This window comes from Psittacula echo (genome assembly GCF_963264785.1).
Source record: "Psittacula echo genome assembly, chromosome: Z".
In the NCBI taxonomy this organism is placed as follows: Eukaryota; Metazoa; Chordata; class Aves; order Psittaciformes; family Psittacidae; genus Psittacula; species Psittacula echo.
The window spans coordinates 62,363,768-62,435,481 of record NC_137742.1 but is presented as its reverse complement, the minus strand read 5'-3'; the positions used below and the strand labels follow the sequence as shown (position 1 = coordinate 62,435,481).

Below are 71,714 nucleotides of genomic sequence, written 5' to 3'. Positions count from 1 at the left end.
TTTTGATTGTTCTTTGAACCAGGATTGTTGTATTTGCTTTTCTTTCGTAACAGAGCAGGATCCTGCCAAGGTAGAAGAGCTCTGTAAGGTGGAATTTGCCCTCCCATTGAATTCAGAGGCACATTATACTCACAAGGAAGTTGATAAGCAATAATATTTTCTTTGCTGCCCTGGTAACTGGCAGAGTGAAAGAGGGTATTGTCTCTGGAGAATGTAGGCAGGGCTTTACCTTTCTGCTGGAGTACACGGGCTATCTGGGAAAGCTGCAGGTGAGCCAGGGGAAGGAGGAGCTTGCTCTCTAATGAGGCTGAGGTGCTTCATTAATGAGGCTTCAGTCACGCTGCTCCCTGCCCTTCCTGGGAGCTCTGATAAGCCTAATGAAACTGAGTTGAGTTTCGGCATCATTTTGGGTCTCACCAGCCTCTCGCGCTCCCCTGACCCACTACTGCGTTTCTAAAAGGCCGTGTTGACTGAAGCCATTTGTGTCCTCAGTGCATCATCTTTCTGCCAGAGCTTGCGGAGTAGCGGCACCGCATGAAGCTGATATGGGACATGTGGTGAAGGGGGAGGCTGGACTGTCAGAAAATGGTGCTGTCACTGAGTGAAAGCATCCCCGGAGGATTCCCCTGTCCCCAGGGGAATACAAATGCTTGGTCAATACAAAAATCAGAACAAGATGACTTTGTATTGACCGAGCACAATGTTCTCCACTCTCATTGCAGGGTGGGCCCTGCTCTTCAGCTGGATTTCTACTGATGTTGGCTTAAAAATATTCATGGAGCAACTTCCGCAGCCTGGGGCATGTGTGTGCAGTGAGGTGGTGTTTCACTCCCTGAGCCTCAGTGAGGTGTGAACCTGCAGGAAGTGCAGCTCCAGGCGCCATTGGCAGCAGTAACAGTGATGGTGCCGCAGGAGCCTCAGGCTCCCTTGCTCCAGGGTAAATCACTTGGGCTGCTCATGGGAAGAGCGATGCTTGTCTGGCCACTGCAGGGAAGTCCGAGGTCTGGCTATAGACCCCTACATGGGCACCTCCCAGCCCCTGGGCTTCCTAAGCAACCTGAAGGCTCCTGACCAGCTTTATGCCTCTCAAGAGGGGAAGACCAGCCCCCCATGAGTTTCAGTAAAGGTAAACGTCAACTTCTGCTCCTGATTTGCAGCAGCTCCCTGCAATGGCTCAGGTTAGAGAGCAAGAGATGGGCAAGAGAGCTACTCGTCAGTGAAGGCTGTGGGGTTCTTGGTGGGCAACAAGTTTGACCAGAGTCGTCTGGGTCACTTTGCAAGCCCTGCAGCCTGGGCTTCTCCATAAGAATGTGGGAGGTTTCCCACAGAGGCCATGGGATCTCTGTCCCTGTTGGACTTCCAAACTGAGCTGGAAAGTCTGAGCAACATGACCTGCCTTTGCAGTGGGCCTTGCTGGGGGGCGAGGATAGGACTTGGGACCTCCAGAAGTGCCTTCTGGCCTAATTTTTTCTTTTGTTTCTGTGTGCTTTGTTTTAATTTCTTCTTGCTCCTCCCGCTTGTCCCAGGGGAGGCTCAAGTACACATTGTCAGGCTTGGGAGGGACCCCAGCAGTAAAGAATGGGTGACAATTCAGCCAGTACTTCATGATGTGGCTTCACTGTACAATGCTCTGGGGGTGCCTACCCAAAATACAGTCTTGGGCTCCTCATTAGCCCAGGCTATAGGAGAGACAACTTCTGAAGAGCTGCCTGAGGCTGTGGTCTCTGACAGCTTTTCTCTTTGCTTTCTTCTCTGCTCCTGGCTGTTGCCGCTGGCTATGCTGGGATGACCCAGTTAAAAATAGCCTGGCTGGGCTATTTTATAGCTTCCTTGTCCATCTCCCTGCTGTGCCAGCGTGACAGAAGAGCACAGCCATGCAGTACTACCGGGTGGTGGGGATGCAGCAATACCGCGAGCAGGTGTCACCATCAGGGAGTTTCTGTGCTGGACCCCGCTGGGCATTGCTGCCTGCCTGCCTTGGGGTGTGTGCTGTGGTTTCAGCTTTGACTGAGTACAAACGCAGTTGGGAAGCTCAGCCCGGATGGCCACTGCTTTTTTGCTGTCTCAACCAATCTTGCCTCATGGAGAGGGCTCTTGTTTCACTCCTAGCAGCCTTAGTCTGTCCAGACATACGTGTCTAAAGTTATTTTAAGGTTCACAGTAGTTGGTGTATCTTCAAACAGGAACAAAATTTGCACAATGTGTTTTTTGCCAAGTTTGGGGCTTTGGTATGTCCTTGCTCCTTGGTTGGGCTGCTTTGGGTTCCCTCGCTGGAAGGATGCTCTGAGACGATGTGGTGTCAGCTAGTGACGATGTTTGTGGGGTGCAGGGTGGCAATGGGACGCTGCCATCTTGCTGTTTAGTACAAGCCAAGCCTTCATGCAGCGTTTGCCTCCCTGAGCCCAAGCCGACACTTGGGGGAGGCAAAAGTACAGATGATGCCCATGTCAGCAGAGGAGTTGCTGTCTCACCTCTCCTAAGGCTGTGGCCACCATGTACCCTCTGTAAGCTCTGACCTACTGCTAGCATGGAGGAAGGTCTGCCATACCTTCTCCCAGAGACACGTGTGAGAGCTGGTGTCCTGCCCTGGCTAGTGTGCACCGAAAACAAGGGTCAAGAGGGGCTGCTGTGCCTGCTCAGAGAAAGGTTTGGGCCTCATTGTTTTGTGGATGAGGGAATCCACTTATTTCCATCTTAAGTGACAACTTCACCCCCTGCCTCACATCCTCTGCATTTGCATAATGTTTATACTACAGGCAGAGGTGTTTTTCACAACCGGCTTTCCAGGGCGCTATATTTAAGTATGTTTTCCATGCTGGAGAGCTGCAAATGTTTTTGAGTGTTATTTAGAGCTGGGTTTTCTGATGAAAGCTCTTAGAATATGGTCTCCTTTGAGATCTTTCTTGCTGTTGTCATTTTGTCCCACCCCATCTATGCAGACCCTAATCCGTCCGCACCAGCAGCGTGCTCTCCCTCAGGTCACCAGTAGCCTGCAGGTTCTGCTGCTGGAAGGAAGTGACAGAAGCAGTTTCCTCAGCTCCAAAGAAACTTCTTCTCCAACAGCTGCCAAGGAAAAGGGACCTTCGTGCTTCTGAAGAGGACTAATGTTCAAACGGGTGCTAGTGAGGGACATGGACAAAGCACTGCCGTCCATCAGCTGCTTTGCCTCTGAAAACACAGAGGTTTGAGCGTATGGCTTTGGTGAAGGCTCTTCGCTTGTACCCCCGTGCTGGGGAAGGGTACTTCGATTATGAAGCTGCTTTTACAGCTCGGGAGAGAGGCTTGGTGTGCTATGAGACTGCCTTGTCCCTGTAGGGAAGGAGGGGACGCCTGGGCAGGCTGCAAGCTGTGGGCTGATGCTTCTGGGCGTGGCACGGACTGAAGCCTTGGTCTGAGCTCCTTAGCAGTGAGTGTGGATCCTTTAGGAACAAAAGACAAAGAGAGGCAATTGATAACATCGAGGCCCATCGCAGCATGGGTGATTTAAGAGACTGGCTCCCAGCAGTCTGATTTAGAAGGCTTCCAGCTCTGGTGACAGATAGGGTTGATTTTCCAAGGATATGCCTCTGAGCAGCTGTAAGAAGGTCCTGCAGCCTGATAGAAAGACGTGCTGAAAGGTGTTTTATTTTTGCTACTGTCCTGGATTCAGTAGCAGCAGTAATTTTTCTCCTTCTTAGTAGCTGGTGCAGTGCTGTGTTTTTTGGAAATCCAGAGTGTGTTAAACCACGACAGCTACCGTGGTTGATTGGAGTACAGATGCTCTGGAAGACATGCTGCATTATTCATGAGACCTTCCCTAAAAGCTAATGCACTGCCTGGAGGCTGTGAGCAGTGGTGCAGTCCTTTGTTTGGTTTTGTTGATTCACTTGAGAGTCTGGATTGCTCTTAAGCCTTTTTTCCTGAATACTGAGATGGAAAGAGCAACGCAAGATCACTAATGGCTCTCCACCTCTTCTCTAGTTTACAAACTATTCCCGGATTTATTTATTCATTTTTAATGCATTATTCATACGGAACTTCTGGCTAGACTGGTCCTGCTTGTGAGACCTCACCAGTAGCTGTTTTCTTGTGGCACCGACTTGAACTGCTTCTCTGACACTGCTTAAGTGTCTGAGGTGTGGCATGCATGCCAACGTGATTTGAAAACCAGGCAGCTGCTTTAACTGTGCCCCATGCTGGACGCTCCACTAAGGCATATTCAGCAGTCTGACCCATGGGGATTCCCACTGTAGAAGGCAGATGCTGGAGCACCCACCAGCAGCAGCAGGGCTGTGGGAGACAGCTCCTGTGTTTCTGCGTGCTAGCCACAGTGGGAGGACCTCATGCAGGGTTGAGGGTGCCACACTCTGAGGTACGGGTGCTCTTTTTGTGGGAAGAGGCTCAACTGCAGCATGAGCACTTGTGCCTGGACTGCTTGAACCCACAGAGATCCCTTTCTGAGCTGCTGGCAGCGCGCGCTTCTCTAAGTGATGCTGTGAACCCTGGAGTCACAGATGGGAAATACTTTTCCTGCTTGCACCACATCTGGTGGTGGGCTCAGCAAGGCAGACTTTGTTTCCTAGTTGTGGCCACTGACTGTAGTTGCACTGCTCTGTAGGTTGAATGCATAAAAAGCCAGCTAGTCTCTTACTGAAGCAACCTTTGCTGTCTTTTAGCAACTGGCTGTCAAGTGACATGGTCAAGGTCATGATCAGGTGGGGATCAAGGTCAAGGTGGGGACTCTGAACTGACAACATCCTTGTAGGCAGGATGTTGCTTATCAGTCTACAGTTGTGGAAGAGGCAAGTGCTTCCTTTTGCCCTGTGTTAGGTGGAACCAAGAGGTGAAAACCACGTATCTGCTGTTTATTACTTTCATAACAATAAATCTGTAGCCTCAGAGCTTGTGGTATTGTTTGAGATGACACGTACAAATGGTATTTAAAGCTCTGGGTTGCTGCATAACCACGTTGTCATGTTGACTTTGGATCCAAAGGAATTTATTACTGATAATTTCTCCTTGATAGTGTTACTACACAAGCAGACATGGAATTTGAATGGCGAGGTGTGTCTGAGAGTGCATGACCTGCTCTCTTGCAGGTATGCCTAGGAGAGCATCCATGGCTTGGAGTGAAGCCCAGTTTAAGGTCTCAGGCTCACAGACCTGTTTCTGAAGCCCCATGAGAACAAAACCTTGGAGATCCCAAAGAACTTGCACCCCTGGTGGCCTGTTAAGAACACCAAGCAGTTTCCTGTCCCTGGACCCCAGTGTGTACTATGGTACTGGTCGGTTATTACCACCTAAGCAGGCTTGACGTGCCCTGGGATCAGTCCAGCAGCACAGCCCTGTTTGGCAGGCCTTGCTGCTTCCAGCCATGTTGGCTTCTTTGAAGGACAAATGCAGAGCCCTACCCAAACCTAGCTAAATTCCTCTGCAACAGCAAGAAGGAATGAGTGGTAATTTGGGCTACAGTGGGACAGGGAAGGTTAGGCAGTGCTCACGGCAGATGTGTGGGGACTCCAGTCAGTGCAGGCTGCAGAACACATGAAGAACTGTCTGAAATCAACTCAGAGCTATTAGCAGGTTGTCTCTGAGAGCGCTGCAGAGGGTGGAGGAGATTCCTGAGCTCTGGACAGCAGGAAGCCGCAGCCTTTCTGTAAAGAAAATATCAGAACAACAAGAAAAAGCAGAACATGTGGGAGAAATAGTGAGGCAAAAGAGGTAGGATGAGCATCGCAAAACTAATCACGTCAATACACTCAGACTTCCTCTTGCAGAGTGTGGTAAGCCCAGAGGATATGGAGAAGCAGGCGTCATTTATCTTGACTAGGAAAGTGTGCAGTGCTGTTCGGCACGATTAAGATAAGCAAATATGCACTAGGTACCCCTGTCTATGGTAAGGTACCAGTAAATCTGGTGAGGGAACTATGCAGGAGAGCTCATGTGACAGCTAATTAGCAGTATGTGAGGATTTATTGAGAAGAGTTTTACAGGGTTCTTCCTGCCATCTTGTTAGTAATTAGGACAAAGGAATAAGTACTGAACAGGAAAATGGGAGGAGCAGGAAGCCTGCAGAAGGACAGGGTTCTGGTTTTAAATTGCCTTGATGAGCTGAAGAGATGGCATGGGAAAATCAGTTCTGCAGTGAGAGGTTCAGGTCTTCCGATGATGCAGTACTGTCGGACTAGTGCTGTTCTGCAGAGAAGTGTCCAGGGACTGCAGTTCCTTCCAGGCTGAGCACAGCGCAGTGACATGCTGTAGCAAGAAAATGGTAAGTATGAACAGGAGAGTGTCTGGTGAATTATGAAGAAGGCATCTGCTCACCCATATCAGTAAAATAGATGTATGCTAGTTTTAGATGCAGCTGCTCTGGAAGAATACAGATCAGCCAAAGAAACTGGAAGAGAGGAGGACAAATTCATCGGTTGCTGAGAAAATGTGGCTGACAGAAGGAGAAGGAGGTAAATAATTGAGAATACTGAAAAGCTCTGTGTCAACTGCAGAGGAAAGCTTGCAGCGGGAAGAAGAAAATAGGTTTTTCCTGTGATGTGGCCAAATAGGATAAGCAAGGGACATTGATAGCACAGAAGGAGATTCAATTTTGAAAGCAGGGAGAAGCTTTGTCATTGTAAAGGCAGCTAAGTGCTCGGATAAGCTTCACAGGAAGATGATGGTCTGTCCATTACTGGAGAATATTAGAAAAAGATCTTTAGGGAAGGATCCTAGGGAAGGGTGTAGAGAAATAAATGAGAAGAATAGGAAAAAGACAGACTTCAAAGACCTGTGATGGTCTGCCTATGTTCCGTGAGTTTAGCCTTCCTGGGAGGACATGTAGGCTTATGAACAAGGTGGCCAGAGTTTATTTTGAACTTAAGCCTGTAGCACTCAAAAAGTAGGTACTACTCATTTTTCACAAACCACTTTTTCACTTGAGGACCCTCTTGCTAACCTTATCACTGTGGTGAGGAACCATGGTAGCATTGGAAACTGGGTATGCAGTATCACAGAGATTATGGCTTTTGTTAGTGCAGCTTGGCTTGTGAGGCCTGGCAAGGGCTTACAAATGCCGTGCCGGCTTTCCATCTATCTCACTTTTATCTGTGTATCAGATAATATTTTACTTTCTTGATGCCATGTTTTACTTTGATGTCATTTTCCTTTCCCCAGCGTCTGCTGAAAACCTTCTAACAGGTTCCCCAGATCCTCTGTCTTGCCCTGTTTGAAGATAAGGGTGACATCTGCTTTCTTCCAGTCCTTAGGCCATTGCCATGACCTTTCAGAGAAAACCAAGAATGACCACGTAGCAGTGTGGGCCAGCTGTGTGTGCTGCTAGCAGTAAACTGTATCTTACTACAATACTTGAGTTAGAAAAAGGGACATGTTTGCCCCCTCTGCTGTTTCTAATGAAGCCCTTTTCCTTGCCGTGAAAGCTGGCCGCCAGCAAGGACACATGGCATGGGAAGCTGAAACCCAGCGCTGGTTGCTTGGAGCTACAAAGTGGCACCTGCAGACTAGCACAACAAGCAGACACCTTTCTACCTGCTTGCTTGTTTTGTGATCGCTGTGCTTCTCTCGGGGTTGCAGCCAACAGCCTTTTCTCTGTGTAAGGCAAGAAGAAAGGGTGAGAAATGCATGTGGAGTGCTGTGAGGTTGAAAGCTTTAAAGCCATCTGAGTGTGAGAAGTTCCTCTGCACACTGTTTTTTCAGTGTTTGTCGCTTTGAATGCTCTTGTTTAACCTCAGGGGCAGGGGGTATTATGGCATGTAACCTGCAGTACCAGGTCCTGGGGAGAGTTGTTTGTCCCGTGGGAGAAGCACTAGTAGCATTACTTAGAGTATGATGTGATGTACTTGTCTTTGCACATAATACAATGATGTGATGTACTTGTCTTTGCCAGAGTTGTCCCAGTCTAGCTGGGTGGACCTGAGTCTTAGTTGGGTTGGTTAGTCATCTGCTAGGAGAGGCTGTTTCCTAGTGGAAGTGCCTGTATGTGAGGGTTGCTGCTGTACCACATCCTGATGAGAGTTATCTTGCGCAGGAGGTGTAAGAAACACTAACCTTGCTGACCTGGTGTGTGTGCTGCATGGCCAGGTTGGATGAAGCCTTGGGTGGCATGGTTTAGTTTGAGGTGTCCCTGCCCATGGCAAGGGAGTTGAAACTGGGTGATCTTAAGGTCCTTTCCAACCCTAACTATTCGATGATTCTATGATGCTGGCTAGGTAAGAGCAGAGGTTTGAAGTATCCTGCTCTGCTGCTGTTCCTTTGCTAAGATTCATCAAGAAGCGTGCGTCTGTCTCATCGGAAGAGGGGCCAACAGTCTCTTTAAAAGTGAAGACATTGAAACCAAGACCTTGTGCGTGTGTGAAGATTGCACAAGCCTGGTCTGGGAGCAGGTAGCACATGTCTTCCTGATTCAGCACAAATGTGTTGTGGGGATAGCAGAGTGAGGAGAGGGGAAGTACTTTTTATGGAGTTCTTTTGTACAATCTGTCCCATATGGGGTCATGTCATGAAATTTGCAGTGCATGTTAGCTGGCTCTCAGGCATAAAACCAGCAGTCCTGGGGTACTGGGAATGGGAATATCTCATTTCCCATGTGAAGCTTGATGTTCAGTGCATTGTTAAGCCTGACTTCGCGTACATCTTGCTGTTGTCATCTGGCTCTAAACATTATCTAATTGCCATTGGCAGAGACAAGATAGCTAAAAGGGCTTTTCAAGTCTCCCAGAGTGACTCGTCATGTCTTTTGGCAGCAGGTTACAGTATTTGGTTTTGGATGAGGAGGGGTGAATTCTGGGAGGATCAGCTGTGTGGAAGAAAAGGACAGGGAGGTGGGGAGAGAGAATTTAGCAGGAGAAAAGGGTAAGATGAATGAAACTGAGTTGAAGACAGTAGGAGAGAGGAGGGAAGAGAAAATCATGGACGTAGGCAGATTTTGGGAAGGCCAGTGATTCTTGCTTTTGGTTTTATTACTTGGAGCTGAGTGTATTTAGAGATTTTATTTCATGGACTGCTGACACAGGGCTGAGAATAGGATATGTATCTCCTCAGGAGCCTTCTAGTTGTGTATCCTTTTGCCAGCTTCAGTCTGCTTGCTTGCATGAAGTTGGAAGTTTCAATGTCTTGTGGCACTCTTTGGATGCCTGCAGACTGTGCTCACAAGAGACTAGCAAGGCTGCCCTATGAGGTTTTTGGTTATAGAAAAAGCACCTAAAAATGATGACGTTTAAATGGAAAAGGCATTACCAGTGCCACACAAGTTTAGTGTTCCAAAAGAGAAAATGAAAAGGGAAATGAAAAGTTTTCATGGCATTTCAGATTGAAATGTTCACTGTAACTTTCAGAATTTCCCTTATGAGCATTTTCAGTCCTTCCTTTCTCCCATTTTTATCTCTTTCTGACTGTGCACACAAGAGAAGGAATGAGGGGTAAACTTAAAAGTGTTTGGAAGATTGTCGTATCACTTGTTTTCCCCAGGAGCACACTGAGGCAAGGTCTCCTGAGGTGTGAAGTTCTCTGGTACAATCTGTCCCACACGCGGTCATGTCATGAAATTTGCAGTGCATGTTAGGTGGCTCTCAGGAGCAAAACCAGCAGTCCTGAGGTACAGGGAATGGGAATGTCTGTCCTATCTCACTGGATTTCAGCCTGTGTCTCCTGATGCCAAGGCAGCTTTCATGCAGGAGTAGCAACACAGGCTGTGTGGACTGCATGTCTCAAGGAGAAGGGAGGCTTCTTGTGCAAAGCTGGGAAAGCATGAAGCAAAGATAACGATTATTCATTGGCATGTATCTATACCCTGCTTAGAGGTGAGCAGCACAAGAAAACAGAAAACAGTTGTTTGGTGGGGGGCATATACCATCCACATTGCGCGTATGATGAACTGGAAGGCTTTCAGCCCAGGCATGGCGTGTTCTGAGGAGTGTGAGCATCTTGGTGTGTGTTTGCATGGGGAGAGGATGCAAGTCTGTTCCTTGGGAAGGTCCTGTGCCAGATTCTGGTCTGCAGAGAGCTCTGGCTGTCCTTTGGTCACCGAAATAGCCCTGAGATCAGTGGCACAGACAGGCAGTGTGTTCTCCTCTTGCGTAGCTGAAGGCAGGCAGGGGTGGAGAGCTTTCTGTTAGAGGTTACATACAGTTACTCGAACTAGATGCTCTGCATTGGCTGAGTTGAGTGCTGATTCTGCTATCCATGGAGCCTTTATGTGCTCTGCTTCAATGCCAGCATTGCAATATAGTCTTGTGGGAAATGCCTCATTTTGTGCTTGCACAGGCTTAGTTTGGATGAAACTTGTAAAAAAAGGCTTTGAATAAAGGTGATGTTACAGCCGGTGGAGTTGGGCGCCTGTTTGTATCACTGCAGTCAACAGCGAGCCTCCTCCCCCTACAGCCTTGAGTCAATGAAGTATTAATCTGTTGAAGTAGGGACAGAAATGGCCAAGGACCCCTATCTCTATGAACGCATGGTGGGTGGGTGCACTATAGCCATGGAGAGCCATGCAAAAAAGGGCGGTATTTCTTAGCCTGGCTAGCCTGAGAAACTCTCTGTAACCAGGGACCGCTGACACCTTCCCTGAAGGAGCTCCAGGTGGCCTAGTCAAGAGAAGAAGTTTCTTGTGGCCACTGGGCTTGCTGCAAGTTCGCCAGATGCCATTTTGTGCCACTGAATGCTTTTGTTCCTTGGTTTCCTTCCTTTTCCGTGATATGTTGTGATGTCTGCTTCTGAATGTCCCACCCCTTTTACTCACTATCATCTTCAGGTCTGCAGCTGGATGGGATGGTCTCTTCCCTCTATGTATGTGTCCTTTTTGTAGTCTCACAGAGTTGTTGAGGTTAATCTCAGGGATATAGGGCCTGCTTTTTTTCATGAGGGCAGTAGGGAAGGTTTAAGCTCTAATGCTACATCGAACAAGTGAACTTAAATGAAACTTTTGGCTTTTGTCTACCGTTACACCACTCTTAATGGTGACCCTGAACAGTGACATACATTTGAAAGGAGCTATTCTGACCTGTTAATAGCAGGAATGATGGCCATAGCAGAACAGCTTGGCTTGCAGCACGGCTCTTGGAACCAAAAAGAAATAGATTGTTCTGCAGTAGCTATATCTGATTCAGCTGGTTTGTGCTGGATGTTAAGAGTTGCAATTCTGACATTAAGTATTGCAATTGAAATTGCTTGAAAAAGAAATACCGGGTGCCCCCTGAGGGGGATGGTGCAGCCAGTATGAGCAGATGTAGCCCTGCCACACTCTGGACATGGCAGGCTTAATGCACGTGAAATCACAATATTATATGATTTCTCTGTTCTAGCTCTGAGTCTTGTCTCCTATCTGAACCATGGTCAGCCATAGCTCTGTCGTCATTGCTTGGCTCTTATCAAGTCTGCATGGGAAATGCTTTATAAGAGATTTATGCCCTTCCCTGTGCCACTCCTGTGATGTTAGACAGTTTTTCTTGCTGTCTAATTGGAGACTTCTCTGATGTGGTTAAAACACATGGTTTGTGACTCTCTGTCTCCCCTAGACTTTGAAAACAAATGATTTATATCCTTGTAGTAACTTTTTCCCTGTTTGAAGCCTACTGTTATGGCTTCCCTCCATCATCTCCACCCTGAAGCTTTTAGGACTTCATAGCACGTTACACACCTTTGATCATTGGTCTGTACCACTCTCCACTGAATTTTCTTCTGTCTGGCACCTTTCCTAAGGGCAGTGTGCACAGCTGAAGTCTTTTGTCTGGTGTTTGTGTTGCTTATGACGAGATATCCCAGTGCAGGCATGTGGAGTGCAACAGGAGCCCACAGTCCAGCATCATTCTCTCTGTGCGCTTGTGTATCATTTCTATTCTGGAAATAAAGGCAGCTCCTGCCATGGTTAAGTATTTCAGCTTAGAGCCAGACTACCTCATTCCTTGCTTGTATTTTCAGAGCAGGGAATGTGCCCGGGAGGAAAGAAAATACATAGCGACCATCGAGGTTGTCAAGTGATGGTATTGTTTAGCCTTTGCCCTTGCATAAAGTCAGTGGAAAGTAGTCACTGACGCTAAGCCAGTTGCTGAATCAGGATGGATGGTAGTGGACACCTTTGGCTCCACAAAGAGTCATGCATGCTCAGTGGCTGGTGTCCATTTGGCAGATGGGGGCCTGGTAGCTGATTGTTTTGCTGTTTGCACCTGGAATTAGAAGACGAGTGTCCTTCCTAGCAGCCAGCAGTGGGATGCATGAAGGTCCCTGTTCCCTCATCTTCTGATATCACCTGTCACCTGCCGCAGTGGGGCTCTGCTGTTAATGTTTTGTGAGTGTAAACACGATCGGAGATGCTGGGTGGCAGATGGTGTCTGCTTCGGAGTTTGCTGCTCCCTGGCGACTAAGAGCAGAAGGCTGGCATGCTCTGAAGAGTGTGCAATATAGAAGCTGAGCATGCTAAGTGGGATTTCTTGCCCCCAGACTTCTTGATCAGATTACAGACCCATCTCCCATCTGACCTCGATGTAGACTGAATTCCTCCCTGCTCTAACTAGGTGCAGCACAGCCTTTGATGAGTGTCCAGCCATCGCTAGAGACTTTCAGGCCTATACAAAAGGGAATGAGGCAAGGGCTGGTTTGTAGCCTCTCCTTCCCTGGAGTGAGACCATCACACCACCCAGTTGTAGTTCTCTGGGTGAGGTGAGGGTATCTCTTGACTGTCAAAGACACTTCAGTTCCCTCTGCTCCCAGCCATGATGTGACTCCCACCTATTTGTGCTCTGTTTGACCCACATCAGGTATTTCTTATGATCTGATTCTGCTCAAGTGCCTTATTCTATGGTTTGTTTTTAAACCCCCCATCTACTCCCACCCCAGGTTAATGTTCTGCGCTTTGAGCAAGAGAAAGCAGCTCGTGGGTGGGACTGAAAGTGACAGAACACAAATAAGCCAAGAGCGTGTGCTGGAGAGGTCAGCTTATACCTGTGTGGAGCCAAACCTGAGAGCTGGTATCTCCAGGAGATAAGGTGCCCATCAAAATTCTTTCAGGTCTTCCTCAGGGTATAAGGAAAATAACTTCCAGGTCTGTTCGTCCTCCAGCTCTTGGCACTATCGATGCCAAGGATACCAAAGACAGTAGAAGACAGAATAAAGTGTTGTGAATATCTTGAGTTTTGAGAATATTAGGGCTGACTTGGCTGCTGTGACTCTTTCAGAAAATACTGTGCACCGGAGGAGAAGGTGCCCTCAGCTGGATCTGGATTAGGTTACCGTATGTCTGGGTTTCCTTAAACATATTTCACTTTTCCTATGTAGTTATTTTGTCCAGGTGCAGGAGAAATCCATCCAGAATTCACAAATTTCATATGTGGTTCGGTCAAATCTGTAATCCCAGGGTAACTGGGATTCAGTAGGGCAAGTGGGAACACGCTGGCCTATGATGAAGCAGACAGTCAGTTGGACATGCATATGCCTGTTTTTGTGTGATGTTTCCTGGAGAGCAGTAAATACGCCACAGCATAGCTCTCCCAAGACTGCTTCGGAGTGCTGCAGACATTCCTAGGCTTCACAACCCTCTTAGGAGCTCACACCTTCAGCAAACAGCCAGGACCTTTGCAGTCAGGTTTCACAGATGAGTCATGAAAAGGTAACTTTTCATAAACACCCTTGTGAAAGGGTCAAAGCTAAGGCAGAGCAAAGTCCCTTCAGTGCTGCTGCATCATACTTTGGAAGAAAAATGCTGGACCTGGATTCTCCATCTTTATCTGTCTGTTCTTTAAAGGTCACATACGCGTTTACAGGTTCATGTAAAGTAGAATCATAGAATCACAGAATAGTTAGGGTTGGAAAGGACCTTAAGATCATCAAGTTCCAACCCCCCTGCCATGGGCAGGGACACCCCACACTAAACCATGACACCCAAGGCCTCATCCAGCCTGGCCTTGAACACCGCCAAGGATGGAGCATTCACAACCTCCCTGGGCAACCCATTCCAGTGCCTCACCACCCTTTCAGTAAAGAATTTCTTCCTTAGATCCAATCTAAACTTCCCCTGTTTAAGTTTTAACCCGTTACCCCTTGTCCTGTCACTACAGTCCCTGATGAAGAGTCCCTCCCCAGCATCCTTGTAGGCCCCCTTCAGATACTGGAAGGCTGCTATGAGGTCTCCACGCAGCCTTCTCTTCTCCAGGCTGAACAGCCCCAACTTTCTCAGCCTGTCTCCATAAGGGAGGTGCTCCAGTCCCCTGATCATCCTCATGGCCCTCCTCTGGACTTACTCCAACAGCTCCATGTCCTTTTTATGTTGAGGACACCAGAACTGCACACAATACTCCAAGTGAGGTCTCACGAGAGCAGAGTAGAGGGGCAGTAAGCACAGAAAGGCTGAGTAGGCTGTGCTTGAGGATATCAGAGTACCACAGTGGCTTTCTGGGCACCTTTCCAGGTGCCAAGAAGAGGAATCCCACTTGTTCTCAACACTGGGTGGAGAATTGCTATGGCTTTGCCGTTTTATCTTATGTATCAGACCCAACTGCTGAGCCAAGGACAATATGACTCTGTGTTAGGAAAAAAAAAAAAGAGGAACAGAAGGTCTTGCAGGCAGCAGACTTGGGGAGCATTTTGAGGTTGATTCCCTTCAGGTCTTCCTTCACAGTCAGCATGAGCCATTGCTGGCTGTGCTCGCTGCACGTGTGACTTAACTTCTGCACATATAGAAAGAGCAGGACTACTTGCAGTGGCTTTCAGTGAAGCCTGCACTCTGTGCTGCACATTGGAGACAACCTCTGGTGAGGATCTTTCTGTATTTTGAGACTGGCTTGCATGGTTCTTCTGCTCTGTAGTTGAGACTCTCCACATGGTCAGATCTATCTCTCGGAGTAGTCTGGGTTGTGCCCTGCTTTCAGCTCAGAGCCAAGCACCCAGAAATGGCTGTTGTGAGAGGCTTCAGGGAATCATTTGAAACCATCTGTATGCCCTTCTCTATTTTTTGCAGTTGTATTATCCTGCTTAGAGAGGCAGGGGAGCTGCTTCCTCTGTTTATGCCAGCAGTGAGGAAATATGAAGCAAATGAATGCATTTTACTCTTTCCTATAAAGCGCTGAATATTCTTTCATGAGCTAGTACTCCCAGTGCTAGGGCTGCACATCTTAATGGACAGAAGCTGCCTAGGAAACACCATCCAGCCTGAAAAAGCCTGTGCTGATTGCCCGCTGCAGCCTGGTAAGCAGAGGTCTGAGGAGTGCTGCAGGGATCTCTGTATCCTACTCCAGGATCCCTTGGCAGCTTCAGAAAAAAACCTCTGTGATGTTCTGTGTTGGAAGAAGTGGAGTGACAGCCACAAGGACTTGGTCTTTGGGAACTGGGTGAGGGGAGGGTAGTGTTAAACACTTTCTTCACATCAGCTGTATGGTTAGAAACATAGGAACACTAGTACAGTCTGCAGTGTCTCCTTCCATCCCAGTTTGCCCTACCCCAAAGAGAGGCTGGTGATACAGGGAATTAGGTCAGGATGATGGGTAGGGAGGGCAGGAGGCTTGTACTGCAAAAGCTATGCTGCCTTCCTCCTTTCTCCAGGATGCAAAGGGCTCTGTGCCATGCTGGCAGAGGTCCCTTCATCAGTCCTTTCATCCTTTAGTCTCTTCAGCATCAGTCTCTGTGCTTGGGACAGTGACACTAGAGCCCTGAGCAGCAAGTGAGGGAGGATCTTCTACCTCCTTGGCCAGATGAAAAGACCCAGACCTCAGCTCCAGCTCACTCTCAAGATGGGGTTATACTGCCCCTGGGAACTGACGAGTGTGCAGGGATGGTCTGCATGCTCTTGCTGTGGGGACCCTGGCTCCTTGCTGCCCTGGCTTCTTGCAGCCCCACAAGCAGGTGAGGGGAGCTGGGGATGCTTCAGGCCTTACCCAGTGCTGCATACCTGGGATTTTCAGGAGCTTGGCCTCTGCCCATGCTGGCTCACTCTGCTCAGACGTGGCTGTGCAAGGCGAACACAGCAAACCTGCTCCAGTGAGGGCTCCTCTCTCCATGGGGCCACAGCTCCTGACAGGAGCCTGCTTCAGCACGTGCTGCTCACAGCCTCTTTTGGGCATCCCCCTGCTCTGCTGTGGGGTCCTCCATGGGCTGCAGGGGGAATCTGCTCCACCATGGACCTCCATGGGCTGCAGGGGCACAGCTGCCTCACCATGGCCTGCACCACAGGCTGCAGGGGAATATCTGTCCCAGTGCCTGGAGCACCGCCTGCCCTCCTTCTGCACTGACTTGGGTGTCTGTGGAGCTGTTGCTGTCTCATATGCTCATCTCCTGGATTCAGCTGTAACAGTAATTTTTCTCATTCCTAGTAGCTGGCACAGTGTGTTGGCTTCAGTCTGAGAATAATGCTGATAACATGTGGATGTTTTGGTTTTTGCTAAGTGATGTTTACTCTAACCAAAGACCTTCCAGTCTCTCGAGCTCTGCCAGTAAGGAGGAGCACGAGAAGCCGGGAGGGAGCAGAGACAGGACCCCTGACCTGAACTAGCCAAAGGGGTATTCCATACCACAGCACGTCATGCCCAGTATATAAAATGAGGGGAGTCACCCGGTAGGCCCAGATCACTGCTCAGGTCGGGCTAAGTATCATTTGGCAGGTGGTGAGCAATTGTATCGTTGAGCACTTGAGTTTATTCTTGCTTTTCCTTTCCCTTTTTAGTTTCCTATTGTCTCCACCTTGTTATTTCCCTTATTGTTATTATTAGTAGCAGTAGTGGTTTTTTATACTTTAGTTACTGTCCTGTTCTTATGTCAGCCCATGGGGTTTACATTCTTTTGATTTTCCTCCCCATCCCACCTGGCAGGGAAGGGGAAGGAGGAGGTGATCAAGCGGCTGCGTGGTGCTGAGTTACTGGCTGGGCTTAAACCATCACAGCTCACTCCTATTGTGGGCTGCAGTTGCACAGTTTTTTCTTTCCCCTTCTTAACTACATTACCCCAGAGGCACTCCCACCATCACTGGTGGACTTGTCCTTGGCCAGCGTGGGTCTGTCTTGGCACAGGTTGGCATTGGCATTATGGGGCATGCAGGAAGCATCTCGCAGAAGCCACCCCCCCCCACTCACATGGCAGGGTTTTGGTAGCTCCCTCCTTGCATGGCTGGGTTTGGTAGAACCACCAATACCAAAACCCTGCCATGCAAACCCAATACAGCAGTGAAGGCTGCAGTGCCTTTTCTGTGTCCTTTGTCAGGGGACTCCTGCTCCCCTTCTCAGCAGGCTCAAGTTTTCCCTCGTTGTCCTTTTGTCGTGGTATAAGCCCAGGCCGTAAATCAGAACCACGCAGTCTACTTCCCCCCCCACCTTTCTTCCCTCCGCTTCTGGAGGGACGGGGAGGAGAATCAAAAGAATGCAACTCCCACGGGTTGAGATAAGAACAGTCCAGTAACTAAGGTATAACACAAATCACTACTGCTACCACCAATAATAATAATGATAAAGGAAATAACAAGAGAAGAGAATACAACCGCTCACATCGGTGTTATCAGCCCTGTTCCCAGGCTGAAAGTCAAAAACACAGTGCTGCAACAGCTACTAAGAAGGATGAAAAATGACTGCTACTGCTGAATCCAGGACACCTTTCACTGCTGTGATACCTCCAGGAACCTTTCTTGTTGCCATTCACATCCTTTGTCACAACTCCAGGTGAGGGTTACTTTTCCTAAGCCCAAACCTGCAGACTTTGGCCTCTTCAGGAACCTGCTTAGTAAGATTCCATGGGATACAGCCCTAGAGGGCAGGGGGGCCCAAGACTGTTTGTTGATATTCAAGGATCACCTGCTACAAGCTCAGGAGTGTTTTATCCCAACTAGAAGGAAGTGCAGCAAGAGGGCCAGGAGACCTCCTTGGATGGATAAGGAGGTGCTCAGGAAACTTCGAGGGAAAAAAGAGGCTTATAAAAGGTGGAAGCAAGGACAGGCAGCCTGGGAAGAATACAGGGATGTTGTCCGGGAAGCTAGGGATCAGGTGAGGAAAGCTAAAGCCCAGTTAGAATTGAACTTGAGTGGGGATGTGAAAGATAACAGGAAGGGATTCTATAGTTACATTGCAAAGAAAAAGACAGAGTAGGGACAACGTGGGCCTCCTCCGAAAGCTACCAGGAGAAGTGGCTACCCTGGATTTGCAGAAGGGTGAGGTTCTCAATGACTTCTTTGCCTCAGTCTTCACTGGCAAATGCTCTGACCACACCACCCAAGTATTAGAAAGCAGACGCAGGGACTGTGAGAATGAAGACCTTAGGCCCACTGTAGGAGAGGATCTGGTTCGAGACCATCTTAAGAACCTGAACGTTCACAAGTCCATGAGACCTGATGGAATCCATCCTCAGGTCCTGAAGGAGCTGGTGAATGAAGTTGCTAAGCCACTGTCCATCGTATTTGAAAAATCATGGCAGTCAGGTGAAGTTCCCAATGACTGGAAAAATGGAAATATAATCCCCATTTTCAAGAAGGGGAAAATGGATGACTCAGGAAATTACAGACCAGTCAGTCTCACCTCTGTGCCTGGCAAAATCTTGGAGCAGATTCTCCTGGAAGGCATGCTAAGGCACATGAAAAACAACAGGGTGGTTGGTGACAGCCAGCATGGCTTCACTAAGGGGAAATCCTGCCTGACCAACTTGGTGGCCTTCTACGATGGGACTACAGAGCTGATGGACAGGGGTAGAGCAGTTGATGTCATCTACTCAGACTCGTGCAAAGCGTTTGACGCTGTCCCACACAACATCCTTGTCTCTAAATTGGAGAAAACATCAATTTGATGGGTGGACCACTCGGTGGATAAAGAACTGACTGGATGGCCACATGCAAAGAGTTGTAGTCAATGGCTCGATGTCCAGCTGGAGACCAGTAGCGAGTGGTGTCCCTCAGGGATCAGTGTTGGGACCAGTCTTGTTCAGCATCTTCGTCAGTGACATGGACAGTGGGATTGAGTGCGCCCTCAGCAAGTTTGCCGATGACACCAAGCTGTGTGGTTCGGTTGATACGCTGGAGGGAAGGGATGCCATCCAGAGGGACCTTGACACGCTTGTGAGGTGGGCTGATGCCAACCTTATGAAGTTTAACCATGCCAAGTGCAAGGTCCTACGCCTGGGTCGGAGCAATCCCAGGCACAGCTACAGGTTGGGCAGAGAAGAGATTCAGAGCAGCCCTGCAGAGAAGGACTTGGGGGTGTTGGTCAATGAGAAAATGAACATGAGCCGGCTTCAGTGTGCGCTCGCAGCCCAGAAAGCCAACCGTATCCTGGGCTACATCAAAAGGAGCGTGACCAGCAGGTCGAAGGAGGTGATCCTACCCCTCTACTCTGCTCTCGTGAGACCTCACTTGGAGTATTGTGTGCAGTTCTGGTGTCCTCAACATAAAAAGGACATGGAACTGTTGGAGCAAGTCCAGAGGAGGGCCACGAGGATGATCAGGGGACTGGAGCACCTCCTGTATGAAGAGAGGCTGAGAAAGTTGGGGCTGTTCAGCCTGGAGAAGAGAAGGCTGCATGGAGACCTCATAGCAGCCTTCCAGTATCTGAAGGGGGGCTATAGGAATGCTGGGGAGGGACTCTTCATTAGGGACTGTAGTGATAGGATGAGGGGTAATGGGTTAAAACTTAAACAGGGGAAGTTTAGATTGGATATAAGGAGGAAGTTCTTTACTGAAAGGGTGGTGAGGCACTGGAATGGGTTGCCCAGGGAGGTTGTGAATGCTCCATCCTTGGCGGTGTTCAAGGCCAGGCTGGATGAGGCCTTGGGTGACATGGTTTAGTGTGTGGTGTCCCTGCCCATGGCAGGGGGGTTGGAACTAGATGATCTTAAGGTCCTTTCCAACCCTAACTATTCTATGATTCTATTTTCAGTCAGTGGTCATATCACCTTCTTTTGCCTGGTGTTCCTGTCTGTTCTTCTCCACTAAGTGTGGCAGTAAAGGAGATGAAGGAAACCAAATAATTGTGATTGGCAAAACCTGAAAACAAAGAAGAGAGAAGCGAATGTTTGAAAATGGAAAAGAAGGACCCTGCAGGGAACACTGTGCAGAACCCGCTGGCAGATGCCACCACCCTAGGATGGGCCTGGCACTGTGAGCAGAGGCGGAGCAGATGTAGCCCTGCTACTGTCAGGATCTCCTTTCCAGTTCCCTTTCCTCTGGAAGTGTGAGTCTGTGTGATGAGGGCCAGGAGAAGGTTGGAAAGAAGGTGCTGTAGTGTGGTGGCACCTTGGATGGGGGGAGGTAGGTGGAAAGTGCAGCTGTAGCCTCAATAGGTTTTGAAGAACTGGGAAGAGTTTCTTGTACACCATGGTCTATTACTTGCCATGGAAAGACCGGGGAGAGGGGCACCCCATGGAGGTGCTTCTGCCTCTTGCTCTGGGGAGGATTTTGCAGCTAGCTCCCTGTGTCCCATGGAGTCAGCTCTGATGATGTGCAGCCCCCTGCTGCCCCTGCCTCCAGCAGGGAGAAGACCATCCTCCTAATGTTGAGGTGGTGGGCAAGGGTGGGGAATGGAAAAGGTAAGGTGTACATGGAAACACGTCAGCGTGGGGCTCATCGAGAAGCTCAAAGGCCCTTATGGAGAAGGTGGGGTCTGCTCTGCTGCAGGACTCACCCAGGGTGGGAGAGGATTCAGAGTGGGCTTGCCTCCAAGACAGAATGGTGGGGAATGGAGCTGGTGGCACAAGTGACCAGTCTGCTTACTGCCAGGAAGCTGTTTTGAGTAGCTGACAATCTTGCAGGAGTGGAGAATAAAAGATGAAAGACCTGTTATAGCTGCCTGGAGTGCAGCAAGTAACATTATGTTCTTCCAAAACTCAGGAGCTGCTTAAGTACAGCCCTATAGAGAAGTTATTTTGCCCAGCCCAGCTCTTCCCAGCTTCTCTATCTGGGCTGCTACCTGTGTCTCCATGTGTCTCACCACAGTTGTGTTCAGAAGGCGCATCTGTCCTGTTTGTATTGCAGATATGTCATAGCACTTCAGGCCACACTGTGCTCCTTCTGGGAACAGGAGATAGGACAGGACTTGTGTCCTAGCACTATTCATAGCTCAAATCTTCCAGTGCGATGTGGGATGTGAGCTTTGTGGATCTTTGTGTTGATGGGTGCTTGTAAAGTTCCACTTTAACAGCCCAGGATCAAGCTATACAGTTTCCTAACCTCAAACAGTCATCATAAGAGGATGTAAAACCGTGCCAGCAACAAGGATATATAAGTTTAGAATTGCTTAGACCCCTTCCTTGTCAGGTGATGATGCTGTTGACTTCCTGCCATTGCATGCTTCCCCTTAAACGTTTACCCACATGAGTGAGTGGTCTAAGTCTTGCTGTAACTCAAAAGCTCCTTAGTTGGGTTCCCATCTCAAACTGGAGTGTTTTGATCCAGCATTGCTGATAACAGTGTTCACCAAACGCATGTTAGTCATCATCAGTACGGGGCAAAATCAAGCCCTCTCCCAACGTTTGCCCATACTCATAGCTGACCGGGGATCTCTTTCACCCATAACCTTCTGGCCTGATCTGCATTTCTTTTCCTTTAGGCAGTAGGACCATCCCCACTGCCTAGGTTTTGTTGAGAGAGCAAGAGTTAATAGTCTGAATTGCCTTTTCTGCCCAACACTGGTAGTTTCCTACTTGAGATCACTTGCATGAGTTCTGTTAAGCTTCAGTGCTCTCTGTGGGAAGGATCCTTGTGTTTAGCGTGATTTATGTATCTAATTTAAACACCATTTAAAATGCTGCTTGTCAGAAGGCTGTGGTGCGGTTATAAACTAGTCATGCAAAATGTCATTCATTGTTAGTGGGGAAAAAAACCAACAGGTGACAGCAACTATTCCTGTAATCTGTCAGATCTCTTTTTTCCCTTCATATGCGCAAAATTTAGACATTTTTGGTCCTAAGCCACCTCAGGGCTAAATGAAGCATGCATCCAGACTGGCTTTTTCACTTGCCATCTTTCAGCCTTTCCCCACCTAAGATGTATCTTTTACCCTTCCTGAGCTGTGTGCTACCAGGACTCATCTCCTCTTAAACTTGCTGCCCTGTGGCCCTGCACCAGTGATAGGGACTGCATGCACAGCCCAGCTGGTGATGGAGAGAGATGTCTTCTCTCTGCTGCACTCTCCTCTCTTCATCACCCCATCTGCAACGGGTGCAGACTCAGGTCATGCCACAGGGGTGAAGACCAGCAGAGAAAAATATGACTGCTGCTTGCTGTCTGAGGCTTGATGTGAGGAGCACAGATGAGGAGGGGTGAGCCTGTGCTGGGGAGTGGGGGTCTGCAAGCCTTGCTCGGTCCTTATGTCACGGAGCGTTGTGTTTCTCCAATTGCAGATGTCGTGGAACCTGCAGTACCGCACCTCCAAGTTCCGCCACGTGTATGGCAGACCAGCCAGTAAGGAGAAATGCTATGACTGCGTGCCCATCACCCACAACGTCCATGACAACCAGTTCTGCGCTGTAAACCCCCACTTCATTGCGGTGGTGACTGAGTGTGCGTGCGGAGGGGCCTTTGTGGTCATTCCCATACACCAGGTGAGCTCTCCTGAGGCAAGCTGGCTTTTGAGAGAGCATCGAGAGGCTGGAGGAAAGCCAGGCTTTCTAGGGAGCTAGATCACACAGAGGGTATTTAGTTAATGCTGCTGCCCAAATTGCAGAGTGATAGAAGGGGCCCCACATGCCCTGGCAGGTGATTCCTGGGTTGTATATAGTTTTATGTCTTACACTGCTGCTTGCAGCTTTTTAGCACCTTCATTCATTTCACATCTCATTTGCATTTCCTGTATAAGGAGCAGGAACTGTGCTATTCGGACGTTTGTCTCCTAGGAGAAATTTTAAATATAGAAGCAATTAGGAGACACAGAGGGCAAAATCTGAAAGCTGCGTTACTGCCTGTTTTCAGATATGACAAAAGCAAAATGTGGTATGTTTCGCTCTACCTCCTCCTTTGTGGAAGAGTGGAGAAATGGTTATCAGGCAGTGAAGCTCTTAAGCTTAAAGCATCGATGCTGGAGAGCTTCCCTTTCAGAAACAAATCCCATGTTTATGGGTTTTGATGACTTAGGGATCTGATGAGAGGGAGAAGCAGGCCATCTGATGTTTGTTGCTTCAGAAAAAATTAGGCATGCACTAATGTGGATTAACTCAAATATGAGATTATGAGCTCTCTGGAATCAGGGCAGAACAGATGAAAGGCAAAAGTTCAGCCTTTAATTAAAAGTTAATTGATGGTGTTATTGCATTACCACTTTTTCAATATATATTTGCGAAGGATGAAGGTGAACTGGCTATGCTTGAAGAACTTAGCACAGTTCCTGGCCCTCCTAGACTTTGTTTATTCATCTCCTTCACTGCAGGTGCTGTTCAGAGACAGTCCTTCTAAAATTAATCCTTGCCTTGTTTTTCTTGGCTGAGTCACTTCTGCCCCCGCAACCATGGTCTGTTGAGGCTGAAGAACTTGTCTTTATCATAGAGCTGCATCTGTAAGCGGGCAGCTGGTGACTATGGGACAGAGGGTGGGAGCCAGATCTCGAAGTGTTGGCAAAATGAGCTGAGGGTGCTTGCACTGCGTACTATTCATTTTTCTGTCTTCTCACCTCTTCTCAGCTCTCCAGAGCTCTCTAGGCTAATCTTCAGTAGTAATTCTTCCATTATTAACGCTTGCTTAACACTCCATCCAGATCTGAAATAACTGCCTGCAGAAATAACTGCCTTATTTCAAAGGCGTGGTAGAGCTAGGAGATACAGAAAAAGGTTATTAAAGTACGTCAATGAAAATATGTGAGGAAAGAGTTTGTAGGTTAGGCCTCAGTCAGTCTGGAAAAACAGACAAAGAAGTGAGATATATAAAACTTGTCATGAGGATGGGGAAGAAGCATAAGGAGCAATTCTTCTCGGTTTGTGTTGTATGGAATCCCTGGAACCCTGGTAAAGGGAGCAAACTGTTATCAGCAGATGTGAATGCTTCTGCAGTTCGGATGTGGAGCTCACTGCTCCAGGTGCTGATGAGACCAGAAGAATTAAGGGGTGTAAACCAGGATGGAGTTATAGAGCTTTTTATGAACTGTGTTGGTTCTGATGCAAGTCCCTTGAGGGTTGACCGTTGGTGATGGATCGGGGAAAGTATCTGTATGTGCTGCGCTTTGTACAGCCGTTCTCTAAATACCTGTTCCTGACCCTTGCTGGGTGTGGAGAGCGGCCTCAGCCACTCACAGAAAGGTTCCCTGAGCCTGGGGACTGTGATACACTTCCCAACTGGTCCCACCTGGTGAAAACAGGCAGCTTTTGACTTGTGCTCCTGGTGGTGGTATTTGTGGCTGCCATCCTTTGTGATGCTGACCATGGTAGACAGCATACTGTGGACCCAGCTGCAGGGAACCAAAGGCAGCTGCTCTGGAGACTATGCATGGGATAGTATTGCCTTCTCATGATGAGCCGCTGATCTGTGGTTACTTTTGACTGGATTCACAGGCAGCAGCCGCGTTACAACCTTGCCATCGTGTGGAGGAAAAGCGCAAGAGCCAGGACATCACATTTAGCCAACATGGGAGATGGTAGCTGGAAAAAGGAGGCCTGCGCTTTCTAGGCTGGATGAATAACCTGCCCTTGGAGCTGCTCTTGTCCCTCCAATGCTTTTTGGAGTAGCATGTGCTACTAGAGGGGCTGCCTGCTTCAAGATGTGCTTAAATGCAGACTCAACCTCGCTCTATTGAACTGTGCCTCCTTTCTGGCTTGTTGTGCTCCTTATTGTGGGCACCAAGCTCTCTCATCAGTCTTTGCATAAATACTACTCTCGACTGCTGCACCGTTCTTCCTCTCTGAGAGCCTGGGGGTGAGTTAAGGTTGAGAGCAGCAGAGGTTATATAGGGAGATAGCTCTTTGCCATAGATACTCTCCTTTCAGCAGGCCTTTGCTTTCAGCCTGAAGAGGAATTAGTTTAATATTTGCCACCACTTGGAGAATGGTCTTCTGATGCAGGATGTGTCAGACAGGTCCTCATGAAGATGTACCGTTGAACGGCAGCACATCTCACCAGGGAGGGAGGTGGCTGAACAGCCTTTGTTATTCTTTCAAGTCCAAGGAGACACAGGCTCAGTGACTATAACTGGGAGACGAATGGCCTTCCTACAGCCTGTGCGTAGATTGGTGTCTGACACAAATGTGTTTGGGAAGTGCATGCCGTACATAGCAAGAAAGGATCTTGACTGAGAGAGCAGTTTTGTGGCCTTCCTTTTGAAAGGCAAAGACCTGACTTTTTCCTTCTCCAATGACCAGACTTGGTTGAAACTGCATCTGTCTCTTCCTTTGCAGTGCAAAGCAAAGGGATAGAAAAATGAGAACAAACTCCCAAGAGACAAGGAGGTATTTGTTTAAGTCTTTGCGATCTCCAGTCTTTCAACGTGTCAGCACCGGCTGGTAAAGGGAGGATATCCACCCTGTACAAACTCTGCTCTTGGGAGAGTATTAAGGGCTGTCCCAGTAGAAGTGGTTTTGTCAAGGAACTCTGAGTTTGGCTACTTTTCAGAAATGCTGGGAGTTTAGAAAGTGTGAGGTTGAAAAATTACTAATTTTCAATCCCTTCAAATCTCTGTGGAAGTCAGGTACCTCCGCATGAATAACAACACATCAGTTACTGAAATAGCTTTTGAGATGAAAACTTCCCCCAACATGTGAAGAGCTTCACTTCCACATGCAGATGTGCATCTGAGACCAACAGCTCTACCTGTCCTACATGTTTGTTGGCAGCCTGGGAGTTCATGTGTTGTGGGGTCCTGTGCTGTCCCATGGCTGCAAGGCTGCACTGGGGCTGGTGGCTGGAAGGGTAAGGGCTCCTTTTCCAGGGCCAGTTGAGCCTGCTGAGGACATGGTGGTAGGACAGCCTTGCAGGATGGGACAGGCAGAGCAGGCTCAAGGCAGCCTGGGAGTCTCCCAGGTGGAAGGGGGAGCAGACAGCCAGCCAGCTCTGGGAGGGGACAGAGTTCCCATAGGGATCAAGGGATCCTTGTGGAGCTGGCTGCCCAGCCCATTGAGTTGCCAACTTGAAACCAAGCCCTGAAGACTACAAAAGGACACTGTGGGCGGGGGAACGCTGCTTATTAAAGGCCTTTTATCTCTCTTCTGCCTTCCCAAGTCACTTTGCATTGTCACTTATAAAAGGGAATTGTTTTAGACTGTAGTCTGAAAAAGCACTGTCTTTTACATTTCAAAGCCCTCTGAGTGTTCAGTTTAGAGCAGGTTAGTCCCAGTCTATGTGATAAACTTTCCAGTGAGGCCAGAGTAGTTACATGTTGTGTCCTGTTCTGCATTCAGAGCTGTACACATTTTAAAGGCTGGGAAAATTACATTCGGGCCACATCCAGGTTAGAACCAGCACCGATTCCCCTCTGCTGTGCACTCCTAAGGCCCACCTCTGGAAAGGAGTAGGGAGAACACCAACAGAAGTGTCTCCTTTCCATGAGAGCGTGCATTTTTGTTGATTTTGGTTTGTAATTCTTTGAGGTGGGACAAAAATAAAGCAGTAAGCAGGACCAGCTTGCCACCACACCTCTTTAGGTGTCTGACCTTTGCTTTTGGACAGATGTCTTGGATAGAATGTGGGTTCGTACTTCTCCTGCTCCTGACAGCGAGAAGCAAGTGCTGCTCTAATGTTAATAAAATCCCCAACAGGCTTCCTAGCACATAATACACTGGTTTGGCTTTGTAGTGCTGTGCCTGCATTGTGTTTTTTTCCTGATGCAAGACTGCTCCCATGTGGCATCAGGCTCTCAATACTCCTTTGTGCACTTTGTGCAGGATTTTTAGTAGTGAAGATGGCACCCAAACTTGCAGTCTTTTTGGAGAGTCTGGAATCTGGTTCAATCTGGTGAATGGCTGGATTTGAAAACCATCAGGAAGAAACAGATAGCTGTTGAAAGAAAAACTACATTTTTAATTTGTCTCACAAATGCCCTTTGCTTGAAAAATAAAATAAATTCTTGCTGATGAAGCTAAAGAATAAAAGCTAAACTATATATATATATATATTCTTGCTTATAAGAAATGTCTTCTGAAAGAGACAGGAGGTCTTATGGTGTGTGTGTTTCCCCCCTCAAGATCTTTAAAAAATATGGAAATTCAACTTGCTTATGAGTGTTTCCCCTCAAAGTTTTATCCTGGTGTCTGAACCAAATACTGTCTTCTAACTTCAGCAGTCTCAACTGCTGCATGTGTACAGATTTCATCATAGCAGTGTATAATTAGGAAGGCCTGTACACTTCTTTCTTTTCAGTGGTATCATCAAGACTTGGTTAGCAGGGACAGCAAAACCTCATTCTCAATAGACAGAGACCACCCAGGGCACTTGGAGCATAACAAGGAGAAAGAGGTTTTTTTGCTGGAGCTGGCTTGGATTCTCTTTGAAAATGTCCTGTAATCACATTGCTCACGTTAGGTTTGTTGATATGTGTTTTCCAGACAGGCAAGCTCGACCCACATTATCCCAGAATATGGGGGCACAAAGGGAATGTTCTGGACATCAAGTGGAACCCATTCAATGACTTTGTAATAGCTTCGTGTTCGGAAGATGCCACAGTAAGTTCACCAGCTTGTACACGGTGTTATTGCATGACTAAGATCCTTTTGGGGGAGAGAAATAAAAAAGAAACCAAAAGGCCCATGGCTGAGATGTGAAAGCATACATATATGTATAAAAACTTCAGGTAAAAGTAAGATCCTTTCTTTCTCTTGGAATCAGACCTTCCAGATGATATATCAAAATCAGTGTGTAAAGAAAGATCTGTTTTATGGGGACTTCTGTCTTTTTGGGTGTGTTTGCATGAGAAAACTAGACTATGAATTTAAAATGGAATTACTATTCAATTTTAATCATTATAAAACTCTTCCTTTAATTTCAAACAAAAGCTTCAACACAATGTAATCTGGAACAGCTGTTTCAGATTAATTCCCTGCAGAACAAGTTTGAGTTTGTTTCTCTACTCAGTTACTCTGTAAAGTCATGCTGGATCATTTATGGAGTAGCTGAGAAATCTGCATCACACCATTCTGCAATAAGTGCTTTACCTGGTATTATTATAATTAAGACGCAGTCACACATTTTACCTCAGTGTAGGTGCAGAATAGTAACTGAAATGTTTGTAAGGGCAATTTAGCCCATATCTAAGTGACCATGAAAGGTTGTTTTCCATGTCCTGTCAAAAGTGTGATGTTGAGTTCTGTGACAGAGACATCTGACTAACTACTGTCCTTTTTTCCAGGGAACCCACATGTGTTTTCTTCCACTGGGTATATTCACTCTCTACCACACAGCATCAGAGAGGTTTTCCTTGCCATTTCCTCCAACCCTGGCTTAGTGCACATCCTCTGCCATTTCAGCTCTGCCAAAAATCACTCTTGAATTAGAAATCTAGGCTCTTTTAATTGTCCTTCATGTAGTGTCTTGCCTTTGCTTCTTTGGATATACTTGTCTTTTATTTTTTGAAAGCTTTAAATTTCCAGGCTGCCTGTGAGGGTTTTATTTTATCCTCCAACCTGTCTGCTGAGTTTTCATACTGTTTCAGGAAGGACTTGCGGCAGGAAGGCTCTACCATGACCTCTCTTTTGATCCTCAGATAAGGAATGAGCACAAGCTTCAAAACTCCCTGCTGCAGTTACAGAATCGCAAAACCATTTGTGTTAAAGGAGCTTGGGTGTTCTCCTGTGCAGGTCTGTTGAGCACAGGAGGTAACCCAAGGGTAGAGATTTCACAACCTCTCTGGGCAACCTGTTCCTGTTCTTCACTGCTTCCAAGGAGGAATATATTTCCTTATATGCAGTCTGAACCTCCCCAGAGTAGTTAGTAACTGCTGTATCCTGCCCTGCCACCCTGCTCTTCAAGACAGAGCCTGGCGCTAATTTCTTAGCAGTATGCTAAGTATTGAAGGCTTCTCTAAGTTTGGCTTGAAGCTATGTCTTCTCCAAGCTAAGTAAGCCCATTTCCCTCAGCTTCTCCTCAAAGGGCAAGGGCTGCTGCCTCCTGAGCATCCTGGTGGCCTTCACTAGAATCACTTATCAGCATCTTTATTGAACTGGGATACTGAAAAACTGGATGCAGTGTTCCAGCTGCTGTTTGATGATTGCTGAGTAAATGAAAAAATTGCTTCCCTTGATCTAATGGCCATGTTCCTTTTGTACCAGGCCAGGATGTTGCTAGCTTTCATCCCCACCATGGCATGCTACTGGGTCATATTTATCCTATTGTCTACCAGGACTCTGGAATCTATGCAGAAAGGCTGCTCCCTATCAGCTTTTTTTTCCAGTTTCCTACTGAAACTTGGCACTGGATCATTCCCTGATGATCTAAGGAATGAAAATACTGAGCTTGTCGCTGGTCTCATCTATAAAAGTTGTTCTAAGAAGTCCTGCTGTTGTGAATATACTCTGTTTTGGTACCACCTTCCCATCATCCTGGCACCAGGAAGTTAGGGGTCCCCTACACAATGACATAGTGTAGGGATACCCCTTCCCTCCCTGCTAACTACTGAGGACAGCAGACTGTGTTTCTTAGTGTGACTGGTTTGCCTGGTAGCCAATAGCTAGACTTGTAGAGCTCACTTAGTCCAAGCCCGACTCAAAGCAGGTCAGTTGAATCAGGTTTTTCAAGCCTTGTCCAGGCGAGCTGGCAAGATCTCCAAGGCTTCAGATCCTGTGCCTCACTGGTCCCTTCTTCCAGGGGTTGAGTACCCTTCTGGGCAAAATAGGGCTCCTCTGATCCCCAGGGAGTGCCCATGTTGCCATTTGTGTTCATCGCCTTTGGTGCTGTCCTTGTGCCCCTCCAAAGACTGTGCCTTTCTGCGATGAAGTTGAAGAGTAGCCAGAGACTGAACAAATTCTTTTCATCCCACCTGTCCTCAGATTTGCTTGGATTCCCTCTTCATCTCAGTTCCTGCTGTTGGATTCACACTCACTGACAGATATGGCGTCAACATCTGTCTTGTGCTGGCCTGTACTAGAGAGCTCAGACTGGACATACTGTTGGAACATCTTCACAGCAACACTTTCTCTGTCCTGAGAGAAGTCTGAAGAAGTTTCTGGAGTCCCAGAGGTGTCAACCACTTCCACTGGGCTGGACATTAGAGCCCAAGCCTCCTTGCATTCTGTTGTTAAAGACGTGGTGCTCTGCACCATTTCTGACCCTCACTGTGGCATAAGCCACTGTTCTGGCTTGTGTGCAAGGATGCATCTGATTGTTCTTACTGGACTGGGTCTCCCTGGAACTTTTGAGGATGACCATAAGCTTCTGTGAAGATAGTGGAAATTTCCCATTACCCACATTCCTCAGAGGTTTCTTGGGCATTAATCAGCCTTTCTGGAGCTTGCTTTGGTGGTACCACAGCTATCTTTTGCAGTGTGTAGCAGAAGATTGTAGAGTGGTAATTTTTTGCATGGGAGGAGATGGATAGTCTCTGTGAGTCAATAGTCAAATAGTCTCACCTATTGCCCTTTGCAGTTCCCAGTGCTGCTTCAGGCAGGCCTAGAACTGAGGCCAGTGCAAATGGACAGGGACTGAGAGTTTGAACAGTATGGGGAGAGGGCTTATCCTCTTACCCCTTCTGTTTCTTTTGGCAGATCATCAGGAACATATGAATTCAGCTTGCTGAAGATGTCCTGTGTGGTTATAAGGGCAATTCTGTGACTTTTACTTTGCTTTGTCAGGTTTTCTTCAAGATGCAGCAGGGTAAATAAATGGCTCACGAATTGTTCTTGCTTGACCTGGCAGGGGTGGCTCCAAGACCTGCTCACTAAGCACTGGCAATTTCTGCCATTTAATACATTCTGTGATACTAGCCGGGGGCTTTTCCCTGCTTTTACCACCAACCATTTCATAGCATATGGGGTGAATGGCTCATTCTAGACAGTTCTCAGTATGAACACAACCTATTTTTCCCTTTCTTACACTCTCAGCCCTATTGCTTTAGTGATAGCTGTTGAAGCTGTAAAGTGTGATGCTTTCTCTTACCACTCTGGAATTTTGTCTGGAGTCTACTGGACCCCACAGTCTTTAGGTTTCTCATGAGCTTGATTCCTCAGTTGAGAAGAATGCCCATGACCTGTCCCAGCTGGTCCCAGCCTCTCCTTCTTTGTCTTAGAAAGGTGTGATCCTCATCGGCCAAACAACAGGAGACTTGGGCAGATGTGGCTAATTTCCATGACCTATCTACCTCAAAGAGCATTACTTTTTTGCTTCAGGATAAGTCTATGAAAAAATATGACAAGCATAGTAATTTTCATTGTGCCAAAGGGTTAATCATCTGTCAGAATCCTAAATACTTGTGCTTCTACAGTTAGTGAGGGAAAGACTCTTTCATTATACCTGCACAGATCAAGCCCCTTTTGCAGGTTTCTTCTATTTCTTCTTCCACTCCAGGAGGACAGAGGTTTTTTGTCTTCATGCAACATCCCTGTAGAACCCAGGGCTGCAGGTAGACCTGTTATGAGACACCACTTTCCCAGTTAAGTTGAATAAACTTCAGTGCAGTGCTTCTCAGTCTCTCTTTTTGGGACATCTGCCCTGTGGGCTTCTGCGTACTTTGCTTGCCTGCTCTGTGTACTTTGACAAATGGCTGTGTCATTTGCAAAGTGTTCAGCACTGGTGCAATTTCTATGGGACAAACAGTACTATAGCTGTCCTCTTACCAGAGGAGTTCCCAGTTCTTTCACTAGGTAGTGTTGAGTGGATGACTGCTTGGATTGATCACTGCTATAATATTTTCTGTGACTCTTTGCAGTTTATTTCAGATTTGCTTGCTTTTGCTCAAAGTTTGTTATGAGGCAAGGTCTGCAAAATCTGTCATTTATTTTTTCTCCTTGGAAATCAGTTTTTGTAATTGTATTGACAGCTTGGCCAAGTGTAAGTGTTGGATTACCAAGTTAAAACAAACTGGTAGAACTGCTGGCTAAAGATAGAGGGTAAAGAGGATTCCTCAGGCCCACAGAAAAGTAAAGATACTAATTTAAATAACTGGCATTCAATAAAGCCAGGAGCATTCCTGTTCACTATCAAGGGCATAATAATACCAAGGGAATAATAGTTATTGGTAAGTTCCAAATCAGCTTCTTACTCAGGAATCTTACAAAGACACATCCTGTGCCATTCAGGTGAAAATCTGGGAGATCCCCAAGCCCTTGCTAACAAAAACCATTACCAGTCCGAAGAAGGAACTTCTTGGGCATGTTCGAAGAGTTGGTCTCATTGAATGGCATCCCACTGCTAATAACATCCTCTTCAGCTCTGGGTATGACTACAAGGTGGGTCTCTTCTATATGCAGCTCTCCTCCTGGGGTACCCCATTTGGCACAGTGTTTTGAAATTTGTTTTAATTTCAAGCTGTGAACTAATGCTAAAGAGTTCATAAGCCTTCCCCAGGGGGAAATTCCATGGTGACCCCAAAGGCAAAAGGACATTGCTACAAGTTTAGAAGGACTTGCTAATTTTCCAGTCTCTGATGAACTTAAGTCTACTCTGCCGTTCTCCTTTACTGGATTAGATAAAATATGCAGTGCCATGCATTTTTTTGCCGTTTTTTATTTGGCTTCATTCTTGTGCTAGTGCAAATATCTGCACTGATGCTGGCCACTTTTATATATAAAATGTGTTTGTGAAGGAAATGAGAACATACGACATTCTGAGCAGTGTATCCCTGATATATTACTGTAAGTACCAGGGAACATTTTAAATGCTGGAGAACAACCACTTACGATGGCAAGACCTATGCATGCAGAGAAGAGGTGAATAGGGTACACAAAGCCCCCAGCTGGTCAGGCAGCAAAGAGCTGATTTTCTTTTATTTCTCCAGATAATGATCTGGAACCTTGACACCACGAAGACTGTCATCTCAAACCCGGTGAAGATCCTCAATGCTCACAGAGATGTGGTCCTTTCCATGTCATTCAACACAGATGGCAGTCTCCTTGCCACAGCCTGTAGGGACAGAAAGATACGTCTGATAGACCCTCGTGCAGGAACAGTCTTACAGGTAGGTTGGGTTCAGAGGTTTGTGGTTCAGCTGATCTCACCCCTTGGAGTGTTTCTTCTTCTGAGTAGGTTCATTGCCATTAAAGAAGACTCATCTGTGCCTTCCATTGCCCAACACACCAGATGGTGCAATTGCCTTCTACTTTTCATGGAACACTTGCTGTCGTTGTTGAACACAGAGTTTCCACATCTTACTACCATGCTTTTTGCTCCCTGAAACTCCTTTCGAAAGGCACTGTTCTCACAGCTGCCTCATGCAGTCCTGTGTGGGATGCCACAGGGAGGACTGTAGAGGTCATGGCTTGTAGAGATCAGATGGACAGAAGGGTGGAAGTGTATATTTGTCCCATTGCCAAGGTTGTTCTTGTTGCCTGGATTTTGTATTTGTTGGCAAGGTGAAGCTGACTTATTCCTAGGTATTTGCACAGATTTGGGCGCACAAAGCCCTGCCAGCAATTAAGAGATGGCCCTTTTGCAAATATGTAATTCATTAGTTTGACTGGGCTTTTGTGTATGGCTCTGAAGAGTTTAGGCTACCTTTCTCAGATGCCCATAAAATCTTGCTCACTGTAGTTCAGGCAGGCTGAGCAGATCTTTCAGATGTTACTGAATCAGAGGTCTTGCGTAACATGAAATGTAGCTAGGCGATGGGTGCTGTCTCTTCCTCACACAGTGTCCTTTTTCTTCTTATAGGAAGCCAGCTACAATTCTCACAAAGCCAATAAAGTCTTGTTCCTTGGAAACATGAAAAAACTGATCTCTACAGGAACATCTCGGTGGAATAATAGGCAAATTGCATTATGGGATCAAGTGAGTTGGACCAGCAATCTTAACCACACCAGCTTCAGTTTTCTCTCTTTTGCTGTCTCATTAACTTTTTCTACCTGACAAATACCCAAGAACCAGTTTATAACAGCAATTCAGAAGTGACCTGTCAAATTCTTAGTTGGTGATAGTCCTTACTGCTATGACACTGTTGAGTATGAGTTTCTGAAGAAGCTCTCAAAACTTTCAGCATAGAAATCCACCAGAACAGAGAGAATGTTGTGCCTGCTATGGGTAGAAATCATTCAAAGAACCTTTGGATGGTCACTGTAGCTCTGACTTAAAAGCAGCTCTTACTGGTCTTACTGGCAAATTGACACAGGTACTGGAAACAGAAACGAGCTCTAGACACAGCCTACTCAGGTGAAGCCCTCAATAGAGGAAAAAAATGTGAGGTGTTTGATTTCTGATGATCTTTGACATTAGAGTATTGAGGTAGTACTTACTGGTCACTTCCAAGACATGCTCTCTTATCATGATGCCTGCTAGCACTATGAAACTCTGCTGTTCTCTACCCGTCTCTTACACAGTGATATTCTTTTCCTTTGTCAGTGTCTCATTTCATCCCTCTGTGTTAACTACCTTGTAACAGTCTTTTGCCTCTTTGTTGTGCTGTCACCCTTTGTACCAGTGTCATGAACTGATGCCCTGAGGTGCTGCACTCAATTGAGAGCCTGGGACAGAGCACCCATTTCCCACCCACAGAACTTTGAATAAATCTGTGCATGGCCCTCTGCTCAGGGCAGCTGGCCATGGCCTAGGGTCATTATAGTGTATGAGTTTCTGAAGAAGCTGGCTTATGTGCCACTGTCAGGTGGGGCTCAGGTGAGATGTTCCTGACTCGAGGTGACTGGCCAGTGACTGAAGCTCTCTCTTTTTCCTGTGTCCTGCCAGGATGACCTTTCTGTGCCTTTATTGGAGGAGGATCTGGATGGCTCCTCAGGAATCCTGTTTCCCTTCTACGACTCAGACACACACATGCTTTATGTAGTGGGAAAGGTAAGTGCTTTTCATTCAGCAAATGCTGGGGAGGCACACTGCAGAGCCCTAACCTTCCCACATAGGAATCTGAGGGTAAATATTTAGTTCATTCTTGACTCTGCATGGCTTCTGAGGCCAGGCAATCTTCTCAGACTTTCATACTAAGCAACAGAGGTTGGCTTACGTTAATTTTCTTTGCCTTTAGGGTGATGGAAATATACGGTACTATGAGATAAGCCCTGAGAAACCGTACCTGTACTACTTAATGGAATATCGTTCTCATTTACCACAGAAGGGAATGGGTGAGTGACCGTATATGTCAAATGTTACAAGAGGATGGTGGCTTCTTTGTTTTAAAGGCTGCCAGAGTCCAGGACTATCCAAAATACCATTTAGAAAAGAGGGTGGGCCAGATCTGAGTCTCTATTCAGGCTTACAGGTGCAGAACAGACAGCTTGACCCAGCTTACCTTTTTATCACAGGTGATATTACAGGGGCACAGGTTGGAGGGTCCCTTCTGACCAGCACAGCATGGGCCAGGCAGCTTTACCAGTTACTGCTGCATCCTCTCCCATGTACCTAATCAAGGTGGAAGGGAGGATAGTCTGGATTTAAAGGTGGAGGATGCTCCTTGCCCATTGTGAATCTGCTCCAAGATTTTTGGCATTGAACTCTGTTGACATTGTTTCTACTCTGGGTTTTTTCCGGTAATAGGTGCTCCACATCTTAATGCCTTCAGTCTTACTGCTTGCCTACCTTCTCCTTTGCTGGCATTTCCCAGTTAGAGATAGACTTGCTGTGATTAGGTCACCTCTCCTCCACTGGAGACCCTTGCTTACTAACCTGTCTGCTTACTACGTATTGTTTAGCTCATTCAAGCTACACAGTTTGGCTTTCAGCTCTCAGACCCTATTGGTATCCTTTTCTTGAACCTTCTCCAGTATACCTTGTAAGCTGTATTCCTCTATAAACTGGCGTGTTTTTAGGACCATTTGCCACGCTTCCACACTACTTGCAGATACTCCCATTCTTCCAGGACATTGTTACAGATATTTTGCAGCACTGGATTTTGTACCTCTGCCCTCCAAAAAAACCTGTTATTGGAAAGGAATAAATTATTTAAAACTTAACTGGAATATCTGTCTCTTACTCAGCTTTCATGATCTTTCCAGTATATAGCATCCTAATTTTTGCTTGTCATAGTCTTCTTAAAAATTGTTCACTGAAAAAAGGAAGTGTACAAGTGTTTTTAAAGGGTCTGAATGAATCAAATCTACTTCCCTGACCTGACCCTTTATGCTGATCAAACATACTGCTAAGGTTATTTCACTAAATCTTATCTCCCAGTATTGCCAAAACAGCATACAATGTAGATGTAGAGGAGTGGAGCTTAGATTTACATTTAGATGAATGCAAAATGTAACAATCACTGACCCTTCATGTAGAATCTACTGTTTAATGAGGCCTATTTGGTATGAGTAAAAACCAAAGCTTCTATAGGACACAATGAAGCAAAGCCTTAAGGAGAGGCAGTCCCTTTTGTTAAGGGAATTTACATAGATATGTCTTTGTAGGTGTTGTGGTTTAAACCCAGCCGGTAATTCAGAACCACGCAGATGCTTGCTCACTCCCCCCTTTCCCCCCCCCCCCGGAGGGATGGGGAGGAGAATGGAAAGAATGTAACTCCCACGGGTTGAGATAAGAACAGTTACTAAGGTATAACACAAACCAGTGCTGCTACCACCAATAATAATAATGATAGGGGAAATAACAAGGGAAGAGAATACAACCGTTCACCACCCAATGACCGATACCCAGCCCTACCCAAGCAGTGATCTATCCCTTCCGGGTAAACTGCCCCCAGTTTATATACTGGACATGCTGTGGTATGGAATACCTCTTTGGCTAGTTTGGGTCAGGTGTCCTGTCTCTGCTTCCTCCCAGCTTCCTGTGCCCCTCCTCCCTGGCAGAGCATGAGACTCAGAAAGTCCTTGGTCAGAGTAATCATTACTGAGCAAGAACTGAAAACATCGGAGTTATCAGCGCTGTTCCCAGGCTGAAAGTCAAAACCACAGCACTGCAGCAGCTACTAAAGGAGAAAAATGACTGCTACTGCTGAACCCAGGACACCTAGGCTGACTTAGAGGCTGCTTGGACTAGAAGCTAGGGCTGCAGAGTCTCCTACCAGCCTAAATTTGCCTGTGATTCTGTCATGATACTAGAAGTGAAAACTGGGTAATGACATTAGGAGACAATATTCCAAGAAGTAAAGTCCAAAGTAGGCTTTGGACTTTATAAGCTTCTGGGATAGAAATCCAGTGAGGTTACCAGGTACTTTGAGACTTTATGTGGCTCAGTGAGTCCCTGAAGGACAAATGGTGCTTTCTGACAGAGCAGATGTTCACATCCTATTCCTACTCCATTCTGCTTTAGGACAGTGTTGGGGGAAGGATACTGGGCTGGAAGGGCTTTCAGCCTGCCTCATGTAGCTCTTCTAGTGTGTTCAGGGGTCCTGAAATCCCTTCCTGTTGATCCTGATAGTCAAATCCTGTGGCATTCCCTGCCAGTTCTGCTCAGTCCTGTTCACTCAATTTGCAGCTCATGAGAATGAAGAAGAAACAGGAGGCTTAGCATTAAAAACACAGACCCTATGTGTAACTTCATGGTCTGACAAAAAACAAAATTATTTAGTCTTGTCATTTATGCCACTGAGCCAATTTTGACTGCACATTTCAAACCTCACTCCTGTATAGCTGATGCTGTGACTGCTTTTACTGTTTAGTGTCATCCCTATTCCAATGTGGATGACATTAACTTTCCTAGGGAGATTTATATCCTGTTTGTTTCATGCTATCCCACCAGGAATGATGCCAAAGAGAGGCCTTGAAGTGTCAGCTTGTGAAATCTTCCGTTTCTACAAACTGATACCTACTAAAAGCCTGATTGAGCCCATTTCCATGATTGTGCCTCGACGGGTGAGTTAACCCTGGGTCATGTTCATGTCTGGGACAAATACCAGTGAAAAAGAATGCAGCACCCCCTCTCTGTGACTCTTGAGGGCAGGAAAGTAGGTATAACAGATTTTCTCTCTCCTGGACTGAGGGACAAAACTGGTCAGTTTGTGGGGCAGCCATACCAACAAACCCTGGCTGGGTAACTCGGGAGTTAGGTGTCTGTGCTTGACTTAATGACAAAAGAGAGAGGAGTTGGGGGTGTTGTTGAGTTACATGAAAATCTGCTTGTGGAAGAAAGAAGAATCACCCAAGGAAAAAGGGAACAATGGGTTCCCAGGTCTCTACCCAGTGGGTGCAGTTGTTCTGCAGCATGCTGCAGCATGTAAGACATGACCTATTGCCCTGAAAGTGATATAGAAGTAAGTCTGAGCTGTTGTGGCTACAGCAAGAGCCAGGATATGAATCTGTAGGTAGCCAAGGTAGCTCCCATGTGACTGTGTATGCTAAGGTACATTGGAAATATACATCAGAAATGTCAGCGTGCCCTGTACTTCCAGAAACATTGGAAGGTATGACTGCCTTGAGTTCAGAAAGGCAGCAAGAGCTAATGCTCATTGCAATGACCAATCAGGCATGTTCTGCCAATGTTATCTGCTTGGCCAGTTTCTTTCAGCTGATGATCAGCTAATAATTTGTGACTTGCGTCTATCCTTCATATCCACTTCTTCATCCTCAGGAACGCTGAGTTTGTGAGAGCTGGGTTAGAGTGTTTCACCAGCCTCCCCCAGTCTGTTGTCTGGATGTGTAAAGGCCTTATTGACAGGAATTAAAATAGGCCTTCAGATAAAATTCTGAGTTGGGGTGAGGAGGAGAGAGGCTCAGGGTAGATGAGAAGGTTTTATGTCCAAGCTGGTGAGTGCTCATGACACATCCTATGCTGAGGTAGAACAAACTTCTTTCTCCACCACAATCCAGTATAGTCCCTCTAAACCAAAACCTCACTGATATGGTGACTCTGGACTTCCATTTGCTTGCAGTCGGAGTCATACCAGGAAGACATCTACCCCTTGACCACAGCAGCCCAGCCAGCACTGACAGCACAAGAGTGGCTGAATGGAGTTAACAAAGGTCAGTACATGGAGAACTCCCCAGCCCTTCAGCTCTCCAGGGCTTGGATAAACCGCTACTGGCTCCCTTGCCTGTTAAGTTCCAGAGAAAGAAGGGAAGGAAAAGGAGAGACATAACAGATATGGCTGTAAGCTAAAATAATTTGGTGGCTAAAATCTTCACCACTGCGAACTCTGGAAGTCACTCCACTCTACTCATTTATCTCTGCAGGCTGTTTGAGTGAATTGCTTACAGCTGATTTCTGAGTGTGGTTCCTAAGCGCTAACCTGTCACCTGCCTCCTCCCCTAGGACCTCTCTTGGTATCCTTGAGACCAGGCTCTGGAGTTGTGAATTCCTTACCACAGTTTCCTGAGCCAGAGCCACCCACAAAGACTGCTGACCTGAACCAGCACCAGGGCTGGGGAGGAAGGATGCCGCTGGAGGACGGGCAGGAGCCAAATGAGATTGAACATAGAAGGAAACATCTCAGAGTGGAGGAGAAATTGCCAAAAAATGAGCAAATATGCCTCTCCAGTAGCTTTGACATATTTGAGTGTCCACCACCCAAAACAGAAAATGAGGTGCGAATATCTGGGGGTGAAGGGTTGGGACTGTGGGTGGAAGCCTCAGCTAGCAAAAGGATGCCATTCTCAAGGTGACAGAATCTGGGGAGGATTTATTTTGCAGACCTGGGTCAGTGCAAGCTCTTTGTTCTTTGCGGGGCAGAAGCTCTGCATGCTCTGGCTGCAGAGCTGAAGCAGAAATGTGGCCCAGCTGCACCCAAGCTGAGGGTGTCTGGAAAGGCGAGAGCAGTCAGTATTCCCGCTTCTTAGGCATTCTTGTGCACTGACCTGCCTGGTATCAGCTGGGGACAAGGAGGCGCTTGTGACCTCCAGGTTCTGGAGAAGAGAAGGGGGTATATGCAGTGTAAACCTTCTACAGCAGCTGCATTCAGAGAGCCCCATGAGGCATCAGGGATATCTGTGGGAGGAGTGGGTGTATCCTGCTCGCTTGGCCCAGGGTGCATCCATATAGTCTTGAGCACTTAGCTATACTGCAGACCCTGACATGGGAAAGGGGCTGGCTCTGCCCCTGCCTTGGAAGCTCACTGCTGGGGAGCAACTTGGCAGTGCAGTGCCACTGAGGCTGGCTGCTGGTCACTGCCTGCTACTGGGAATGGCTCCAGAAAAGGTCCTGTCAGCAACATGATCTGACTTAAGTGACAGCCAACCCCTCTGTGTATTGTAACCAAAGCCTGTGCAGTGGTGCATGATCAATAGCAAGAAAGACCAGAAGTAAAAGGACATGCCCAAGGTCAGAGTAGGAGATGTGGCAGATCCAGGAATTTAGACTTCAAATACTTTTTGTGTCTAGGCTCTCTTGGAGTGATCAGTAGTGTGAAAGTTACTTTTTCTGATCTTTTCCATTGAATTAATCCAAGGTAGCATCAGTAAATGGTGCTGAGAAACATGCATTTATAGCCCAAGCTAGAGGACAGCAGGAGCACTGCTGATGTTCGTTCTGTTGGTTGAAGTCTTCCTCCTTAGGTGGTTTCTCTCAGAAGTGATTTGACAGGACTGGTGACATTTGACAGGATAAGTCTGTGTTTCCTTACTCTAAAGGAGATAAAATGTGACTTTTCTTACAGCTTTTGCAGATGTTTTACCGACAACAGGAAGAAATCCGTAGACTACGTGAGCTGGTAAACCAGAGAGATGTTCAAATTAAACAGATGAAGCTGGAAAGTGGAAATTTCTCTATGGACACAGACAGTTACTGAGGGTGCTGGCCTCCAGCTCTTGGCACCCCTGGCAACTGCAGCAGACTCCTGTTTCTGTGGATGACTCTTCCCAGTGTTTTTGCTGGGGGAAAAAATGATGCATCAGGCAGCATGGACTTCCCTGGCTTGTGGTGGTTATATTTCCCCAGTCATCACCAGACAGTTACCAATGGACTTGCTGTGCTTCTCCAGGCTCCCCTTGCTCGCCAGCTCACTTGTGTCAGAAGCTCATGCATTAATGCTAGTGAGAGACTTTGGAAAATCTTGCTCTTCAGATCCTGGAGATCCTCTAGGAACAACCTGTATTGCTGTCCCTCCACATGACATCAAGATGGGACACTGAAGGCAGCTACCAGCTTCTTTTCCCACTCCTGGACTCAGCAGTGTGGCTCCTGTGGCTGCTATCCTCCTACCCTGGGAGACCACTCTGCAACTGAGCTTCACAGGCACCTCTAGCTCCCAAGTGATCCTCATGCACCGCTCTTGCCTCACAGCTTGGCCCTGAACCTGGGTGGCTGGGCAAAGCAATAGCTGCCTTTACTTGGGGATAGTCCCGCTCTGAGTGGAAGGCTGCACTGGGGCTGCCACGTGCTGGCACTTTTGTGGTAGATAAAGGAGAGTTGATGTTTCAAGGTTCTACTATTAAAAGGGTGGTGTTGTGGGCTTAATGTCTCCAGAGAAGCTTCAGGTGCAGTGGAGGACTCTGGGTCCTTTGAGTCAGTGGCCTTCTGTCCCTCCTTCTGCCAAATACCAGTGGCAGTCAGCTGGGGACCCGTGATGCTGCAGTGGTCATCAGGCAAATGAGAACAACATATCAAAGCTGTGGTGTTGAGCACACTTCCTCAAAGATCTGCTGTCAGCCACACGAGGAGCATAGGACCGTTGGTGGTCACAAACAGCCCTCCCCTTTTGCTGGAGTATTGCTTGTCCTTGTGTCTTCAGCTCCCTTAGCTCCAAGTTGGCAGCGCCTGGTCCAATGCCTGCAGCCATCTACAGCTGTAGGCTCCCTCTTTCCAGATATGTTGCCCAGCCTCCTGCATCCTCCAGGGCTGCCCTGTCTCCCCAGGCCCTGAAGCCACACACATATATCTGCTCTTCAGCATTAACTCTCTAGCTTGCTCCCTTCCCCGGCCCTTTGCTGGGAACAAAAGCAGCTGTAGGATGCACCCCATCCTTGGTTTCAGGGCTGACACTTGTGACCAGCTTTTATGCAGCCTGCCCACAGTGCAGAGCACCCGTGCAGGGCACAGACCTGCCTGCCTCATCGGTCCCTGGGTTTTTTTCCCATTTGCTCCTGCAGTGTGGGGCAAGAGAGTGCACTGTCTGTTGCCCTGGGATCTGAGCGTAGCAGCAGCACCAGAGTGGGAATGTCCCAGATGCAGAGCTTATGGAGGTGTCTTAAACCCAAGCAGAGCAAGCTACTGCTTTTTAACCTGTATCCGTGCACCTTTGTTGTGACACATGCAGGAATGAATACTATCCCCTTCTAGTTGCCTGATGTCTAATGTTTTCTCAAAGTCTAAAGAAATTTAAGTATCTCTGTAGTCAGAAATTTCCAAAGACAGGAATCCTTAGCAAGGGGACTAAAAGCTGTGCACTGCCTGTGCTCATGTGAGATGCCCCTCTGGTCATCCCTGAAAGCAATAGCCAGCAGGGAGCTCACGGGCACTAAATACTTTCAAGAGAATCACACAAAGACTCCAGCATCTCTTTTTCCCTGCTGCAAACACGTCACCCGCTTTCAAAAATATTCCATTCATTTCTCAATAGCAACAACAGCTGTGGGTGCTAAAAAGTCACAAATACTGTTGTTTCTTTCTGCAGCATTACAGAAAGCGGGTAGTTGTTCATGTGATTCAGGAGGAGTCGTTTACCATCGGTCAATTAACACTACTCTTTTTGTAAAAAAAAAATAAAAAATATAACAAAGTTGTTGAAATAAACTTCAGCTCATTTCAGATCTTCTAGAATGGACTTTCCTGTGCCCTGCGAGCACTGCAATATGCGGTTACATGCAGAAGCAGCTCAACCCAAGTACAGAGCTTTAATCCTGAAAATACATGAATATTACACCAGAAGTAGTCAGGCTTTCTCACCAAAGAGAAGAGCTACGTAAAAAATCGAGAAGCTCACAGTTTTTCAGCCATGTCAAACAGGCCTGACAGCTTCAAACTTCAAAGCCATTTTCACAGAGAGTAGCCCCAGGGATATGGTACTCTGGTTTTCAAACTATCATTGTCAGAAAGGAGAGCAATTGATACAGCCTCAGCACTCCAGGGGATAGGACACATCCTTGTCACCATATGTGTTTTATTTGCTGCATTGTGTTTTTGTGGGGTTTTCTTTGTTTGTTTTGTTTTTGTTATTTTTCATACAGAATAAATTATTTAAATTATTTCCAAGTTACGAGTAATTTTCCCAGGGGATTTTTAAATCCTCTTGAGGACTGTTTTCTTCATTATCTTCTGACTGACTAGCATAGAAAATGGCCAGCTACCATGGTTCTTGTCTTAGGGTTGTGTTGATTTCAGCATTTCTGGAAAAGAAGTTGCTTTCATTCAGGCTTTGCTGGCAAAATTTGATAAGGTGAGGCTATTTAATCAAAACTTCTTTTTTAGACATTATGCCTGTAAAAGCGTAGACTGTGAAATGTTCTCAATTTGGAGCTTAAATGCAACCATAAATCTTTCACACAGAGAAAAAAGTGAAGAAAGTGCAGTTATGCATTAATAAACTGTGCCTAAATAGACTTGAGTGATCATTCTAATAGTTTCTAAAAATCCTAACAGCTTTGTAAAAAAACTGTAAACCATGGGGATAAAAACCAAATTTGTGCAATGAAAAACAAATGTAACTGAATAATAAATGTATTTAGAGTTCTACTTTTTCATACATGCAAGGTTGTTGGTTTCTTATTATCACTGCAGTGTTGAAATGGCTAAAAATTAAGCTGAATCAAGGTCAGACAGAAATATCACCTGCTGTCCCTTCTTGCATGAAGTTGAGGCCTTACATCAATAGACATTGTACACAGTCTTAAGCACATATTCCCCATGTGCACTTGATGCTACAAAGGGGTGGCCATTTCAAATCGTCCTGTATTACAGTGATGTGCATGTTGTCTTGAGTAAACCAAGCCCCCCCTCGGAGATGCAAACCTCCTGACGAGGAGTGTCCTGACCATGCTGCCTTGCAGTCCTGGCACTTCTCTTGTCCAATGCATTCTGACCAAGCTCATTTAGATATTCCACATGAGGACGGTTTAATGTGTTATTACCAAATTTACTTATTTGGAAACATTTGTTGTTAGCTGGGATTTGGATTTAGCAGAGTGACGCAGCAATCACAATTCAAGCACAATATAGCATTTACAACATCCAGTTGAATCAGAATACAGACAAAATTGCCATATACCATCATGATGCTACGTATCTCCAGTCACTGGTAAGAAATATGTGCATTGAAGCCAGCTCAAGCCCATAGTTCTCTTCAAAGTTCTTTTTGCTGGTTGCTCAGCTTTTATGCTTTATTTTGGGCTGAGTGCCACACTGGTCTGGCTGGCTTAGGAAGATATTCACGCCTTTTGATTAACTCAGGACACTTGCACAACCAGTTGATCATTTAACTGATATAGCAATTAATCTAAAACAAAATTCACCCTCCCTTTTCCATTGAGATAACTTCAGCTTTCTTTAGACAGCTCTGGTGGCTCCTCCTGTTCTTCCCCAAGCAACATGACTGCATAGTCTATGCCCATCCCTGAGCTTCCTGCCACTATACAGGTTTGTTGATCAATCCCAGTTTAGGGCATGGGAATATTCACGGCTGCATTCAGGGTGTAACTTTTGTTTGATAAAACATATCTCAAGGCAGTCTCAGGAAAACAAAAAAAGGTGGAAATTGCTGGAGAAAGTTGGTGCTGGGAACTTCATGTACCCCAGCTGTGCAATCAGGGCACTGTGACATCCTGACCTGTTTCTCTTCTAAGGAACCTTGCGCTGGGAGGGGTGGCGAGGCAGGCACTGCCCTGGGATGGGTCTGTGGGTGGGGCTGACACATGCTCACTGCTCTGATCAAGGCCTTGGAAAAGGCAGCAGTGTTTGTGTTGGTGTGGAAAGCAGAGGAATCCTGGGTTTATGGGTGCTGAACCACGGAGAGAGCAAAACACAGGCCTGCAGTGTTACTTGCCTGCTGTATGTGGAGCCACATCACATCTTCGCCCACTACGCCAGGCCAGCTGCCAACTGCTAAATAAACTCCACTCAAACCTACACAATAGTTGTCATTCTCATTTTGTTTCCCACCCTGAGGGTGCGTACCCCTGGCATGCTTGAGAAGCTGTGAGCAGAAGCAAGCATGGAGCTGATGCTGCTTCATTTGCCCTGCCAGGCATTATGATTTGTGAGGCAGCTTCTTCGGGAAGATTTGAGTGGAACTATGCTCAAGCACTATTTTCACGATCAAGGACACTCAGCAAAGATGCTTTGTTCCAGCCAGAGCCTCAAAAGTGGTGGAAATAACAGCATTTACAGAGAGCTGGAAAATAAGGAACTGATTTTACTTTCCACTGCTGCTGAAACTTCTTGAAAATAGACTCCAGGGAGGGAGCGGGAATTCACTGGTGTTCCTAAGGCTTGGACACACTCTGATCTGAGGTGTGTCGCACAGTTTTCTGCAGTCATAAATTTTGACTGCCTGCAAGCACCCAATTGCTTTTGGTGGTGGTGAGGTTAAAGTTGCAGGCATCTTCAAGCTAGATACAGAGCTCTCTTTCAAGGAAGTGAAGCACCCTGAAAAAGTGGGGGGCAGATGAGAATGCCTGCCTTTCATCTGAGAAGGGTGGTGAAAAGGGACTTAGTTGTTTTTAGGGACATGGAAGTGAATTGTAGCAGCTCACACTGAGGCACTAACAGTGCTTTTGCCTCTGGCCCTTGTGGCCAGAGGGATTTCATGATGTTATGAAAATCAGTGGAAATGCAGCATTATAGAATGAAGAAAAGCTGAGTTTCAGTGCCCCTGCTCACTGGAAAGGAGCAAAATCATTGTGTCTAGCCTGGGTCATCTCGTAGTGATGGAACAGGCATCTGGGATTTTTTCATAAAAAGAACATACAAAGAAACACCTGACTCAAACCTGTTTCTCTCCCTACTGGAAGACAGCTGTGAGTGACATGTTTGGCTATTCATTTTAATTCAAAACCAGAAAAAGCAGGTCAGTGTTCCAACTATTGAGCCCTGTTTCTTCAGCTGGCTAAAGGTGACCGCTGTGTCCTTATAGAAGATGTTCCTCTCACAGGGCTGTTGTAGCCACAGGCTCCTTTGTATGTGTGGGATGAGCTTTTTATCACGTATCCCAGCAGCAAGCATTGGGTTACTAATTTGTGGAGTATGGATCTCTTGGATCACTTATTTTTTAGACCTCAGAGCAGAAAAGGTTGGCCACGGCCCAGTTCCCTGTTAAAGTTTACTGTGTTTTCTTTCAGCCAATTATTAAACCAATCAAGCACAGTAAAAAATGGAACACAAGCATATCTGTCTTTTCTGCCTGACTAGCTTCACAGGGCACACTGGAGACTGACCAGGCTCTGGGCAAGTTTTCTAATACACTGTGAACACTCAGAGTTTGCAGAGTCTTGAAAAAAGAAAAAAAAAAAACACCTTGAAAAAAGTATTTGTTAAATATCTTCATGATATTTCCACAGTCTCACTCTTTCTGTTCAGCAGGGCACTTTTATTTCTAAGAGGGGCTGTTTTGAGCAGTCTCTGTTTTGGGGTGTTTTTTGGCCAAGTGTTAACACTTGCCATGGCACAAGTACAGGCCCTTCCTTCAGTGAGCTCTGCAGCAGCTGATCCTTGGCATCTGCGTGGACATGGGTGGAAAGTGCAGGAACTTGGCCATGGTGTCACCGCCTCTGAGTGCCGTCCATCCTGGGTAAAGGCCAGGTCAGCTTCCTGGGACACAGCATGTCAGCTTTGGCCAGGAGGTGGGGGCAATGGCCTCCAGAGTGAAGGGCCACATGGCTGCTGCCAGGAACATGCTGAGAGGGACAAAGCTCACCTGGTGTCTTCTTGGTACCCACAGTCCCGTGTGTCCAGCCCAGACCACATGCCTTTCAGCGGCAGCCGGAAAGGGGTCAATGGCATTCATGATGGGGCAGCTCAAATCAGAATAAGAAGATGTTGTTGTCATTGCAGTCTCTGCCAGCCTGCAGCTCCTCACAGCAACAGGCAGGACAGGGCTTTGATCACCTGGTCTAATGTGAGGTGTCCCTGCCATGGCAGGAAGGTTGGAACTAGATCTTTAAGGTCCTTTCCAAATATAACCATATGATTCTATGATTCTATGATAGCCCATAGCCAGCAGCCAAGCCTTGCTGCAGGCCGTGCGGGCAGGGTGCTCCCCAGAGGGAGGCAGGAGCTGCGTGCCCTCGCGCGGTGCCGTGCCTGCCTTGCTGTGTGACCTGACCACCAGGTAATGAAGCTGGCTGTGCAAAGCAGGGAGAAAGTGGCATCCCAGGACGTGTGAGTGTTGCTGCTGTGTGCATGGGGCACAGTGGCTGCTGCTGGGCACCTGCACGACCCCAGGGCTTTCGTCTCCACCAGCCCAGATGCTTTCTTTCAAATCTTCCATAGGGAAGAATGCCAAGCAGCATCCTTGGGGATGAAAGGTGGTGACTGGAGCTGCCAGAGAAGCTCCTGAGCTGTGGCACGCTCCTCATTTGGCCACAGCTGCAGGATGGAGGACGTTCTGCTGGGGGTGTGTAGTCTATGTGCCTCGTGCAAACTGAAGGCCCCAGATCAGAACAGGAGGAGGTCCTGGCTCCCTGAGCCATGGGGTGGGGAAAGTGCAAGGAGAAGGGGAAGGAGAAGGAGGAGAGGGATGAGACAAAGAAGGAAAAGGGGTATGCATGGGCTCTGTGTCCAGGTGAAGACCCGTTCACCTCCTAGCCCCACTGGAGACCCTGCCCCACTCTGGGTGGAAAGCTTTCTGGGCCGCCATGACCTCGAGCCCATGGGCTCTTGGCTGGGCTTTGTGCTGGGGTCCAGCTGCTTGTCATCTGCACTAAGGCAGTTCCTGATGGTGAGCTTGTCCCTGCGCGGCCCCTCGGAGGAAAACAGGCTGAGGTGAGGCTGCATGACAGCCACTGAAGCACCTCATACCTTCCTGTCCTCTGCTTTTCTCAAAGCACAAGAAGGCTTCTCTGGAGGCCCTCAGGTTTCCGTGCCATCAAGGCAAGAGTCATGGAGGTCTGTGAAGCAGGTCTGGCAGTGTCAAATCCCCTGTATGTGTTGTTCTGCAGTGGACTGCAGTAACATCTGTTTGCAAGATTGACGCTAGCTGCCATTCGTCTTCAGATGCAGGTTCCTTAGATGCTTCAGTTCCTCCAGTTCTTCCATACTCTATACTTTACTCTTGTGGGCTGTTTTTTGCAAACAAAATGTTAAAACTTGGGAGAGAACAAAATTTATTTTCAGACGCTTGTGCTCCCTTGCAGATTTGTTTCCTAATACTTTGCTCAAGGTAGAGATGAGGATTGGTGTCTTTGAGGGGCCATTTTGTTCTGTGAATTTGAGCCCTTGAGATTTTTCTGCCTTATTTCCTTTGGTCAGTGTTTCTTCTTTCAGTGGGTGGTGGTTTCGAACCTAGACTTTGGTTATACAACCGATGTTCAGGTCCTAAAGGACGAGACCTTGAATCAAACACTTGTTTAAAATAAACTCCTCCTTCCAGTTCAGTGATTTGTGCAGCTTTTTTAAGAAACACTGAGAGTTTGTGAGTCAATGCTTTCCAGGGAATTCGTGTTTCACTACTGAAATGGTGACAGATCCTTACTTACAGCTGTTGTAGCTATCAGCGCCTTCAGCTGAAATTGAATGCAAAACTCCACAATCCATTACTTCATTGATTTCTTCACCTCTGTTTCTTTGTGTGGTTGACTTGTGTATAGACCTGAAAGCTTTTCTTGTTACTGTAATTAGGAAAAAAGCCCCAAACCCTCAGTAAACATTAGCAGGAATTTCATTCTACAGTGGTTTCTCCGCAGTAATTGCAACATTACCTCAGTCCAGAAGAGGGGACTATTGCTTCATTTATGGAAAATCCAATCAAATACTTTAAAAAACTTTGTAAGCTCTAGGGTAAAGATGAGTTTTTTTGAATTTTTTTTTTGTTATCTAATGATAACAAAAGATGAGGTGTGAAAACGGAGCTATTTAGAGATTTTGACAAAGCCAGAAACAATCAGAGAAATACCATGTATCTTTGCTTTTAGAGTATTCTTACCTTGGTGATTGATATACAAATATGTAGATTAAATTGAAATATTTATCATAAAACAAGAATGCCCGAAATCCCACTAGCTTTCTGGCATGTGAAAAGAATTATGTTAACTAGGTTGCTTTGATAACATACCTGGGTTTAAACGGATTTTTTATTAAGCCTTTCTGGAGAAAATTAAATCATAGAATCATAGAATGGTTTGGGTTGGAAGGGACCTTAGAGCTCATCCAGTTCCAACCCCCTGCAATGGGCAGGGACACCTTCCACTAGACCAAGTTGCTCCAAGCCCCGTCCAACCTGGCCTTGAACACTGCCAGGGATAAGGCAGCCACCGCATCTCTGGGCAACCTGTGCCAGTGCCTCAACACCCTCACAGGAAGGAACTTCTTCCTTATATCTAATCTAAATCCCTCTTTTCTGAGTTTAAAGCCATTCCTCCTTGTCTGGTCCCTACACACCCTTGTAAGAAGTCCTTCTCCAGCTTTCGTACAGGCCCCCTTTAGGCACTGGAAACTGCTCTAAGGTTTCCCCTGACCCTTCTCTTTTCCAGGCTGAAAAAGCCCCAGTCCATTAGCCTGTATTAAAAAATGAATCCTTTCATTTTCAGCTTTCTGCTGTAAGGCATTGCTATAAATCAGAAAGGAGGAATGTTTTCCTTCCCATAGGGATTCCTTTAAGTGAGCACACTGGTACTTAGAACTTGGGTGTTGTAAATGCCTTAGTTTGTTGGTTTTTTTTTTTTTTTTTGTTTGTTTGTTTTTTTTTTGTTTTGTTTTTGTGTTTTTTTTTTTTTTTTTTTTTTTTAATGGTTTATTGGGAATGATTCTCTTTTTTTAAATTATTATTATATTATCCAGTTCGTGTAAGAATATGCTGAGACAATTTAGCATCCAGTGCTCTTGTAGCTAATACATGTCTTTGGAGAAGGAGACCGTTTTTCAAATCTGGTCAGTGATGATGGTATGATTCCATTTTTAGCTGTGTTTCCATCTTTAGCCTCAACATGAAATGAAGTATTTGTATCCTGACATATTTTGCATGCTCCTGTCATCATACATAAAATCATGCAAATGAGTGACAAGTTACAAGTGAAGGCACAACATGAAGCTATTGAACTACCATCAGCTTTTGTGGAGCCCAAGTCTGGGTATATACTCTGGGACTGAGAATAAGAATGAATGCTATTTTAACTGTTTTAGGACAATACGTGTACAGTATGTCCTAGATATGGTGTCCCTAGTACTAGTATACAAGAAAGCAAGTCTGCTGGACTGTCAATGATACTAGCTAGCACCTGTGATTAGATTTGAATAGAGAACTAGGGCCTACCATAAACTTCCATTTACTGGCTTGTCGGTTAAACCATGCCATTATTCTCACTACTGCTGGTAAACAGAAAGGTAATATATTCAGATCAATAAAACTGGTCTTCTGGAGCTGTCTTTAGTCTTGCTGATTTGTTGTCTGATGCTAGCAGCTATTTTGAATGGCTTTCTCCGGTTTCTCACATAGCCATCACCAGTTCATCCTGCTGACAAAACACAGAACTGATGGAACTCTTTTAAGTGTGGCTGTCTGGGGGATGACACCACAGAATGACTTCCGGTTACCACCAATATGCTAAATGCATTTTTTTTGGTAACTGCAGTTAAAACCAGTGGGAGAGATTTTCCGCTGTTGCATGTCAACACTGCACTTTGCAGTATGGCTATGCTGGTTTTTACAGTCCGTGGCAGGGAAGAAGTAATCTTGGCCACTTGTAATGAGCTTGTTCTCTCTCCTTCTGTGTTTTCTGAGTAATAATATCTATTTTACATGGTTTTTGTCTGTTCATCCTCCTCTTCATCAGTTCTTGTACTTTCCAACTAATTTTCATATTTTCGCTAGCGATGGTGACGCAGTGGCAAGATAGCTATGATGGTTTGCCCTATGTACCATCAAAAAAATTGCAAGGTGAAATTCCAGCTCTTGAATCTTAATGAACGACAATGATATTCCAAATAGAAAGAACAATAGCTTATTTTGCAGTTAAGATGGCAAGACATTTCACTGACAGTTTAGAGTAGCTCATCTTTTGTCAATAAACTAAGCAGATAGGACTCCATATGATACCTTGAGGCTATATTATGATCTTTCTCTACGTATTACTCATATTTGCATTTACAGCTGTAATTTGCTATGATGTGAAATGCTTTATAAGTTATCTATATAAAAGATTTTTGCTATACAACCCAACAAATGTATTTCAGATTTACAAAATCAAGCAAATGTGATCCAGAACTCACTGGGGAAAGTAAGTGCAGTGGACTCCAATATGTCTTCCTTATTAGTTTTTTGATTCGAGTTATGTATAGAGCAGAGCTGAAAAGGGCTAAAGAAGTCATCAATCCATCTCTCTGCCTGAGGCAGGATTAACTGCATCCATGCCATTCCTGGCAGGTGTTTGTCTAGCCTATTAAAAACCTCCAGTGATGGAGATGTGTGTCCTCTTCAGGCAATCTGTGCCAGTGCTTTTCCATCTTCACCCTCAGCAGGATTTACACTAATGTCTTACCTGGCTTTTCCTTCCTGTAACTTAAGGCTGTTTCTTTTTTGTCCTATTTTATGGATCTGTAGAATAGACTATTCCTTTTTATTCTGCATTAGCTCTTTTCCTTGCTGAAGACCACTAAGTCCCTCCTCTGTAGGTGAAACTACTCTCAGTTAATTCTCTTTTTCCTCTCTGGATTAGTCTCACTGATCCTCTGGGTCCTTTTAAATTGGTCTACTCAAATCTTGTGATGCAGCACTGTACACAGACTCCCAGAGGACAAGGGTGCATTCACAGGTTATCTTGGCTGTAGCCCTTTTTCTGAATGCTTTATGACTGCTTTCCTGCAGAAATGCATGGAATCGCATTCACTGTAATCCTGACCTTCCTTCTCATAGACGTGCTATGTGCTTTCCTCCTTGGATTTTTCAGGTGATGATTTTTGCCTATGTGTAGTATTTCACATGTTTTCGTGGAAAGTATTTTCTAAACACCTTGAAATAAAAATATGCCTGACAAGGAAGGAGTGGGAGTTTAGGTATCGTAAGTGTGCCATCAGGAATTAGCAGGTGATATTATTTTCCTGGATGTTACAATGCTATGTTGAATTACAATAGGTGGGAATCTGTCTTTGTTAATGGACATCAATGAGCAGTTATCCAGTCATTCTTGCTCAGTCATACTCAACAACATTGTTCATGGAGTCATTTCAGTGCCTATCTGGCTCAAACTTTGCTTTCATTCCCTCCTCTTGTACTTGTTTACTAAAAGACTGGATGTCTTGATACCTTGTTCCATGGTAGATGGTACAAGAATGATTTCTTTGAATACCATAGGGTATTACAGAGTAGGATCTCATCCTTAGAATCATAGAATCATAGAATGGTTAGGGTTGGAGTGAAGCCTCTTGGATTTTCAGTGTAGGCAGAATGCCTTATATTTTCCTAGGTACTGAACTACACATAGTTGCATATAAGAAAGAAGATTAAATATAAACTACAAGTATACAAAAAATACTGGAGAAAAATCAGAAAGTGCTGGCAGAAAGTGAAGGTAGAAAAGAGCAAAATAAGTCTTCCTTTTCAGTTCTAAAATGCTGGCACCCAAAAGACACTATCACAAAAAGGCTGTGGTGAATTCTTTGTCCTGTGATGTCCTCAGATTATGACAAGGTGATTACTGGATAATATTTTAGTCACTGGCTCCATTGTGAAAGTACCTGGGTGAGCTTTTCTGGACTGAGTCATGTAGGAAATCACATCAGACAATCCAACAGTCCCTTCAGCCTTAAAATCATTGAATTAGCAAAAGATCAGTGAGAACACAGACCATTTACAATGCCAAAGGCAAATTATGTGGGAGGCTAAAAAGGAACATAGAAAATGGGGCAAATTCAGTACTAGTAGGCAGTGTGGCTTCTAAAGAGGGGAGAATGAGTAACAAAGTAAAGGTTTAACTCTGTCTGGTGGAATCAGATGAAAGATTGCTGCATGGGCTAGCCTTTGAAACTGTCCGTAGCTCATGTGGGACAGTTAGTATATACACCAATACATGTGTACACACAAACACATACATAAGTAATTGGAGTGAGTTTGTAATGTTTCTTATCATTAAACCAAGAACTAGCTTTTAAATAAAGGTAAACGATATGCCATCTTCATATGTCAGATAAAAGCCAGATTTTAGTTTTGGGGACAGAGAAAGCAGCTGATGTGTACCCCTTTACAAAAGGAACCTATACACTTCCTGATAAGGGTGTGAAAGTAATTTCACTTGTGTGCTGCTTATTAATGTGCAGAACCATCCTTTCTATTGGCATAGGATAGAATATTTCAACTGAGCTGTCAGATGAAAGCACAAATATCTCTTCCAAAAATGAGAAAACCAGATAGATTTGATAGAGCTTGATTTTACTTCTGACCTTTGAATTAGGAATGTAGAGGAAAGGAAGAGGAGGGAATGATTTTGGTGGCAATACTTCTCTATTAAATGTGTTCAATGTTCTGGGTCAAAAAGAGCATCCATCAATATTTCAGGATTGCTCACTGGAGCAGCTGTGGTAGTCTAGCATATGCAGGTTACAAAACATTGCCACATATTAGCCATCTGGGGCTGATTGGAAATGCCTGCCATTGTCTGCCTGGGGCAGCAATTTGTAAGCACTATGGTGCATTATGATGGATTAGCTCTGCAGCTGAAGGTGTCATGACCCATTTCTCTGTATCTTCTTTGGAATAAGACTGTAAAGCAGTGGCTTTTATTGTTGCAGTTTCAGGGGCAGGAATCTAATTTGTAATGATGCTGTAGGACAGAAGGGAGGAAATGCTTATATAGTCACTATGCCTGTGAGCTAGGATGCACTTCAGTTCAGCACTTGGCTGCCACCATGCTTACTTGCTTCAGGGGATTCCTTATTCAGGATCTGTCAACATACTTCTATGCACTCAGGAGCTGAGCTATTAGCACCAGTCTGGGACTTATTTTCCAGAACGCTGCTTCAAGTGTTGGTAACCTGCCTTCTCACTTCCACCTGTCCACCTCCAACTCTCTCTGCTCTTGCTGACCTTCTCAACTGCTGTCAATCTTATGGTACTCTGACAGTCACTGTCAGCCCGGCTCCTTGCAGTTTTTGCCTGAGGGAAGGCAGAGCCACTGAGTCTGTGGTATCACTGTATGTGACATTGGCTTGCTCTCTCATAAGGAGTATTAGTCCTCCATTACCTTTACCTTACATGAGATCTTTTCTGAGGAATTTCTCTGTCCCTCTGGTGACTGCAGGACTGTTATGAAGTATTGTTATTTCTTGTCCCTGTGTTCTGTTAGCTTCTTCTCATTCTGCTTCAGTCCAGTAGGTTGTATGATGGGTAGGACCAGTTCTGCTGTGATGCAACTTAAGAGTTTGTCACCTTTCTCTTAACACCACACAGATGCATGCATAGAGGTGTATGCATGTATACTCTGATGCATACGCACATGTGCACACACACGAACACTCACTACTTGCTTTAGGCAGTGACCAAGAAACTTATCCCTTTTGGTGAGAAATGAGAGAAACGCACATAGTTGTGTATTATATATAGGCTTGTCATTACTTTTCTGTCTGATATACTTAACAGTTAGCCACTGTGCCACTGAAGGCTGTAAAGTATCAGAGAACAACAACTGGACACTTTTACAAAGAGCTTCTAATGGACCACTCAAGCAACTTTTATTCTGAAATTCCATGAGTAAAATGCAAAAGAAGTTACCTGTTTTGGTTTTAATTTAAAGCTTACCACACAAGATGATGGTGGATTGTATATTAACTTTGGAATAGGTACCACATATAGCACAGCAATCAATACAAGCTTGTGAAAGTGCAAGTGGAAGACAGAAACTCATGGGAGAAAAGGATAAGACTTTTTTTTTCACTAAGATTTAAAATAAAACAAAAAATGTTAAAAACGTCCCTTTAAAAAGCACAGAATTCCCCACAGAGCTATGGGCAAAGTGTCAGGGGATGAGGGAGAAGAGAGGACACAGATAGCTCCTATAATTGCTCTGAAAGACTGCTGGGGCAGGGAGCATGCCAACCATGTTGCAACCAGGGCAGAAGTGAGTGGACTCAAGGAAGAGTTGCAAATGCTGTTTTCTTGGGATCTATAAAAGAGACAGTACCCAAACAAGCTTAGGTTATCCAGGAGCTGTAGTGCTGGTACTTTTCAGACTGCTTTTAGATGATGGCGCCATAGGCTTGCAAAGGAAAACCCAAGCTGTCTACCAGAGAGGTAATAGTGCTTGCGAATGTAAACAGGTGGATGAGGTATGTAGGGTAATTGTCAGGCTCAGAAAATTTAAAAAGGCATGAGGGTATTTAAAATGTCGGTGCCTGGAAAATTAGCTGAACATTTCTTAGAGAAATCTTAATCTTCTACCTGTGAGGAAAGACCTGCCTGTCCTGTGGGTTTTCTTCTGGAGCACTGTCAGGGTGTTTGCTGGGAAGAAATGGCAGTGAATAAGCAGGTAGGATTATGCTGCACCACTGCTTTCTACATTGCTATACCAATGCGTATGTGACTTTAGGCCAACCTCTGGGATGGATTTCATCCTGTTTAGCTGTAGGCACCTGGTGTACATTCAAGGTCAGTGGAGGAACAGCCTGCTTCCGAAGGAGATTTTTGCCTTGGGTAGGAGAAGTTGGTTTCTCAAAATGGTAAAGTCTGTGCGTGGTACAGGGATCCTGAATACAATGTCACAGTGATCCTAAGGGATTTAACAAAGGTGTCATCTAGATAGATCAGTCCCAGCCTTCATCTGTCTCAGCATCGCAACTGGAGAATTGTTTTTTCCCCTAACTCAAAGGAAGTTATTGAGGACAAAGATGCTGTTGATGATCAGATATCATAGTAACGCACTATGAGTACTACAGATTGGCAAAAACCCATGGAAAGATATATGCAGCACTAATTGGCTTTTGTTATTTCCTCAGAGCACCTTCTGGGACATTCATTCCTCTGCCCTCATTTCAGCTACATGGCACGTATTCATCATTAGTGCTACTTTACCTGATATATAAGTTTTTTTCCTAGCATTTTGAAAAGGCCTTATTTATTGTCCTAGGGATGCCTCTGGAGAAGTTCTGGCAGTTCATGCTAGAGCTGCTTAAGATGTTCTGACCCTTAGCTGTTAGCAGCAGTTGAAGAGGTATGAGATCAGGCAGTGCGTCTTCTGCCTACTTGCCCAGGGTTAGGGACAGGTAGATTACAATAAATTGAAACAAAATGACAATGATCCCAGCTTGAACACAGCAGACCTCATAAACAGGCAGACTAATTTTGAGGGTTTTTGAGTTGTATTTTGTTGTAGGTCATTTTCATATCTTTTCAACAATAAAAAAAAGGTTGCTCCATTCTTCTTTTCCTTTCCCCATGAAGGATGGCTCCAGAGATTTTCTTGCTTCCAGCTACATGGTTTGATTCTCCTTTGGTCAAGACATGGGTGCAGTCTGAAGTTGGGCAGGAAGAACTGGCTTAAAGATGTGCCTGAGCAGGGGCGAGTTAGGTAACAGTCACCTTTTCGTCTCCTCTCCAGACTCAGAAAAGATACTCAGTACTGTGAATCAAGGGAGTGGAAGATGTATGTATCTCCCTTCAAAAAACAAATGTGAGCAGTAATGAAGGCTGGCTAGTGCTATTTTTATCACTGTATAATCTGCAGAACTGTAAAATCAAGCCTTCTGTTAAGCAGTTTCCTCTTTTTCTGTCTCACGTTTAATCAGAGCAAAGACAAAATACATCACTTAACATTTTGTACTTGCTGATTAATGGCTGCATTTGAAAGCAGCTGTGGGAGATCATTACAGTGGAGTTAAGGGACCTGAGATCTGCCATTGAGCTCCTAGGATTATGCAACAAAATCTTGTTTTGTAGTTGGAATTATAATATTAAATGCCTTCAGTTTTGCTTCTGAAGCTGGCTATTTATAAACAGAAGTAATAAATACATGTTTACTGTGCTAACCTGAACAAAACATCTTGCAACAAAGATTCGGGGACCAACATATACAGAGAGGCTTTTATTGCAAAAAAATCTGTTCACATGAACTTCAAACCATTCAATATTTCAGCTATGCTGATGAGTTTATCAGTGCATCAGTATGTCACTTGATAACACTATAAAATTGTATAAACATACACATATACCTCACAAACTAGTATCATAGAATCATAGAATAGTCAGGGTTGGAAAGGACCTTGAGATCATCTAGTTCCAACTCCCCTGCCATGGGCAGGAACACCCCACACTAAACCATGCCACCCAAGGCCTCATCCAACCTGGCCTTGAACACCACCAGGGATGGAGCTTTCACAACCTCCCTGGGCAACCCATTCCAGTGCCTCACCACCCTCTCAGTGAAGAATTTCTTCCTTATATCCAATCTAAACTTCCCCTGTTTAAGTTTGAACCCGTTACCCCTCGTCCTGTCACTGCAGTCCCTGATGAAGAGTCCCTCCCCAGCATCCTTGTAGGCCCCCTTCAGATACTGGAAGGCTGCTATGAGGTCTCCAAGCAACCTTCTCTTCTCCAGGCTGAACAGCCCCAACTTTCTCAGCCTGTCTTCATACGGGAGGTGCTCCAGTCCCCTGATCATCCTCGTGGCCCTCCTCTGGACTTGTTCCAACAGTTCCATGTCCTTTTTATGTTGAGGACACCAGAACTGCACACAATACTCCAAGTGAGGTCTCATGAGAGCAGAGTAGAGGGGCAGGATCACCTCCTTTGACCTGCTGGTCACACTCCTTTTGTTGCAGCCCAGGATACGGTTGGCTTTCTGGGCTGCGAGGGCACACTGAAGCCAGCTCATGTTCAGCACAGATCATTTTCTTCACTGTGAAGACTATAAAAATGGTCTTGATGAACCGGACCAAAAGTCTATTGGTCTTCAGGAGTAATCAGAATCAGATGTAGGGGAATATAGGAACAGGGCAAACATACATGCAACTTCCCCCAGTGTCCAGTTATTCTAAGCTTGGGATCACCCTCGTTTTGGACTGGAACCAGTTTGCTCTTCCAGCTTACTAAATATTCCACAAGTGAATATAGAAGAGCAATGGGTGATAAGGTAGTAGAAAGGCTTTAAGCCTGTCCTACTGTGAAGGTGATACTTTAACAAATCACACAACCAGATGCCACAATCGTAGAATCACAGAATAGTTTGAGTTGAAATGGACCTTAAAGACCATCCAGTTCCAACCCCAATGCCACAAGCAGGGACACCTTCCACTAGACCAGCTCACTTAAATCCCCATCCAATCTGGCCGTGAACACTACCAGGGATGGAGCAGCCACAGCTGCTCTGGGCAACCTATGCCAGTGCCTCACCAACCTCACAGTGAAGTGCTTCTTCCTCATATCTAATCTAAATCTCCCCTCTGTCAGCTTAAAGCCATTTCCTCTTGTCTTATTCCTACATGCCCTTGTAAAAAGTCACAATTGTTAGAGTTTAGAAAACCTGGCTATGTGTATAGTTTTAGGGTTAACATATTTTGTAATGAAAGATGTGATTATTGGGTAAAATACATAAATGTAGTTTGCAATGGCTAACCCAGCTAAGCATGTGATCTTAAAGCATCTTTGTATGTCAATGCTACAATTGATGACTGCTACAAACTACTTTCTTGCCTATGAGCCACTCCCTTTATTTCTAATTTTAAGGTGTTTACTTGAAGAACCCCTCCAACAACTTCAAATAAACAAAGCAACTGCTAAAGTGGTAGCTGCTCAGGAGAGCCTTGGGAGAGGGGTGTTATAAATGCTGACAATAGATGGGCTCAATATATTGTTTGAGAAAGTTGTAGCTAGTGGCCTCATTCATCATAGTGACAGCAATACTGACAGCTCTCTGCAGTGCTTCATCTGTGAAATGAGGGATCAGCAGTGAGGGCTGGCTGGCAGGAGATGCTTGAAACATCCAGGGCTTTCAAAGTCTACCTTCTCTGTCATGCTTTATTTGTGCTGCATAATGGACAAGCAAAGACAGTGTGTTGAATCATAGGCTTGAGCCTTGAGATCCTGACCAGGTATAGTTTGCCTAAATCTTCACTATTCTTTCTTTTTCAGATGCATGCAATAGCAAGGCATGTGGCAGAATGGGAAGGTGAGACTCTTCAGGGTCTGGCCGCACAGAACTCTTCGAAGTTGATACACATGTAGGCAAGAGGAGGAGTTACCTAGGATAGAGAGAAAAGCCAGACTTTGTGATTTGCTTTTGGAACAGATCATACAATTGCTTAGGTTGGAGAAGACCTTTAAGATCAAGTCCAACCATTAACCTAGCACAGTCAAGTCCACCACTAAGCCATGTCCCCAGGCACCACACCTACACATCTTTTAAATACCTCTTGGGATGTGATTCAGCCACTTCCCTGGACAGCCTGTTCCTGTGCTTAATTACCTTTTGGTGAAGAGATTTTTGCCAATATCCAACCTAAACCTCCCCAGTGCAACTTGAAGCTATTTCCTCTCATCCTATCACTCGTAACTTGGAAGAAGAGACTGATTGCCACCTTACTCCATCCTCCTTTCAGGTAGCTGTAGAGAGTGATAGAGTCTTCCCTGACCCTCCTTTTTTCCAGACTAAACCTCCTGTCCTGGGTTCAGCAGTAGCAGTCATTTTTCTCTCCTTCTTAGTAGCTGGTGCAGCGCTGTGGTTTTGACTTTCGGCCTGGGAATAATACTGATAAAACCGATGTTTACCCTGAGCAAGGACTTTGTGAGTCTCATGCTCTGCCAGGGAGGAGGAGAAGGTGGGAGGAAGCAGGGACAGGACACCTGACCCAAACTAGCCAAAGAGGTATTCCATACCACAGCACGTCATGCCCAGCGATGTTACTGGGAGTTACCCGGAAGGGCACGTCCCTTTTCTCTGTCGGGCTCATTTCCAGCGGGTGGTATCATATTCTCTTCCCTTGTTATTTCCCTTATCATTATTATCATTGGTGGTAGCAGTAGTGATTTGTGTTACACCTTAGTTATTAAACTGTTCTTATCTCAACCCGAGGGAGTTACATTCTTTTGATTCTCCTCCCCATCCCTCTGGCGGGGGGGGGGGAGTAGACTGCGTGGTTCTAATTTATGGCCTGGGGTTAAACCACGACACCTCCCCACTTCCCTCAGCTGCTCCTGATCCAGCAGTGCTCCAGGCCCTTCACCAACTCTGTTGCCCTTCTGTAGACCTGCTCCAGCACCTCAATGTCTCTCTTGTAGTGAGGGGCCCAGAACTGAACATAGGATTCGAGGTGCAGCCTCACCAGTGCTGAGTACAGGGGGACGATCACTGCCCTGGCCCTGCTGGCCACACTGTTGCTGCTACAGGCCAGGATGCTGTTGGCCTTCTTGGCTGCCTGGGCACAAGCTGGTTCATGTTCAGCTCGTCAATCAACACCCCCAGGTCCTTTTCTGCTGAGCAGCTTTCCAGCCACTCTTTGCCAAGCCTGTTGGGTTGCATGGGGTTGTTGTGGCCCAAATGCACGACCTGCCACTTTGCCTTGTTGAGTCTCATGCCACTGGCCACAGCCCATCAATCCAGCCTGTCCAGATCTCTCTGCAGAGCCTTCCTATCCACCAGCTGATCAACACTCCCAGCCAACTGGCTGTCATCCTCAAATTTACTGAGGGTGCACTCAATCCTCTCATCCAGATCACTGATAAAGAGATTAAAAGAACTGGCCCTAATATTGATACCTGAGGAACAGCACTTATGACTGGCCATCAACTGGATTTAACTCCGTTCACTACTGCTCTTTGAGCCCAGCAATGCAGTCATTTTTTAACCCAGGAAAGAAAACGTCCATTTAAGCCATGAGCAGCCAGTTTCTCCAGGAGAATGCTGTGGGAAATGGTGTCAAAAGCTTTAGTAAAGTCCAGGTAAACAACATCCACAGCCTTTCCCTCATCCACTAAATGGGTCACCTTGTCACAGAAAGAGATGTCAGTCAAGCAGGACCTGTCTTTCATAATTCCAGGCTGACTGGGCCTGATCAGTAGGTTGTCCTGAACGTGCTGTGTGAAGGCACTCAAGAGGATTTGCTGCATAACCTTCCCCAGCACTGAGGTCAGGCTGACAGGATTGTAGTTCCCTGGATCCTGCTTCTGGCCATTCTAGTAGGTGGATGTCACATTTGCCTTGGTGAATTGGCCTAGATGCTGATGACTAGAAATTATTTTAAAGATATAGATCAGCTTATGAGCTGTAATACAGACAAATTAGTGACGACATAAATCTAACAGCTTGTGTAGATCAAAGAGCAAATGAAGCTATAATGCCATGACAACAGCAGATGTATTCAGAGAGGATGTGAAATAGACTTTAAAAATTGGCAAAGGTAGGTTGAATAAAAATAATATGTGCAGAACATGACTGAAATGCTCCCTGACAGTACCATGATAATTGGCTTTTTCTTCTTTATTGCTGTGAAGCTGATACGAGACTTGCTAAGGCAGAGCAATAGCAGCTTCTAAAGCTGTGTTTAGTTAAGGGTCAGTGTCACTGCTTTCATTATAAAACTTGTTCCTCCAGAGAATATAGTACTGCAATAAAAACATTCACTCTGGCCTGAAACGTGGTGCATGACAGTTTGGTCTAGGAGCACAAACAGTGCAGTGAAACAGCCCAAAAGAAAGTCTGCTGAAGTCAAGGGCGAGGCTTTGGTTTGCTTTCTGATCAGGCTCTGTGTAAGCTAGGTGGTTGTGAAATGAATCAAAAATGCTGATTTTCCTTTGTCAGCAGAGCATGAACAGTGAAAGTGCATGTTTTCGTGCAGTGACTATTGATTAAGTGCACTAGCTTTATAAGATGCACATTAAGGGAGCACATTGCCAATGCATGACACAGATCTTAGTCTGTTAATAATTTCACCTTCCCCTTTCCTTAAAAGGTACCTATGGCATGGGCAGGGACCATTCAGCACAGTTGCAATTCTAGTGCGCAGATCAGACAGTTGCTTGGACCCTTAACTTCTCACACTGGGGAATGGGTTGAGATATCCATATTAGGACTTAAGTCTCTGTGTATTTGCTCTGAGTCAGTGCAAAGAGAGAGAAAATTTCAGAGGTGGTCTGTGATATGAAACTCTATGGCTCTAAACTTACAGTTTCAGTTCAGCAGGTGAAATAAGATGGGGTCACAGAGGCGTTGCTAGTAAGGGTGTAAACAGCTGTTGTGCTGTTGAGGTCCTTCCCAGGGCCAGGTCCTCCATGGTTTCTTGCAAAGGGGTCCAGCTGTGATAGGTCCATGTAGCCTGTGGAGGAAGTTTTATTCAGTCTTTTGAGGCTTGAGTTTATGCGTGTTCAGCATGCAGCTGGCAGTTTCATGAGTGTGAAAGGTCCTCCAACTAAAGGGAAGATCCCTATGGTATAAGGCAAGGACAAATGGGGATTTTTCAGTCAAGTCTTCCTTATGAAGTAAAGTCAGGGCCAGAAAAGCACAGGTCTTTAATCTGCTTCAGTTTGTAGGCCCCTAAAATCTATGGATGTTGGAGATGCTGACAACTGTCCTCTGAATTCAAGCCAACAGCTTGCTTCTCTTAATTACCTTTTCCAGATGCCCTAGGTATAGTTTTTGGGCCTTATAGTGTGTGCAGTTCACAGACTGAAAGTCAGGTCCTTGAACTGGTTATTCTAAAAAGAATTAATTATTCTTGTGGGTCATAATACCTGATTTACTCGAAAGCCTAATCAGGGTGAAGTAAATGTCACCATGAAAACTGGACATGACCTGGCAATGTGTGCTTGCAGCCTAGAAACTATCCATCCCAACTGTATCTGGTATCCCAACTAGCATCAAAAGAAGTGTGGCCAGCAGGTTGAGGAAGATAATTCTCTCCCTCTGCTGTGCTATGGTAAGACCCTCCTTACACTACTGTGCCCAGCTCTGGTGTCCTCAGCACAAGAAAGACATGGAGCCATGAAGGTGATCAGAGGGCTGAACCACCTCTCTTATGAGGGCAGGCTGAGACAGTTAGAGTTGTATAGCCTGAAGATGAGAAGGCTTGGGCGAGAATTTATTGTGGCTTTTCAATACTTAAAAGGGAATGTAAAAAAGATGGAGACAGACTTTTAGCAGGGCTTGTTGCAATAGGAGAAAGGTTAATGGTTTTAAACTAAAAGAGGGAAGATTCAGGCTAGATATAAGGAAGAAATTTTTTTCGATGAGAGTGGTGAAACACTGGAACAGGTTGCCCAGAGAGGCTGTAGATACCTCATGCCTGGAAACATTCGAAGTTAAGATGAATGAGGGTCTGACAACTTGGTCTACTTGAAGATGTCCCTGCTCATGGCGGGGGGGTTAGACTAGATGGTCTTTGAAGGTCCCTTCCAGACCAAACCATTCCATGATTCTATGATTACCTCTTTCCCAAATAATGAAGCATGTAAAGAGTTACCTGGTTGTGAAGATCTGCATCATCTTAGAGTTGAAGCCTAGTCTTGTGGTTTTACAAGGTCAAGAATTTAAACACAAGTGGTCCTGGGAATGCTGACATGTACCCTGTCCTGGTGCTTGTGCAGAAGAGCTGGTTCATGACCTTTCATGTAGTCTGTGCTGCTGAGTTCGTGACCTCAGCCAGAAGACTGGCACTGGATAAGGGCTTCTCTCTTCATGATCTGATTTTAGTTCGTTACTCCATCTGAAGGAATTCCACCTAGAGGACTTTGGAAACAACTGCAGCAGCTGCCTTTACCCACTGAAACTCCATGAGCTGAACTGACATGGAGTTCAAACCATGGTCTTCGTGTCACAAGAGGCTATGTATGCCCAAAGAGGCTATGTATGCCCAAAGGTGAGGCATGTTTGTCGTGTGCTACCGTGTAAAGCTTCTCCATGCTTTGATATGTGGGAAGGCTAGTTCTGATGGCCATTTAATCCTTTTTCTGGATGTAATGACATTTGTTTCTATGACAACCAGCTTGGCAGCAGGGGTATATTTTCATTAATTTGTATTGCTTGATGTTTTTTTTTTCTTTAAATCTGACTCCTGGGGCTTAAAGAGTAAAAAAAGTGCAGTATAAAACATTGTAATTTAGGATAGTCAAGTTTCCAACTTGAAACACGAAATAGTTCCATAAAATTAACCATTTGATCTGTAATCCCATTTTCAATCTCTGTGTCCTCTTATTTTCAGACCTACTGAGAATGTGGGTATTCTAAAGCAACCTCCAGCATCATATATGCCTGTATTTACCATTGCAGCATTTGTAAAACCCAGATGACCAAAGGATATTTCACTGACAAACACTATTTCATGTTAAGGTGAGGCAATAAGAAACACCAGGAGATACTGCCTCTCAACAGTATTGCAGTAAGGGTGCAAATGTGAAATACAGGAAATGTATCTCATATTATGTATGTCTCTCTTCTAGCTCATTCAGAGCTATCTGACATGAAAAATTCAGGCTGAGCTCTCCATCTGGAATTTTTGCAAGCTTGGCCTATGTCCCAGCCAAAGACATGCGTGCTTGAATTGGAAAACCTAAGAACTTGATTTAAAAATACTGCATTTTAACACGTTTCTGTATTTATAAGAAGATTCTGAGTTGTCTTTTTCCAGTGGGAAACCAAAATCCCCTTTCAAAACTGTATATGCCGCAGGATTGAATTGTTATCCAGGGCTACTCCATGCTTTTACTTACTTTGGGGATGATTTCCAGTTGCTGTAGGCTTAAGCCCTTGGGATATGAAAATTGTAATTAAAAGAGCAGATTTTCATGCGGAATGATGGACACGAAGTTATACATATCAAAAGGTCTGTCCAAGGTGACAGAATCTAGGCATGACTACTCAAAAAGTGAATCAAATTTTCTTTCCATGGAACAGGTCTGTACATGGCCTGGGACTTGGGAGGGCTGGCTAACATTTCAGGAGCTTTGGGCTCAGCTTGCCAGATGTCTTTGCCAGTTCCATCTCTATAAATTTGGACTACAGACATCATTTATAGGGTTGTATGGCTTCAGCCCACTGACACTTGAAGAGGAGGAAGACACTTCTGTAATTGCAGCAATAAGAAACTGAGTGCTGCATTATCCACTTTCAGAGTATGTTCTTTATGAATGCACCACCATTTCTGCCTCTTAGAGAAGCTCATCCTCACACAAAGTCTTACCATGTAGATTTACCTTGGTTCACAACAGCAACTACAAGGAGCACAGTTTCATTTATAACCTTCCCTAAAACAGCTGCTGTACTTCTGACTGCTTTAAATTAGAGGTTTCTGCAGCTTCACTCTTCAGGGATGCGAAAGGCTGGCTGTGTTCTCAATATTTCTTTTGATGTTAGGCAGCTCAGGATAAGATAAAACTGTGAATGCTCCTTGGGTTATAACTTGAATTTACAATCTTGACAGTTCTGTTCAGGCACAGCGCCAAAAAGCTCTTGGTACATTTAAACAACGATAGGACTCAGTGATATTGTTTCCTAAGGGACAACAGGAAACAACTTGGCCTTTCAGAAACGTTACATTGATGTGCTTTCCTAGGAACATCAAGTCTAAGTATGGCAATCTCCTGGTAAAGGATCTCCAGGGATCTCAATTGAAAGAAAGCCATGATATGATAAAACTTCTGGATGGAATGAAAATAAGGAAAAAGAACAGAAGTGGGAAAGCTGATTCCTATTAAATAAACCTTTAATCAGCAGAAATAATTTATTTATGGGAAAAGGGATTCTTTGCTCATTAAGGAACAGTGTGAAGGGGTACCTGTATACAGTGGTACTGTTGTGTGATGTAATTGTATGATGGACACTCAGTGTAACCTAAAACTTGTCATTGTCAGACAATGCCAATGAATTTGTCATTCTTTATTTTTATAGCAGTCATTTCTGTTCCATCTTGGGCAAAATGAGTATCAAAGCTAATTCATAAGTCATGCTGCTGCATCAACAGTGAAAAGCTAAACAAGGAAAATGTGGGCTGCACGAGGCAGATTACATGAACAGAGCCACAGATAAGACAAAGGTGCTTATTGCTATCTTTGCTTCAGTCTTCACTGTGGGGCTCCCCAGAGACAGGATTCAAGGAAGAGGAGAACAATCAGTAAGTGGATAATGACTAAGTCAGGGATTACTTACACAAACTCAACCCATGCAAGGTGATGGGACTTCACAGGCTGCACCTAAGGGTGCTGAGAGAGGTGGCCAATGTCCATGTTCAGATCACCCTCAGGCATTTTTGGAAGGTGTGGAGACTGCCTTCCAAATTCCCAGAAACTGGAGAAAGGCGAATATTGCGCCTGCCTTCAAAAAGGAGAGGAAAGATGATCTGGGGAACATCAGGCCAGTCATTTCATTCCCTGAAGCAATCATGGCGTGCATCCCCTTGGAGCACATCCCTGGTTACATGAGGGAGAAGGAGGTGATTGGGACAGTCACCAATCGTTGACCAGGGTATATCATGCCTGAACTAGCTGGTTACCTCGTGTAATAAATTGATTTGTGGACAAGTGAAGAGCAGGGTATAATATTTATTTTTGAATTGGCAAGGCTTCCAGCAGTCTTGATTGAGTGGTTATGTTCAGGGGTGGTGGTCGCTGGGCTGTAGCTGCCTGGAGGGGCAGGGTCTTGCAGGGTCTGCTCTGAGGCTTGTCCTCATTACTGTCTCTAGTGCTGAGCTGGGAGGTCAGGTAACACTGCACTTGCGGGCCTGGAGTTGATTCAGCTGGGAGCAGAGAGAGCTTCAGGGCACCTAGCAGCACTTAGGTGCTTATGGGGAGGGGGATCAATGAGACAAGGCAGGGACAAGCTCTTTACAGCAGTGCCTGGTTGCATAAGAAACTCCTTCTGCTTTCCAAGGATAATAGCCAGGCCCTGGAGGATCTGCCCTGAGGCCCCTGACGTCTCCACCCTTGGAAGCTGCAAACGCAGAGCTGAGCTCCTGCTCTGTGCATGTGGTGAACAAGAGGGCCTCCTGGGGTATCTGACTACTGCTGCTGCTGTAGGAAGCAGCTTTATGATTTTATGAAGCAGAGAACAATAGACCATTGTTTTTTAAAGTGCAGTTGAAGGTTTCACATAAGCACAGCTCTGATTATGCAGTAGATGAAATTTTCACAGTCCTTGCTTTACTAAAATGTTTTATCATTTTAGGCAATAAATGGGATGAATCAAATCCATGATCAAAAAGCTGTGACTTTGCAGTAGTGAAGACAAGGGCAACCTGCTCTAATATCCTCTTAGCGAACTGCAGTCTGCACGTCAGGTGCTGTAGTCTTTGCTTAGATTCATTTACACTTCTGCAAAGCCATTGTAAAAGTGTTACCATTCTGATTGCTTAGTGCTTTGAACCTACTTTGTGTGAGTGCAAATCACTACTTAAAAATTTGAGTCCCACTTTGTTCTCTGGCAACTGTGAAGTTTTAGCAATTCCCAGAAATACCCGTTTGGCAATTATTTTTGCATGCGTAAGATTGAGAGGAATATGGGTGAATAAACCCTTAAATGTCTTTCTGTAACTAGCTCCTTCACTCCTTTCAGGCTTTGCCAAGGCTCCCACAACCATTGACCTGGTTTTGAGTGATTTCTATGGCAATATTTTCTCATTCATGTTAGTTTTGGTTTTGAAAAATCTGTCTTGATATGTATGTTATTATTCAGCCTTATCTAGAAAGAGACTTGTCTGTAGTGCAAGGTCTCTCCATTTTGGTATACCCAGTAGATTTTACAGTGCTAGCTATCATACTAAGGAGAAAACAAAGGCCAGCAGATTGATTTGCTATGGTGATAGAAAAGAATCTGATACCGATAGGCCTAAGAGAAGGCTCATGCATCACCCAGCAGGCTTTGGAGGACTGCATCGTTATTTCATTTTTTTTGGCTTAGAATAATATGATAAATGACCTCTTGTCTTGCTTTGTAGTCTCTCTTTGCTCCATTTATTTGTTGCCATCATGCTCCCATGAATATTTCATCATTATTTCTACAAAACATAGCCCAGCAGGTTACATGCACATTAGTGTTTGAGAAAGCAGAATCTGTCAGTACCAAGCTTTTGAAGAGGTTTTCCATTTATTCATAGCAGAGGGGTGGGAAGGGTCAGATGAAGCTCATTGACTTAATGAAGAGATGGAGGAGGAGGCAGTGAAAGAAAATGGGGAGAACTGATCATTCTGAAAGCTGATGTAGTCAATATAATACATGCATACACACCAATTTTTTTTTCTTGGTTATTGAAATTGTGACACTGTGTTATGTCTTTATAAAGCACTCAGGAAAGACACTGCAGATTCATTAACTTCATTGCCCATGATCAAAGGAAAAGACTATCAAAAGAAATCAGCAGCAGGCAATGTGCATACAGCTCATTCAAGCCACCTGGAAGCATTATACATTACGTCTCTGCCCGTGGCAGTGGGGTTGAATCTAGATTATCTTTAAGGTTCCCTCCAACCCAAACCCTTCTATGATTCTATGTGACAGAGCAGTTCTAGAAAGAATGAAGTGTTGCTACAAGAACAATCTTGATGAGATGTGGGCCAGTCTAGGACAGGTCATCTGCACGTACTTTTTGCATTGGAGTTACTGACTGCAGAGTTTGGCCATAAACAGTTCTAGGTATACAATTTCCCAGCTTTCATACTCCCAGAGTGGTTTAGAGGCAGAATATCAAGCATGTTACTGAGGAAAAATGTTTTGTGAGCTCAGTCCTATGCTTTGCCAAATATTTGTATGTTCCATGGTTATAAAGTGGCCGGCTCATGAGGAAGCAATTCTGATACAAAGTGGCAAAAAAGGGTAAAATATTTGATAAGGGGTAGCAAAAAGGAAGAATTTGAGCGTTGACAGGTAGCTGCAGGTCAGTGTGGCTCTTTCAAACAGTTGTTGGTTTTGAAAAGGGTATTTTAGTTTGGTATTGTAAGCATCAAAAAAATGTTCCTAGGCAAAAGGAGCTCCAGTCCTACTTAAGAGCAGGAATTTTCTGAGTACTTAGTTGTGATGAACCCTAGTTCTTCCCAGGCCTGGTGTTAAGATGCCATTGCATATTGCAAACTCACCAGGTGGATCCTCCTTGCACATTTCTACTGGATTAGAGCCAACCCTGATGCCTGGACCTTAGCCCACTGCCTTTGTTAAATATCATAGAATCATAGAATAGTTAGGGTTGGAAAGGACCTTAAGATCACCTAGATCCAACCCCCCTGCCATGGGCAGGGACACCTCACACTAAACCATGTCATCGAAGGCTCTGTCCAACCTGGCCTTGAACACCACCAGGGATGAAGCATTCACAGCTTCCCTGGGCAACCCATTCCAGTGCCTCACCATCTTTACAGTAAAGAACTTCCCCTGTGTCGTGGTTTAACCCCAGGCCGTAAATTAGAACCACGCAGTTTCTACTCCCCCCCCCCCCCCATCCCCCAAGGAATGGGGAGGAGAATCGAAAGAATGTAACTCCCACGGGTTGAGATAAAAAACGGTCCAGTAACTAAGGTGTAACACAAATCACTACTGCTGCCACCGATAATAATAATGATAAGGGAAATAACAAGGGAAGAGAATATGATACCACCTGCCGGAAAAGAGCCCGACAGAGAAGAGCACGTGCCCTTCCGGGTAACTCCCAGTTACATCCCTGGGCATGACGTGCTGTGGTATGGAATACCTCTTCGGCTAGTTTGGGTCATGTGTCCTGTCTCTGCTTCCTCCCGGCTTCTCCTCCTCCCTGGCAGAGCAGGAGACTCACAAAGTCCTTGGTCAGAGTAAACATTCTGACCAGCAACTGAAAACATCGGCTTTATCAGTATTATTCCCAGGCCGAAAGTCAAAACCACAGCGCTGCACCAGCTACTAAGAAGGAGAAAAACTGACTGCTGCTGCTGAACCCAGGACACCCTGTTTAAGTTTTAACCCGTTACCGCCTTGTCCTATCACTACAGTCCCTAATGAATAGTCCCTCCCCAGCATCCTTGTAGGCCCCCTTCAGATACTGGAAGGCTGCTATGAGGTCTCCAAGCAGCCTTCTCTTCTCCAGGCTGAACAGCCCCAACTTTCTCAGCCTCTCTTCATACGGGAGGTGCTCCAGTCCCCTGATCATCCTCGTGGCCCTTCTCTGGACTTGTTCCAACAGTTCCATGTCCTTTTTATGTTGAGGACACCAGAACTGCACACAATACTCCAAGTGAGGTCTCATGAGAGCAGAGTAGAGGGGCAGGATCACCTCCTTCAACCTGCTGGTCACGCTCCTTTTGATGCAGCCCAGGATACGGTTGGCTTTCTGGGCTGTGAGCGCACACTGAAGCCGGCTCATGTTCATTTTTTCATCGACCAACACCCCCAAGTCCTTGTCTGCAGGGCTGCTCTGAATCTCTTCTCTGCCCAACCTGTAGCCGTGCCTGGGATTGCTCTGACCCAGGTGTAGGACCTTGCACTTGGCATGGTTAAACTTCATCAGGTTGGCATCAGCCCACCTCACAAGCGTGTCGAGGTCCCTCTGGATGGGCATTCCTTCCCTCCAGCGTATCAACCGAACCACACAGCTTGGTGTCATTGACAAACTTGCTGAGGGCGCACTCAATCCCACTGTCCATGTCACCGACAAAGATGTTGAACAAGACTGGTCCAACACCAACCCCTGAAGGACACCACTTGCTACTGGTCTCCAGCTGGACATCGAGCCATTGACTACAACTCTTTGCATGTGGCCATCCAGTCAGTTCTTTATCCACCGAGTGGTTCACCCATCAAATTGATGTTTTCTCCAATTTAGAGACAAGGATGTTGTGTGGGACAGTGTCGAACGCTTTGCACATGTCCAGGTAGATGACGTCAGCTGCTCTACCCCTGTCCATCAGTTCTGTAGCCCCATCACAGACGGCCACTAAATTGGTCAGGCAGGATTTCCCCTTAGTGAAGCCATGCTGGCTGTCACCAACCACCCTGTTGTTTTCCATGTGCCTTAGCATGCCTTCCAGGAGATTCTGCTCCAAGATTTTGCCAGGCACAGAGGTGAGACTGACTGGTCTGTAATTCCCTGGGTCATCCATTTTCCCCTTCTTGAAAATGTGGGTTATATTTCCATTTTTCCAGTCGTTGGGAACTTCACCTGACTGCCATAATTTTTCAAATAAGATGGACAGTGGCTTAGCAACTTCATTCACCAGCTCCTTCAAGACCCAAGGATGGATTTCATCAGGTCTCATGGACTTGTGTACGTTCAGGTTCTTAAGATCATCTTGAACCAGATCCTCTCCTACAGTGGGCCTAAGGTCTTCATTCTCACAGTCCATGTGTCTGCTTTCTAATACTTGGGTGGTGTGGTCAGAGCATTTGCCAGTGAAGACCGAGGCAAAGAAGTCATTGAGAACCTCAGCCTTCTCTAAATCCAGGGTAGCCAGCTCTCCTGGTAGCTTCTGGAGAGGGCCCACATTGTCCCTACTCTGTCTTTTCTTTGCAATGTAACTATAGAATCCCATCCTGTTATCTTCAACGTCCCTACCCAAGTTCAATTCTAATTGGGCCTTAGCTTTCCTAACCTGGTCCCTAGCTTCCCGGACAACATCCCTGTATTCTTCCCAGGCTGCCTGTCCTTGCTTCCACTTTTCATAAGCCTCTTTTTTCCCTTGAATTTTCCTCAGCAGCTCCTTATCCATCCATAGAAGTCTCCTGGCCCTCCTGCTGCACTTCCTTCTAGTTGGGATGAAACACTCCTGAGCTTGCAAATATGTGGAATATGCATCTTCTTAACTTGCAGAGTGTCTGCAGGGAGATCTTTATTTGCATTTATGTAAAAAGATACACACAACTTTGCTCCCCATGTATTTATGTACATGTACACCATG

At 45.7% G+C, this 71,714-nt stretch overlaps 1 protein-coding gene across 1 annotated transcript; it reads left to right on the top strand.

Annotated features, from left to right (window-relative positions):
• Positions 1-22,245: 22,245 nt before the first annotated feature.
• Positions 22,246-40,601, top strand: CORO2A (coronin 2A; the record flags this gene model as incomplete). Its single annotated transcript, XM_080638331.1, has 11 exons — positions 22,246-22,479; positions 27,397-27,513; positions 32,077-32,226; positions 32,775-32,954; positions 33,647-33,763; positions 34,673-34,777; positions 34,965-35,061; positions 37,622-37,734; positions 38,751-38,841; positions 39,131-39,402; positions 40,470-40,601. The coding sequence occupies 11 exons, from the start codon at positions 22,246-22,248 to the stop codon at positions 40,599-40,601; spliced, it is 1,608 nt and encodes a 535-aa protein (XP_080494457.1).
• Between the last annotated feature and the right edge of the window lie 31,113 nt (positions 40,602-71,714).